The following is a 60,049-nucleotide window of genomic DNA, read 5'->3' on the forward strand; positions in this document are numbered from 1 at the left end:
TTGGGTCAATAGTTATTTTACCCCCAAGATTACCTCTTATTTCTTAAGTCCCACTGATCCTCTAATGAACAATTGGTTTGAGATCCAATCATCAAACTGTGTCCCTCTCAGGCCAATGAGAGGTTGGGGCCCCTTGTCCAAGACTCAGAGTCAGCACTTAAGGGAACAACCTCTCTACTATCCTAAAAGCAGGTAGAAGCGAATTCCATCTTGTATTCTATGTCCCCAGTTATCTACTCGGTCTTACCCCCGAAATGGGAGGCTTATTGAGCCAGCGCTGTTGAGCCAACCTTCACCCATGCAAATCTAAGGATAATCCCGAATAAACAAGAGTTCATAATTAGCTCAGGATTAAGGTCAAGTTACCCAGGCCATCGTTTTGATATAGTCAATATTAATCAGTAAACAACGTTATAAAGTAAGAGTGACTTATTTCTTGGTCCGATCTTATGAAAACTCTTTGCATATGACGCCCCCACTCCTCATGTCATCATATGAAAAAATTAAGATCACTTCGTTTGTAGCACTTTACAACAAATTATAGCAACTACAGAGTGGGCGGCATCCGATAGTGTGACCAGAATAAGGTACCCAATCTTATTTGTATACTATAGATCATTTTGGCTATTTATTTGAACATGATCCACTCTTATGTCTCTACATAAAGTTCAAGTACTCATGTAATAGCCATGGATCTTAAGTGTATTGGATTTATTTATAAAACGAAACGAGCAATTCATATATTCAATAACTACTTTATTAAATCAAACTTCAATAACATCTTTATTGATTAACAGAATAAGTTTATTGTTTACAAACCACGAGTTTTAGGACATAAAACCCTACAGTTTCTTAGGTTAATCTTCAACGATTGTCTTTCCTTATGGTGGCCTGTTGAAGCATACCTCTGGGATTCGAAAATGAGAGGGTCATACTTACTGGATGAATTAAGCTAGTTAATGAATCTTTAACTGAAAAACAATAATTAAAAACTATAGGAATAAGAGTTATTCTGGTATAAGTGAATAGCTAAGATTGTCCCAATTCAGGGAGGAGTAGCTCATCACCCTTCGATGGTTGTTGCTCTAAACCTCTAAAGTATCGTTACAAAAACTAAATCAATAGTTTAAATAGGGTTCTATGATTATATGTGTTTTTGCTACATTGATTGGATAATTAAGTAATGGGTTAAGACAAATATAACTAATACGGTCAATTATTTGTTATTCATTTCAGCATGTCTTCCTCAATCATGTCCTTGCTTAAAAACGAAAAATTAATCGATGAAAAACTATGCGATGTGAAAATCTAATCTGAATATAATTCTGGTTATTGATGATCGTCAGTTCGTCTTGATGGAGGAATATCCTCCAGTCCTCGCTTGCAATACATCCAAGCACTGAAGGATGCTTATGACCATTGGACGAAGGCCAATGACAAGGCCCGAGTCTACATCTTGGCAAGTCTGTCTAACGTTCTTACCAAGAAGCATGAGGTAATGATGTCTGCACGTTAGATCATGGAATTCTTTTAGGAGATGTTTGGACAATCGTCCATTCAGATCCGACACAATGTCCTCAAGTACATTTACAATGTGCCCATGGAGAAAGGCTAGTCAATGAGAGAACATGTTCTTGACCTAATGGTCCGGTTTAATGTCGACAAAAAAATGAATGGTGCAGTCATTGATGAACAGAGTCGGGTGTCCTTTATTTTGGAATCTCTTCCGAACAGTTTCCTTCGATTCTGTAACAATATGGTTATGAATAAAATACAGTACACTATAACTACCCTCACTAGAAGAATTTCGGGCTTTAATGTCGGTTTTAAACCGACATTAAAGATAGTGGTATTAAATCCATTTAATGTCATAATGTCAGTTTTAAACCGACATTAAAGAGCATTAATAAAACTGTTTTTAATGTCGATTGCGACTAAATTCCAAGAATCAAATGAAACTCTTTAAACCGACATTAAAGCCCAGAATCTGTTCATTTTATCAATTATTGTCCCTTTGTTTAAAATACCGTTGTCGAATCCATTTTTTCAATAAAAAAGTATAACATAACACATCATCATCAAACACTGTGGCTATGACATATTATTTATGTATGGATTGCAAATCTATTACATTTAATCCATAAATTCTACTATAAAATTATAATTTAAAAGGCCGTACAATAATTCAGCCCTTGAAAATAAAAATTATAAGTAATACAAACATTATGAGTTTATTGTCCCTCTCTCCACTTGGTAAGTATGGATCCCTTCATAATTCTTCTTGAACAGACCCCCCCCCAGCTTCAGTAGTGTCTGGTTATAGGCATCTTTTTTTGACCACTATTGTTCAAAGGATCACAAACAAAAAAAGGTTTTGAAAATGTGATCAGAATTCATATTCAACTAACTGTATTTATTGGTGTTGGATTTTATGTCCTAAAACTCATAGTTTGTAATATCATATTCTTGTTCAATAAAGCTGTTATTGAAAATCTTTAGTAAATTTAAATTCTATATTCATGAATCCAATAAATTTAAGTTTGAACTTTATGTAGTGACATAAATGTGGATCAAGTTCAAATATATAGCCAAAATGGTCTATAGTATATGAATAAGGTTGGGCGCCTTATTATGGGAACACTATGGATGCGGCCCATTTTTTAGTTAGTACACGATGTGATCCTAAACCGTTCATGTAGAGATATGAAAATGGAGGCATCTTATGTAAAGAGTTTACATAAGACTAAACCATGAAATAGTCACTTTTTACGTTCTAAAACATCGTTTAATGTATAAAACTAACTATTTCGTTAATTGATGACTTAGGTATCTTAATCTTAATTCTGAGCTAACTACGAACTCTTGTTCACTCGAAATTATCCTTAGATCTGCATAAGTGAGGGCAGCTCATTATCGCTGGCCCAATAAGTATCCCATTTTAGGGGTAAAATCAGGTGGATAGCTGGGAATATAGGGTGCAAGACAAAATTCACTCTTACCCATTATAGGGATAGTAGATAGGTTGTTCCCTTTAGTACTGAATTCAAGTCTTGAACAAAGTGCCTCACCCTCTCCTTGGACCGAGAGGGGTTCGGTTTATAGGTTGGACCTTAAACCAATTGTTCATTAGAGGATCAGTGGAACTTAAGGAATAAGATGTAGTCTCGGGGGTAAAATGGTTTTTATTATCCAGCCGAGATTACGAACAACCTGTGAAGGATTAGCTTACTAATCATGGTTATATCATATGGATACAAATATATCTATAGTGAGGGGAGTGCAACTACGGGACTATAGTGGAATGACCCGTGAGTTAACGAATGTTGATTAACTCCATCTAAAGAGTTTAGCCAACTAATCTCGGATCGTTAGAACCCATGATCTATAGGTCCATTAGGTTTCTCTAATAGCTCATGTAGAATAAACTTAAAATAGTATGATAGAATAATTTGAATTGTTCGAATTAGGTGAAGAGAGAGAAACTGACAAATATATGTGATATAATGGTCGGTTTTTCAGTTTAGAGATACAGCTTTAGTATTTAAATGTGATTTAAATATCAAGAATATGAATACGTTCATATTCGAAAGCTCGAAAATAATGGAAATGGTCAAAGATCTAAAAAGTCAAAGAGTTGACTTTTGACTTTGAAAAGTCAAACTTGGACCGACCTTATATTCAAATGTGATTTGAATTTCGAGAAAATGAATGTGGTTCATGCTCGGGAGATCAAAATTAGTCAACACGAAAAAAATTATAAAAAGACAAAATGGTGACTTTTCGGTCAAAGTTTGACTTTGACAAAATGACTATTTTCCCTTTGACTAAAGTTAGTGGAAAAATCCAAACTTTTGTTGGATAATTCCACTAATAAGATAGTGGGCTAGGTGTTGACTTATAGTAGAGACATCAAGCCCACTTAGATAGTGAATTTTGAGGTGTTGGATTTTTATGAATTTGTTTCATGCAAATTTTGCATGGCTTTTTTCTATAAATTTGGGTTTTCAATTTGGAGAAAAGACTTTTGATATTTTGCCAAAATTAGTTTCTAAATTTGGGTTGGAAAAAATCACTATTTTGAGAAAAATTCAAAACCCAAAAATCCATCTTCTATTTCCATCTCTTTCTCTCTCCCAGGTTCTTCATCCATCGGGTCCCACAACCCGATTCTGAGTCTAGAGGATAGTATGTCAGCTCTAGTGGTTGTCGGTTCGTGTTCAAGCGGAGATAGAAGAGTTTCGGGAGCTTCAAAGGTAATATTTAAAAAAAAAACCCTAATTAATTAATTTAGGGTTGTATGTTTAATTTGTACAATTAGAGTAAAATTGATCCTCATTTCTGCTGCGCATACTGATTTTTCCAACAATTGGGAATGTGTATAAATGGTACATTCAAGGAAAAATTCTTTACTAGAGTTCCCCAAGAAAAGCATAAAGAGGTTGCGATACCAAATCTTGACTCTTTTGTTGTACCTGCAAAACAAGAAAACTCAATAGTTGAATAAATAAGAGAATCTTCTTCTTCAAGATCTTGAAGAAGAGAAGCTTGGTTACCTAGATATGAGATACGAATACGATAGAAAGATTTTGGCAGCATAATGATGAAGTTGAACTCATCAACTAAAACTGCGAGTCAAACATTCTTTTAGAGTATTTAATTAGCATAATGCACATGTTCTCAAACCAATCAATCGTTTAGTTCATGTATCTATCGCTTAGCTCCAGTGGCCCATCGTGTAGCTCAATCATTTAGTAAATGATCTCGCTCTTAATGATCTCGCGCATAGGCTATTGTTTAGCTACCGCGCCCATCATTTAGCGCTGACGCCTTATCATTTAACTCATCTGCTTATCACTTAACGTCATTGCCTATCGCTTAGCATTCCACCTATCGTGTAGCGCGTCTGCTCATTGTCTAGCGCAGGATGGCTATCGTCTAGTGCTCACGCCCATCGCGTAGCGCCATCGTGTAGTCTATCGCTTAGCACCCACGCATCGCTTTAATGCTCAATGTTATCGTCTAGTGCTATCGTCCAGCTTCTGCGCTTATCATTTAGCACTTACACTGATCGTGCAGTACTTTGCCTATCGTATAGCTCGATCGTCTAGCGCGTCACTCCTCATCGTTTAACGCCGCGGGCATATCTACACGATCGTCTAGCGCATCGCTTAGCTCCGCGCATCTGCTACGATCGTCTACCCCATCGTTTAGCTCCCCGCATTGCTACACGATTGTCCAGCGCCCGCCTACACGATTACCTACCTCATCGTTTAGCTCCCTGCATTGCTACACAATCGTCCAACGTCCGCCTATATGATCGTCTACCTCATCATGTAACGCCGCTCACTTACTAGACGATCGTCTACCTCATCGTGTAGCACTGCTCATTTGCTACACGATCGTCTAACCAACACCTTGTGCTTAACATTTCGCTTTCACTGCTCTTGCTCACGCATACCCAATGCATGAGCAACTCTTGACAATACCTCTTGCCAATACTTCAACAAATGTATCATATAAAACAAAACCATTAATCAAATCGAATTTCAAAGGCCATAGACACATAAAAAGGCCCAAATCTAGGAGCAGAGAGACATATTGGAGTGAAACCGCAACTGGCTTTCATTGAGACATTTACACAAACAATTGATAGGCGTAAACATAAGAAAAAAAATTGTTGTGAGTTTAAGAGAGGAAAGAGAAGAAGAGCATACTGATTTAGACGGTAGTGCGATGGACAAAGACGAACAGCGGCAGATCTGGAGATATGCAGTGAGGGAAAATCGAATGACGAACAGCGACACACACCACGGGGGAATATGAACTTCAGATCTGGAGACATATGATTGGTATATCAAGTTTGGGTGCTTATTTATCAAACCGAGAGTATAAGACATAGAAAAATAACTGAAGAGGGAGCAGCAGACCGGGTTGTGGCGCTTCAATAGAATGAGCTTCACCCACGATCAGATCCGGGTTGGCTGTGGCACTTCGACAGAACGAGCAGCAGATCCAAGCGACTAGGTGCAACGACGCGGGTTGCACGATGAACAGACCAGCACGGAAGCCAGATCTACACCATGGTAGACTCTTCACCCACAATCGGCGGACGAATGACAAGGGTTTGAAAGAGAGAAGTGAGAAAGAAGAGGGTCTGAAGAGGGAAGTGTGAGAATGAGAGAAAAAAAAATAGGGGGAGAGTGAAGAGGGAAAAATGAAAAAAAAAAATGGGGGGGAAATAGAAAATAGGAGAAGAGTGAAGAGGAAAAAATTAAACGGGTCTTTAATGTCGGTTTAAAACCGACATTAAATGTACCCCTACAATGTCGATTTAAAACTAACATTAAAGATCCACTTTTTTTTAAAAAAAAATTAAATTAAAAACCGACATTATACATCTGATTTCACTTTTTTCAATCGACATTAAAGCCCAAAATTCTTGTAGTGCCTCCTGAATGAGTTACAGGCTTATCAGTCCCTTATGAAAGGTAAGGGACCGGTAGAAGGAAAGACAAATGTTATCAATTCTAAGAAGTTCCACAAGGGGTCATCCTCAGAAACTAAGTTTGTTCCTTCGTCCTATGGTTCTAAGAAGATCCAGAAAAAGAAAGGAATGAAGGGGAAGGCTCCCGTTGTTGGTAAAGGCAAGGGTAAGGCAAAGATGGCCACATGGGCAAGTGCTTCCACTACAATGTGGTGTTGGGGTTGATGCTCTAAATCTCGTAGAGTCCTATAGTTTGTAATTGTAATGTACAAACATTTTATTTATGTAATAAAATATTTGATGTTTTATTTCAAAATTAGTTGTATTAACCACAAATCAATAAACTAACATCGAAAGATTATCTTGTAGCTTAAACATGTATGTAGAGACATACAGGTGGATCATGTTTACGTGATAACCTAAATGGTTTGTAGTTGATAGATAAGGCTAGATATCTTATCCTAGTGACACTACGAGTATGACCCGCTTTGTAAGTGTTACAATTGTTGTAAAGTGCTATAAGTGATCTAATCCCGATCATTCATGTGGAGACATGTGAGCGGGGATATTATATACAAAGAAGTTTTGTATAAGACCGGACTACGAATATTTAGTCTCATTATATAACGCCATTCATAATAAAGACTTACATTTCACCAGGATAACCACAGGTAACATGACCTGAATTCTGAGTGAGTTGTGAATTCCTGCCTATGAAAGGGACCTTTAATTTGTATGGGTGAGAATGGTCAGATCGTCGACTCGACAAGTCTACCATTTTGGGGATTCGTCTAACTGGGGATCTAGGAACACAACTACACAATAAGGAATTCACTCTTTCCCTCGAGATCAGGGTAAGTGGATAAATTGCTCCCTTAAGGGTTGATTCTAGAGCTTGAACAATGTGACGCCACACCCTCTTTGACCCGAGAGGGGTTCGATCATAGTTGGACTATAATATATTGTTCATCAAAGGGATCAGGGGTACTTAAGGAGTTAGATGTAACTATAGGGGCAAAACGGTAATTTTGGCCTAGTAATACTTACGAGCAATTTGTTAATGGTCATTGTACTGTTAATTGCATATATCCAATGGACACAGAAATATATCTATAGTGTGAAGAGTGCTATTTACGGTCTTTAGTGGAGTGCTTGTCAGTTAATGGATGGTGAATAATTTAAATTAAAGAGTTTAATTAATTATTCACATATCGTTGGAGCTTCAAGCTACAGGTCCATGAGGTCCATTTGGTAGCTCAATATGATTAAATGAGAATCAGTATTTGGATTAATTTGAATTGTTCAAATTAATTGAGGGGATTGATTATATATGATATAATTAAGTTATATGTGATATAATTATTATAATGTATTTGATACATTATATTATTTAGAAGAGGTAGCAAATATTTGAATATGATTCAAATGTTGATTATATAAATTGGATTCATAATTATTAAATTTAATATAAATGTGATTTATATTAAATGTCATATGTGAAAGAAATTCTCTATTAATATTTTGGATTCATGAGAAATCATCTTTAAGATTGTGGATGAACTTTTCTACCTCATCTTAAAATATTCACATAATTATATTATTTCCTTTATTATTTGGTAGCCCTATTTTTTAAGACAAAATTATAATTTTTCTAATCTAACTGTATATTAATTTCTACCAATTGTATCCATATATACTCAAAAGTCAAAGTTCGAATCTCTCTGTTTCAAATTTTGTACTAAAAAAAATTAATTCTACTGTATAAATTATCTAAAATATCTTTTAAACATTTGTTTTTTTTAACCTTACATGAGTTATCAATTTAATCCCTAAACTATACATTTCTAGCCATTAGTTTTGAAATAACAAAAAAAGACACCGAATATATGTAAATTTCTTTTCTTTTTTTGGGACGTAACTTTGAGTACACTAAATTAATTAAATACTAATATAGTAGTTATTAACTTTGTTAGATAATTGAAATAATTAAACTCAACTAAAAATGTGTGCTTCTAAATTTTATAATATTAAGGCAACCAAGATTAAATATTTAAATCCTTAGAGCCGTTTGATAACCATTTTATTTTTTGTTTTTGTTTTTGAAAGTTAAGTCTATGGACACTACTTTTTCATCTAAATTTCTTTCTTTATTATCTACTAGTTTAAAAAAACCAAACCAAATGTTAAGAAATAAAAAGAGTAGCTTTCAAAAAGTTGTTTTTGTTTTTGAAATTTGACTAAGAATTCAAACATTATACTTAATAAAAATGTAAATCATTGTAAGAAATGTGGATGAAATATGCTTAATTTTAAAAAACAAAAACCAAAAAACCAAATACGTTCCGAACAAGAATTTTTTTAAAAGTACATTTTCACATCTTGAAGGTCAATTCAAGTTATAATTATAACAATCAATCAATGTGAAGTCTACATGGTTTGATATTTTTAGTTTGATACTTAGGAACTTGTAGCTTTTAATTTCACTTTCAATTGTTCTTAAAGCAATAAATTTAACCAATAGTCAATTAGTTAAAACATGTACTTTTTATTGAACTAAAATAAATAATAAAGATGTTACTACAAAAAAAAATCAAGCCTTTTAACAAAGAAATACTAGTGACTATTTTGGAATCGTTGCGCTGTTAGCGACGAAATCTAATTTTTGTCTCTAAGTATGCGACGACGTTGATAGAAAATTATTTCATTGTGACTACATTACATGATGCAACGAAAATCCCATTCGACAAAAGCAATTTGTGACGAATTGGGCTTTAGTCACATAACCAAGTGGACGGGAGTTTTGCCACTTTAGGGCTTGCGACGATTGTCACTTTCGTCGCAAGTTACAACGAATTTGTTATTCGTCATAGGTCTGTTTTTCTTTTCCACCCTATCTTGTATTCACCCGAGAGTGAGGGTTTCCATTTCTTTTCTTTTTTACCCAAGTCTACCATTCGTCTAAAAGAAAGGAAATCTACCGTTCGCCTGAAAGTGGGAGGTCGCGTTCATCTGAAACTAGGGAATTCGCATGTTGTTTGCCATTGCATTTGTCAAAAAGATTGGTATTTATCCGCCGTTCGCCTTTAATTTCTTCTCTATTTCTTAAATTTAGTCAATGGGGTGGAATTTCTATGAGTTTCTTGCCCAAATTTATCTCAAAGGCTTTGATATACAAAATTATTAATTTAGGGATTGATTATTTTAGGGGTGGAACTGATCAAATTTATGTAGGCATCGACCTTTAATAGAGGAGATGGAGAATGCAATCGAGGGAAAAAATTGATGTAGATGAATTAGAGATAAGCTTTTCCCATGTTCTTCCATGGCTCAGTTTGGTCCCAAATCTTGTTTCAACAATCAACAAATTTTGTATATTGGGAAAAAAAAAAAAAAAAAAAAACATTGGTTCTAAAACAGAGGAAATAGCAAGTTGTTAACATTGTGAACCAAAAACATTCTCAAAAAAGTTTAATGCCATATATATATATATATATGTTGATGTTATATTTTGCAAGTTGTTAACATTGGGTAAGCTCATTATATATTTATTATTTTTAAGGAATTGACTCAATCTTGTCATAAAAATATTGGCCCACTATGCATTTATATGTCATTTGTGCTTTCAAGGGTTTAGGGCCTAGGGTTCTTTTTGACGTACATATTGTAGGGAAAGGAATGTCAATAGCTATCATTTGTATGTGATTCTTGGTATTAATATTTCATCATATTGATTTTAAAGTATCCTTTAACAAAATACTTTACAATAGTGCACTCATATACAAGTTAGACTAAACAATCCATTACTTTATACTCTACTTAGTGCACTCATATATCAAGACTTTGTACCAACCAAATTTATTGTCAACTTTAAGCTTTAGGGTATGACTTGATTTGTATGATTCTATCACTTTATCTCTCTAAACAATCCTCTGATCCGATCCCATTTATAACTGTCCAAAATTGAAGTGAAGTTTGGAGGATGCTTTTGTTCAAAGTGTGGATTGGAAGTTGTGATAATTTGGAAGTCATTAGCTAGTAATCTAATATTTTGCTTTTTTAACTTTAGAGGATTATTTGACTTATATGATTCCTGCTCAGCTTGATTTTATTCTTATTTAGGTTCCTTTAAAAGTTTATACATCCTAACACGTATTTAATTATTCTTGTTATCATGGAATGTTGAAAGTTATACATATTTTCACATATTTTTGTTTATTTTAAATGAGTTTTTGATAAGTTTTCATATGATGTGTTTTTTCATAGAATAAATTATGGATAAAAGTTGGATAAAACTACAAAATAGATTATGCAAAGAATATACTAATGGAATAAGATCATTTATTAGTTTGGCAGAGAAACATGTCCATACAAGAGGGTTTACACGTTGTCCATATAAAAAGTATCAAAATGCCATAATGAAACTACCTGGTGATGTTGAATGTGATTTATACACATATGGAATGACTGTCACCTACAATAGATGGATATATCATGGTGAAAATCTATATTTGCCCTTTTAAAACCTACGGGAATGGATAAAACACATAATGAACATGTAGAGCCTTCTCACCAAAATTTAGATAATGCAAATGAAATGCATTTGACAAGTGGGGGAAACATTGAAGTTGAACATCGTGGTGATGAAAACTCCATCGAAGTTGAAACAAATGAGAATATGGGAGATAGAAGTAATAAGTTTCAATCAATGTTTGATGAGGTTAATGAATAATTATACCCTAGTTATATTATGATTTCTACCTTACTTTTTTTTTATGAAATTAATGCATATCAAAGTACTTAATCATTTGAGCAATAAGTCATTTGATATGTTATTAGAATTACTCAAAGAAGCGTTACCTGAGAGTATCAAAATGCCAAAATCTTATTATGAAACAAAAAAGACATTGCGTGACTTGGGTTTAGGCTATGCATGCATACATGCTTGTAAGAATGATTGTATGTTAAAAGTGGTTTTGGGAGGGAGGGGGTGGAGAGTGAAAAAGAATTACAATGTTATATGTTTATTATTATGTGATTTACTTAATGATACTTCATATTTGTCGTTGTTGCAAAAAAGACGGTTGGGAAGGAGGGGGAAGTGTTTAAGAATTTATGTTTGTTGTGACATGATGAGTTTTTTTGTGGTAATTAGGTTTTGAAATTATGTGGATTAAGTTTGTGATAATTATGTTCTAGACCAACTTATGATTCATAATATAAAATGGATTAATCCTTTTATGTAAACAGTGAATTTGTTTGAGTTTGATATTTAACTTTTGATATTGTTGAAAATATGTAAATTGTGTTTGAAAATACTTTGTGTATCTAATTATATGTGCAAGACTAAATTGGAGCTTGTTGGTGATGACTACATTTTGGACTTTTTTTTTTTTTTTTTTTTTAAGATCACTAATTAGGTGATGACTAATTATGAGCATGACTTTTTTTTTTAAGATCACTAATTTTTTACTTTTTTTTTTTGTAGTGAGTATGGTGGATTTTATAAACATATTTTAATATATAGTACGATTAAGTTGCATTCCAATATATATATTTTAAAATATTATTAAAATTTTCGATGTAACTAAAACATCGTAAGATTATTACATCGGGTACATACAACAGTGAGCAATGCAGCGAACATAGAAACTTTGTAAACATGTTTAGAAAACGTCGCATATTGTGACTTTTAGAAAACGTCGTATGTTGCAATAAACGTCATATAATGTGACTTTTCGAAAATGTCGCATATTACTACTTCTTAATAAATGTTGCATAATGTGACTTTTTCCTCGTATCATCGCATATTACGACTTCTTAATAAATGTTTTCTTCCAAAAAGTCGCAAAACACATTCAACGACTGACCTTTAGCGACCAAAACTTGCAATAATTTAAATTAGTCGCTAAAAATTTTTTGCAACAAAATTTTATCTTTAGGGACGAATTTTTTTAGTCACAAAAGGTCAAATTTCTTATAGTGTGTAATAAAATAATTTAAATATGATAAGATGTGTATATGTAAAAAAAATCTTAGTCAATTTAAAAAAATTTTGAGAAAAAACTTTTAAAAAAAGGAAGTTAAAAAAATTGTTTTTATTTTGAAATTGGACGTGTAAGAATTCAAATATTTCATTAACAAAGAAGAAAATCATTATAAAGAAAATATGAGAAAGTAAGCACAATTTTTCAAAGAAGAAAAAAAGGGTATCAAATAGAATCTACATTATGTATGGTACTACTAAAAATTATCTTAATGGTTGAGTCACATTTATATATATCGACAAAATTGAAACATTTTATACAATGTTTTTAGTTTAAACAACGTGGGAGATCATTATGAGAAACTAAAAACGAATAAAAAATTATACTAATCTTTGATCATGCCAAATCAACATGCATAACCGAAAGAATAACTCTTGTTGAGACAAACGAATAATCATTTTTTGTATCGTCTCTTTTCCTCTTTAAAGATAGAAATTAGTATATAGTGCAGTTGACAGTTTTGCCCTCTACGTATATGTATATGATGAATGAGAGAAAAATTATAAAAATATCTCAAAGAATTCGTTTCAAGTACGTTACTCTAAAGCGTGTATTCAGATTTGTAAATGTAGGTTGTGATCTAACAATTATTAAGAGAGATCACGTAATAAACGACATGAAATATGTAAATGTATATTGGTTAAAGATGTTCCATTAGAGATTATTTTTAGTGGTGGAACCCATCACAAAAATGGAAGTGAATTTCCACATCAGTAAACCACCTCTGTTTCTTTCAGTGCATCTATGAATTAAGCAAATAGGAAGGCATGAATGTTTGTTTGGGCATTAAAAAAGGATCGTGTTTGTGCACGTGTGTCTTGTGTGTGTGCGTGAGTTTCTCGTGTGCATGAAAACCATCCGTTCCACTCATTTTTATCCTTTCAATTGTATATCTGTTAAATTTGAGGGTTTTGGAAAATGGTCGTAAATAGTCTCTTCCAAGTTATATATCTGTTAAACCAGCCCAATTGTATATCTGTTAAAATGGTCGTAAATAGACTCATTATAATATTTGGTAAAGATAAGTTAATTACGAGAAAACTTGAAAATATATAAAATTTGGTAAGATTATATAATATTGAAAAAATTAACCCAATCTCGAAGGATAATTGTTGAGATGTACTACGAAGGCCCAAATACGATCAATAAGTTAGAAAAAGTTGATTTTTTAATTAAATCTTGATGGTCGATCCCACCCAAGATGGACCGAGAAAACCTAGTTTAATGACTCTATTTCTAACAATTTCTAAGGGTTTTCTTGCAAGACCCTATCGTTTTCTCTTGTGGAGACCATTTTTAGTTCAGGTATAGGGACGTTTTTCCTTTTTCTTTTTCTTTTAATTTAAATTTTAGTCTATGGACTTTCATGTTTGTATCTATTTGGGGTGTGTTTAGAATATTTAAAATGTCTATAAACTAGATAAAGAAATATTTAAAATGTTTTTGAATATTCAATGTGTCTAATAAGTCTTGAAACTTTATAAATTTTAATAGGTATTAAATTTTCAATTTCGTGTCTAATTAAGTCATTAAATATTCTATATTTTTTAAATTGACTAATCGAATGGATGTGAATATAAACTTTTATGTCTAATGAGATTCTAGACTTTCAATTTTTAGTATATTATATCAGTAATCTTTTCTTTAAAAAAATATTGAATAGACTAAAGACTTAATATACATAAAATTGAACTTATAAGGATTTATTAGACACGAAATTGAAAGTTTAAAAACTTATTAAATATTAATTACCCGAAACTATTAAAAAAAAGGCTCCTTCAAAGTTAGGATTCGAACCTCTAAGTTTTAGGACAACTTCATGGAAAAAAAAAATTAATAGGTGATGTGTACGCCATTGGTAAGGACAAAATAGTATCCTTTGAATGGGTGAAATTTTATGAAATATAACTAAATTTTGAAGTTTGTTTCAATTATGATTTGAAAAGTTTAAAAGTATATTTTTTTTTTAACAAATTTTAAAAATATATTTTTTGTTAAAATAAATTATAAAATTAGAATTAAGGTTATGTGATATTATTTACAGTTATATTGAGAATTAAAATCGTCGTTATGATTTATTTATAAAGGGTGAGAATATGCTATAAATTTTCCATTAAAGCAAGGAAGAACGGCCCAAATAGGAGGCATCCACGTGGCAGGTGATGTGGCACGTAGAGGTGAATCCTAGTAATCAAATTCAAACTGACGTACATATATATGCATGTAACAACAAACAAAGTGCTCTGAATTCTGTTCTAATCTCATTGATATCCATCATCAACTACAACTTTTTCTTTTTCTTCCAAAAATAAATACTTTAAAAAAGATAATTCTTTTTCTAAAAAAAAAAAAGGAAAATTGGGCTCTGTTTTGGTGGATATATACGTTGGATTGATCATAGTGTTTGTCTATATAGAGACAATTACAAAATATCTCTTTGTCTCTCTTTTCCACCGCCATTTTCATCTGCAACTTCCAGCCTCTCAAGCTCCGCTGCCATGGCTGCAGGAGGAGGAGAAAGAGAGTCGTCGAGATCCAGACCATATTTGAGCCGATCCTGTATTCTTCTTATAGGTAAATCAAACGTTGATATCCTTCTTCTTTTCTGTTTCTCGTAAAAATTAATTTTTTTTATAAAAGTCTATTTTTATTAATGGATTAAAAAAAATTCTTTTCTCCGTTCTATATTTGTATTTTCCTTAGAAACGCCAAACTGCATGTGAATTTTTTTTTTTTTTTTTTCATATTTTGTAGTTCGGTATTTCTTCCTCTTATTTTTTATTTAATAAATAAATAAAACTAAAATTAGTTTTTAAAGTTCTTTTTGCCCAAAAAAAGAAAAAATGCAATGACTAGTTTCCACCATGCTCCCTCCTCTTTACTACACAAATTAAAAAAAGTTTAAAAATAATCTTTGAATTTTTTTAAAAAAAAGTGATTAAATAATATTTATTATAAAACGAAAATAAGAAACTAGCATGTAGTTGTTTTTTTCCTTTAGGATTAAACCTCTGATCTCATATCGACCATACAGTTTCTGTGTTAGGTTTATGTCGGTGCATGCCGTTGTTTTCAAGTTAGGATTTTAAGATTTTTTAAACATTACTTATATTTTTAAATCGCTAATTTTAAATACACTTGAATCAAGTGTATCAATACTAACCAGAAACAAGAAACAAAAATGTGAAATGAAAAATGAGAAACAGAAAATCGTCTTAAGCCGTGACGTTTTATATGAGATTGATGATGATTTTGAACAGTGGTATCGGGGATGGAAAGGTTTGTATTCAAAGGGGTGGCGTCGAACTTGGTGACGTATTTAACAGACGTGATGAAGATGAGCAACTCATCGGCGGCGAAAACCGTGAGCAGTTGGTGCGGTTTCACTTCCATGCTGCCGTTGCTGGTGGCGCCGCTAGCTGATTCTTATTGGGATCGTTATTCCACCATTTTAGCTTCTGCTTTTCTTTACGTTCTGGTAATCAACTTTTCTCTCTTTATCCGTTAATTTTGTTTTGGTTTTGGATGATGAGTCATTACACATCATATGGCCCAAATGGACCATGACTCATTACTCCCACATCATATTGTGTTGACATTATTTTGCTTCTTTTGTTTCACTTCCCTTTTGGTTATAATGTCTTAATTAGTTGTTTTCTTTATACGGGTTTTAAGAGAGGTCGGTACTTGTATCTCAATTAGTTGAGATGGGAGTTTGACATTTTAAGTATCACAGAATTTGCGACAATCATACTAATGGTTGAACGCAGTTCGTGGATTTATTTTAGATATATAACTTGGTGCATGTTAGGCTGCACCCTTTTTTGGTGCAGTCCAGATAGCACCACAATTTTTGTTAACTTGAATCATTTTGGATCAGCTTCAATCTAAACTTTACCTAATCATTGTTCTTTCTTTTATTGAGATAATGTGAGATTATAGCTACATGTTCAACTTGGCTCTTTTTGAGTCTTTCTAGTTAAAAGATTGATCTAATTTGTAACAAAAGAGCTTAGTAAAATCGAGATGGTGCTATCTTTAGCACTAAGAAATATAGGACTGGTAGGTTGTATACCTCATTAGTGGATTGGGATCATGTCTTTGTTTATATACAACCTTACATTACCTCACTAGTATTAAGTAAGGAAATTAGGAGGGACATATGTCGGAGCTTATTTAGAATATATATTTCAATTGGCTACATCCTTTTCAAGTGGTCAATAACTCCTTTTCAATAAAATTAAAAAAAAAAAATTGTTAATAACTCTTAAATCACCAATTGACCCAAAGACTTAGTTTACTGGTGAAAGTTGGACATCCTGAACCAACCTACTCTATCATCTCAAATCACCCAAAGCATTAAGTTGATAGGTAAAGACGAATTTAATATTATATTATTCAATAATAACTTTTCAATTTAACTCAAAATAAAAAAGATTCAACCCAAATCACATTCGTAACACTCTCTAGCCAATAACTATTTATTCTTTACAAATTTGAAATACTTTATAATGTTCTGTGGTTATGATAATATTTTTTAAAAAAAATAGGAAATATAAATATTTTTTAAACCATTTAGGGAATTTTTTTTAAGAGACATATTTAGGTGGGATCCACAAAACATGTTTTAGAAATAATTGGAGCCCATTGAACACATTTGTAAACTTTTAGGGAAAAGGCATAATTTTTTTTCTTTTTTTTTTCTTTTTTGTATTATTATTATTATTATTATTATTATTATAAGTTGTACCGGACTACCATTGACTTCGAATTGGAGTGAAGTTGGAGTGAAGTATTTGAACACTTGGGAGATATTTAAAGAAAATTAATGTGTTTTTAGCTCTAGTCAAGTCAAGAAGAAAGAGATATTTAAAGAAAATTAATGCATTTTCGAATTACTAATGTTTTAATTACATCTTGTACTTTTAAATTAGAAGTTAACAATTTAATCTATATATTTTTAAATTTGTAATAATTTAATTTCTACAATAAAATAAATTTTTCAGCAAATTTAATTTTTAATTTTGATTATGTAATGATTTGGTTTTTGTAATTTATAGGCAAACTTGAATATTAATAGGTTTATTAATCTACATGGTACGAAAATTTACTAAATATTAATAGTATTTTTAACAATAGAGATTAAATTGTTACAAATTATAAAGAATAAGGATTATATTAATATTTATTGATATCTAAAGACTAAATTGTTCCAAATTTTGGAAGTATAAAGATTAAACCATACACAACAAAGTTTAAAGACTAAATTATTTTTTTACGATATTTATTGAGTTTTAATTTTTTTTTTTTTTTTTAAACAAAAGAAAGGCCCATTCCCTCGAATTTTCTAATGGAAAAAATTTAAAGAAAACAATATTAAAGCACACAATTTTGTCTCTTCTTGTGGAAATTTTTGTTGTATTTCCTTTCCTTAAAAAAAAAAGCCATTTTTGGAAAAAAAAATGAAATATTTGACAACTACTAAAAAAAACTATTTTTTTAAAGTTTGTTTTAAATATTTTTATAAAAAATTAAATAAAAAAGACTTTATTAAAAAACAAGTTTTTTTATAATATATATATATATATATATATAGTTAATCAAGAATTTTGAAAATGATATTTCTAGAAAGTGAAAATTTGAAAAATCGATTTTTTTAAGGGAAATTATTTTAAAGGGTAAAATTATTGAAAATATTTACAAGATATAGCAAAATTTTAAAACTATCAATGATAGACATTGATAGACAATGATAAACTTCTATCAGTGTTTATCACTAATGGAATAACATCTATCATTGATAGTTTTAAAATTTTGATGTATTTTATAAATATTTTAATTCATTTTCTATATTTAAAATCAATCCTCAATAAAATTTTAATTTAATGAGTCCTTTCAATTTTGTCAAGCTTTTTCGCTTTAAAAATGAAGTTGATTTATCATTCAGAATCTAGTCGTATATTATTTTAGATTTTTTAAAATACAGATTATTGATTAAAAACAATAACTAAACTTGTTTTCTAAAAACATACTTTTCACTTGAAAAAAGGGGGGAAAAGATAGAAAATTTTGAGGTTCTACTTTGGTTATTATATATTAATGTGATCAGTGTAAGGATAGGGGGCTGCAAATCTTTAGGCAAAAGTGAATCAATGATTTGGTTCAATTATATATCAGCTTTTTCATTTTTAAAAAATAAGAGCTATGTCTTTTTCTTCCCTTTTTTTTCCCTTACTATAATTTTAGCCAAAACTTAATAATTATGAAGTGGACATCTTTTTAGAAAAATACTTAGTTACATTTCGAGTAGCGCCTATCTTTATGCATTCTACTAAATTGTCTAATCACAATTTGACATGTGTTAACTTATTCTTTTTTTAATATATATATTTTATTCTTATTTCTTTTTTTATATATATTTTAATAAAAAAAAATTTATATGAATGACGAGAGTGAGATATAAAAAGATAGATTCTATCCGGATGTATTTAAGTATTACCCATTTTTAAAGTAAAATATGCTAGAGAATTTGGATTACTCAGTATATAAGGCGTCGAAAGAGTTACACTGCCAACGCTTTCGCTTGGGCGTTAGTAAATACTCTTCTGACGAGGTTTTTCTGAAGGCCATGCGAACGTGTGATCAACTGTTGGAGATCCTATTCTGACACGTTTTCAAGTCTTTGACGACGGTTTTGAGTGTTGGGAAGCCATGTTTTCCTTGTAGTATTTGCCTTTTGTGGAATTTAAATATTTCGAAAAGGGTACATCATTTCCGATTGTTTGCCATAAGAATATGATCTATTTTTTCTTGAATTGCAGGAAAGAAAAATATATGTAAAGAAAAAAAAAATCAACTACAGAAAACATATAAACCCAGCACAAATCACCCGACAATGAAGTTGGCCTTTGAAAAAAAATATCAAACTTCACACGAATATATCAAAATCTATTTTATAAGGAGTGTAAGTTCCCTTGATTTTTTCAATGCTGAAATTCTTAAACATGTTCCCTCAAGATGGTACCTCTTTTAGGTTCACCATCTTTGATCCAATCACAATTTCTTTTTATTGGACCGAATATCCATTTGGGCTTTATAAACCTTGATAACCTATTAGCTAGCATGAGGTTCCATCTCAAAATCAATTGGTAATGATAAGAGTAGCCCATCTATCATATCAAGAGTGTGAGGTCCCTTGATTTTTCCAACGTGAGATCCTCACATACCAAATCTCTCTAAGAAAAATATAAACCGGTGAGGATGTAGAAGAGGAAATTCGAAGATTGTCTCCTTGTCTAAGACAGTCCGGGTGAGGAGATTGTCTCTTTTGTTGGAGGAGATTCTCTCATTATTTGAGGCTGCTCGTATTGTATCCTTCGTTTGGTGTTCGAGATTAACTGATGGAGAGGTGCACTATCTTGCTAATATGGCAGCGTGTTTCAGTAATTTTAGGGTTAGTTTTGTAAATTATTCTTCTTCATTATCTAAAAAATTTGGTATAGATGATCGCTTGTTTGTTTCTCCTTTGCTAGTTGTAAGTAGATGTGTGTTTCATACTCGAGTTACCATTTACCTCAATTTTTGAACAAACAACGAAGATTACCCTTTGTTATTGTCAGGACACACTAATAATGTATTAATATTAACCATGGTACTCGTAGTGTATTACCAATGAAGATTTAGAGGAGAGAGCGCAAGTGTGAGCATGAGGAGGGAGTGTTAGTGAGAGAGTGAAGAGAAGCATTAGTGAGGGAGCGAGGAAGAGTTCGAGCGCAAGGGAGTGAGGAAGGAATACCCTAGCATGTGAGATCACTACTATACAAATGATCTTAATCTCACACTCACTAAAGTCACGAGGGACAATTTGGATAATTGACACACTCTTAATGTGTTTTAACAAGGTAAAACGTCATACATTATTATTTTCATTTTTTTTTTAGATAAAACAACGAGTTCATCATATGTATGACCCAATATTTGGAGGGAAATGAAAACTTCCCTACTTTTTGGGATTTTTTTTTAATCTTTGTCTCACATTATAGTCAAGTGAAATTACAAGAACGGAACTTCATGCATGCATATTTGGGTCTCGCTCTCTCTTTTCTCTTTCTCATGTAAACCGGTCCCTCTCACTCTTACGTCCTTACTCTCATTCCCATGTTCGCTCTACAACACAAAATCGTTGAAATCAAATCTCACAAAGAGAAGATACAAACCATGTAGAAGAGAACGCACGAAGGAAAAAATTGAAAAGAAGATGGAAAAAGAAGTTACAAGTAATTTGATGATGATGTAAGCAAGTGCACAAAATTCAAGTTTAAAAGTGACTAAAGAAATCTTTTTGGGTTTTAGGATTTAAGTTTTTTTATAAAATTCTCTAAAAGTTAAGATCATCTTACAAAAAATAATGATAATAAATACGAAAATAAGCCAATAAACTAAAAGGAACTGTTCAATTCAACTCGAGTAGTTTGGGTTGCACCGATGTATGGTGCATTGTCCAGCCAAAGCCCAATAAAAATCTAGGGAAAAAAATTGAAATTGAATTATTTTTACTTTTTCCTACTGTGTATAGAAAAGGCAATGCAAGCTGCATCATTGCTCATTCCATATACTGGGTAGTTACGACACTTGCATATATTTTCGAATTAGGTCGATAATTTTTTATAATTAAACCTGATTAAATTTTGAACAGGGTCTAGTTGCTTTAACATCAACAGCATTAGCAAGATCATGGTCGCCAACAAACATGGCCTCCTTGTTTCTGTTCTCGTCCCTCTACCTCATCTCCCTCGGTCAGGGTGGATACAACCCTTCTCTCCAAGCCTTCGGCGCCGATCAGCTCGACCACCACGACGCCGAACTCCTCACCAGCAATGCAAAAACACCGACATCGCCTCATCCGAAGAAAAAGAGCTTGTTCTTCCAATGGTGGTACTTTGGAGTATGCAGTGGCAGCCTTCTTGGTGTGACAGTGATGTCCTACATTCAAGACAACTTTGGTTGGGTGATTGGGTTTGCCATTCCCATGTGTGCCATGGTTTCTTCTGTTGCTCTGTTTGCTTGTGGCACTAGAATTTATCGCTATAAAACAGGTGTTGAAGAGGATCAAGTTGAGGAGAGAAGGTTTGTGAAGATTATGGAGATTTTCAAAGCCACTGCTTCCAGGCTCATGTGTTGCACAAGTGTTGCTGCCTTGTCCAATGGCGACTCTGATGATGATGTTGAGTTAGAGTAAGAACCAAACCACTTTAATTTAAACTTCAAAACTCTATTTTATAATTATTTAATTTTTTTTAAATTAAAACTATAAATATTATTTTCATGGATGGGTTTCTTTGTTTTTTAATACATAAAATCTAAGTTAAGTTTGAAAAACTGTACCGTTGGTAATGGTTTAGTTTTTTAGTTTTTATGTCTTTGAAAATGGTTGGATTTTTTGAAAAATACTTGAATTTTTAGTCAAATCCTAAAAAAAAAACAAATAATATTTAAAAAAAAAACTATTTTTTTAAAGCTTATTCGGTAACTATTTGGTTTTTCGTTTTCTGTTAATTAAGTGTTTTTTCCTCAATTTTCTTACAATTAGATGTATTTTTCATAAGTAAAATAGTTGCATTCGTAATCAAATTATAAAAACAAAAAAATAAGTTTTTAAAAGGTGGTCTTTTTTTAATTTTCAAAATTTGCCTTAGCAAAAAATAATAAGAAGATGTAGAGGTAGAAGGAGTGGTTATAGGTTTTGTTTTAAAAATGAAAAATAAAAAGTTACTTAAAAACAAATAGTATTTTTCTTAAACTTCTCAAACTTCTCTTTTTGTTTATAGAATTTGGCTAAGAATTTAAAACTTCTTTGAGAAATTTTGAAAAAACAAACATAATTTTTAAAAACCAAAATAATCTGGGGAAGGCTAAACTTTTAACCAGCTGATTAAATGTGATTTGCAGGCTTCAAGAGAGCAAGCCACTGTGTCATGAAAGCTCAGGAGCAATAAAGGCCATGGTTGACAAAAACAACATGATTCCAAGAGAGAGAGTGTGTGTACCAGATAAGGTAAAACTGGTTCTGCGGCTATTACCAATTTGGACAATGCTTCTAATGTTTGCTGTAATCTTCCAACAACCAGCTACCTTCTTCACCAAGCAAGGCATGACAATGGAGAGAAACATCGGCGCCGACTTCAAGATCCCACCCGCCACCCTCCAGAGCGCCATCACCATCTCCATAATCCTCCTCATGCCGTTATACGACAAAGTCTTGATCCCGATCACCCGTCTCTTTACCGGTGCTGAGAAGGGCATCACTGTGATGCAGAGGATGGGCGTTGGAATGTTCCTCTCCACCATTGCCATGATTCTCGCTGCCCTTGTTGAAGCCAAGAGGTTGATGATGACGAAAACTGCATCGTCGTCGCCGTTTGTGCCGCTTAGTATCTTCTGGCTTCTGCCTCAGTATATAATCTTAGGAATTTCAGATATTTTCACAGTGGTGGGGATGCAAGAGTTCTTCTACTCGGAGGTTCCGGTGAGCATGAGAACAACGGCGTTTGCGTTGTACAATAGTGTGTTCGGCGTTGGGAGCTTTTGCAGTGCGATAATGATATCGGTCGTGGAGTTGTTGACGAGTATGGAGGGGAAGCCGAACTGGTTTTCCGACGACATGAGGGAAGCTAGGTTGGACAAATATTATTGGCTGTTGGCATTTTGCAGTGGGTTGAGCTTTGTATTGTATGTGATTTGGTGTAAATGTTGCAGAACAAGTAGGATCAATGAAGAAGAAACACAATATTGAATTTGAATCAAGCTTTGTCAGTTTGATGGATTTTGTAAATATTTAGTGAAATCATTAAATTGTGGAATCAGATTGTAATGGATCTTTTTCTTCCCACTCTTTGTTAAATAGATAGAGAGAATAAAGATGAGAGCTGGATGCTTGACTTCAATGTAGTCCTGTTTTGAGAGGGATAAAATTAGTGAAATAAATTAGGTCTCATTTTATAATCATTTCATTTTTTATTTTTGTTTTTGAAAATTAAGTTTATTTCATCTAATTTTTTTATCATGATTTGCATCTTTATTGAGTATAATGGTTAAATTCTTAACTAAATTTTAAAAATAAAAATTAACTTTTTGAAAACTATTTTTTTTTATTCTCAAAATAAAGGTAGATAACAAATAAAAAAATTTAGATGTTAAGCATAAGGGAAAAATTTCAAAATCAGAGGTTTAATGGGATGAAATGAGAAGTTCATGCAAAAAATTAACGTACTTTGCCAAGTTCCCTAATGTACCAAACAATTATTTTTGTCTCCAACTTTGAATTATGGTTCTAATTATGTCTCGTCAACGTGTTAATCGACCGTTGCTTGTTAACAAAACTATTGATCCACATCCATCAAAATCAAGTCATGACATTGATCTTCTAAGGATACAAATAGCCTAAACTCATGATTTTGCTTCTACATTATCCACCAAGTTTCATGCCAATAAAAGATGTGCTTATATGTTCGTGATGTTCAACCTTTTCCTCTCTTCTGACAAATCAGGACAATGTTTATACTTTAAATCTCCAACTCCAACAATACATACACCGAATCCCATCGTATCCAATTAATCATTCTCTTATTTTCTTCCTTTCATGCAAACTCACGGTAGCCATACCATAGTCTTGATATTCACAGCAAACCAACAACTCTCGAATAGGTTTTTGAACCACTAAGATGAGTCACTGAACTCGAACCAAACAGGACCTAGAACTCAGCAGCCAGTAGTCGATTGCACCAATTAACAGGTGTAACAGATATTAGATCTCACCGAAAAGGCAAAAACATCAACTCTGCTGTTCCTCCCCTATACTTTAATGCAGGGAGTACTCTTCAAGATTAAGCCCCTATTATCTTTTCCCCAAAAATCTCTACTACCAACTTTAAAATCCAACGCAAACGACTTTATTCAAATATATCGCCTATCTAGATCCAGAAAACTGAAAATTTGAGTGTGTAATTCGAACATTTCAAAAGATAGAAAAACTTTATTTGCATGGCCATTCATGCTATTGATTTTATCGTTCCCATCGAAGGTTATTGGAGGAGTCCAATATCTATATCAAATCATTTTCAAGTCCCACATTTGATAGTCTTGGATCCTATAATCTACTTTTCTAGGAAGTAAAAGGAAACAGACAGATCATCAGAACCACCTAGTTCTTTAGAAGAAACAAATGTTTTTGTAACACACTAAAGGGGCACTTGAAGATCTTTTTTCCCCTTTCCTGAAGAGACCAGTGGTGTAAGACAAACGCGTAAATGAATTAAAAGAAAAAAAGGCATGAAATGACAAGTATATCAACTGAAATGTTTTCTAGTCCTCATTGGTATAAGTTTTACAGGACTGCAATTCATGATGTATTAGCATTTCATGAAAGAACTTTTGTATTCTTAGATCTTTTAACCATACATTAGGAATGAATACTCCAAGCACCAGTCTCATAGAGGCACAAATTTCATCTAGAAGGAATGTAAGCATCTTATTATGATCCAAAATGAGGTATGCTAAATTCGAGTGGCAAGCCTCAAAGCCATTTTAAAACATTCAAAGGAACAAGAAATAACACAAGGCTTTACTTCCAGTATGCACTTAAACTAAATAAATGAACACCCTTACGCCAAACAAAACTCAATAAGAGCAGCAAAACTTCTTTCTATTTCTAAACAAAAATCTAGGGCATATTAACCATTCGATACAAGTCAATCACAACATCTGCAGTTTAAACTAACCACACACAAACAATTATAAACGCAAATTTACATTCCCCACTTCAGATTTCCAATGGAATTTACCTCATTGATGTGAATCGTGACCATTCACACCCACATCGACCACCGCTTGCTTTGGCTTCCCCAAATTGCCCTCTTCACCAAGATCATCATCAGAATCCAAAGTGAACTGACCCTGAAACCCAAACGGCTGCATCTCCGCCCCGATTGGGCGGTAATGCGAAAAATCACTGGTGCCTCCATTTCTATGAATGATGATTGAATATACACCAATCACCAAACCCACGAGAAGGGCAAGATGGCAATTGAACTGAAGCGTAGCAATTGCTCTGGCTCTGTGATATTCAGGGTGCCCCTTGCATTTTATAGTGTAATTTCCTCTGCTCTTTTCGTGTAAAGAGCACCCATCAGTTATCAAGTTGGTGAAAAAAGACAACCCCATCTGTAAAAACCATGTCCCCTGCAGAATCAGCCCAGCCCCACGAACAATTTTGGAAGAATTCAATTTGGGGGATTTCAATTCAAACATTGTAGAGATAACACAAATCGTAATCGGAACAAGTAAGAGATCAAAATACCGATTCTCGATTCCACTGGTATCTTTCCTCTGCAGGTAGAACAACAAAAACTCTTCCACAAAAGCAAATAGCGCAATTAAACTGAGGATTGTTGATGGAAGATGAAATGAATCGTTGAGATTGACCAGAAGACCGAGAATCGAATAGAGCAAAAACAGAAAAGCAATGGCCAGAACTGGTAACTGGAGGGTGGAACCGACTCGATCGCTGGAATTGACCGCATCGAAAAATGAAACGAGGGAATTTAAAATGACGAGAAATGAGAGAAGCAAGGCGAAGATGAACGAGAGGGATGATGAAGATGAGGCGATTTTGGCGGTTGACGGTGGAAATTGAGATGGGGTTTGCGCGGTGTTGGGAGAGGAGGAAGATGCGTGTGGATTTGGATTTGAATTGGCAATGGAATTCAAGGAAGAGAGTGCCTCCCACGCGCCGATGAGGAAGAAACCCCCGCCGGCGACGGACAGGGTGAAGAACCCCATAGTTGGATTTCGCCGGCCTTTTGTTTTGCAGTGAATATGTTTTTGCTGATATGAGACGATGAGAGTTCTCCTCAGACTGCTTCGAATTCTTCGGTCTTTCTTTCTAATCCGTTTGAGCTTTGACTCTTTTTTTTCCTTTCTTTCTTTCTTGTTTTCTTTTCATTTTTCCTTTTTTTTTTCTTTAATATATAACAATATTTTTTTAGGCAAAATATAACTCAAAATATTTTTTTTTCTTTCTTCTTGTTTTTCATTCATAAATGTTTATTTAATCCATAAAGTTTTAAAATGGATATCCAATGATTTAAATATAAAGGGGTGTTTAGAGCAAAAATTATCATAAGATTATAATAACTTCCTCTTGCTACCGTAAATACTATTTCAAAACCTCTAATTTATTACCGTAAATATTATTTTAAAACTTTCATTTGTTATAATATTTACTATGTCCTATCGTTTTTACTATTTGCTTATTATTTGCTACAGTACTATTTCTTTCTCAAACTAAAATAGTTTACACCTCAAACATATACTATTATAATCCAAATTAAAATAATCTATACCCCAAACACAAATTATTAAAACTCAATTATAATAACCTAGAAGTATAATAACCAACTCTTTGTCCCAAATACGTCCAAAAATTCTAAATATTTTTAACTTAATTGATTAATGGAAACATAAAAGTTGTAAGTATCTTTTAACTTAGTTGATTAATGGAAAAATAGGATTACTTATTGATTATGTTGCAAAATATATTAAATTTATATTATTTTTTTGGGCCATATGGACTAGCAAAATGACACGACATTTTCTCCTCATTCTCATTCAATTTCGTGTTTAATAATACCTGAAAATCCATAATTTTCAATTTTTAGTTCGTCTATCATATATAAATTTGAATTTTAAATTTAATAGAACTCAATCTTTAATTTTGAATTTAGTCAATCCATGAATTTAGAAAACTCAAGAGTCTGTTTCATTTGATAATTTTTTTTTTTTTTAATTGTGCTTGTTTCTACACCATTTTAATCATAGTTTTTATATTTCTATGTAAATATTTGAATTTTTAGCTCAATTAAAAAAAATCCATTTTTTATATAATTTTTAAAAATTGACTTGAATTTTAAAATCACTCCTAGAGGGTACAAGTACAAGCACAATAATTATTAGAAGTGAATTTATAATTTTCAAAGGGAAAATTTTACAAAATGACTCAAAATCCAAAAACTTTTCTACCAATGGTCTCTTCCTAAAAACTTTTCTACCAATGACTTTTTGCTTATGTGAAAATCCAAAATTACCCCCAATTTTTAAAACTCCTCAAACTGCACCACATTTCTTTGTCCTTCAACGATTTCTTAAACCCTTCATTCAATATGCATTCAATACAACACCAACATTTACCAAAACATTTATTCCCAACTAATATTCTGCTAATAGCATTGAATAACATTGGTATGAAGAGAATGGAAGGTCACTCTCAGTATTCATTTTCTGTCGAACTCCCCACGAAATTCTCTCATTGTTCTCTCATAGCTTTCTCTCAGAATTTCAATCCAACATCTTCGTCGATCACTTTCATCGTCAGATTCAGAAACGGATAGAATGTAAGTGATATTCTAAGATTTCTTGTCCTATATTGTTTTCATAATAAGTGTTGTTTAGCATTAAATGAACGATCATATAGTAATATATACACAATCGTTCATTACTATATAAACGATCGTTCATAAATTACTAGACGATCGCTCATTACAATATAGACGATCGTTCATAAATTACAATACGATTGTATAGTAAATTATAAACGATCGTATAGTAATTTATACACGATTGTTTAGTAAATTATAAACGATCGTGTAGTAATTTACCAACAATCGTATAGTAAAATATAAACGATCATGTAAACATTTATAAACGATAGTAATGTATAAACGATCGTTCACTTATTAATGATTTGCTTATCCCATTGTAGATCAATAATGTTACTTCGCATCTTTCAAAGTGAAGAAATATCCCAGCGAGCATACATGTTATCTTGAAATGAGAATTAGTAATCATCGATAAGCAAAAAGTTGGATTATTGGACACTTAATCAAGTCCAAATATGAACAAGTTGGTCGAACATACCTCCCAAGGGATATAATTGAGGAGGTCCAACGAGATTATGGAGTGAACATAAGTTACGGGCGGACTTATCGTGCTAGAGAGTACGGATTGGTGTTTGCATGAGGGTCACCAGAAGGATCATATACTATTGTTAAGGCATATGACGAGACACTTAAGCTTGCAAATCCAGTTACGATATTTGAGGTTGAAGTAGAGGACGGACAATACTTCAAGTACGTCTTCATGGCACTTGGTCTGTGTGTCATGGATTTTCTAAACTGCATCCTCCCAGTAATCGTTGTTGATGGGACCCATTTGCATGAGAAATACAAAGGTGTGTTATTAATAGCAACATGTATCGATGGCAATAACAACATATATCCTATCATCTTCATTATTGTAGATGTTGAGAACGATGCATCAGGGACTTAGTTCATGACTCATTTGAAGGCTTCGATAGGAGACATTCCCAATTTAGTGATTATATAAAATCATCATATCTCAATTGTAAAGGCTATTGCAAGTATATTCCCTGATGCATTTCATGCCCTGTGTATATACCATATTCGGAACAATTTAATAGACAAATTCAAGAATAAGGACATAATCCCATACTTCTACCTAGCGGCAAAAGTTTATATAATGTTTGTGTTGGGCTTTATGTCCTAAAACTTGTGGTTTGTAAACAATGGAACTTATTTTGGAAAATTCAATAAAAGTGTTATTGAATTGATGTATTGCTTATTAGAAATCCAATAAACCTAAAAGTCCCTTGACTATTGGGTGAGTACTTGAACTTTATATGGAGACATAAAGATGGATCAGGTTCGAGTAAATAGTCAAAATGATATATAGTATATGAATAAGGTCGGGTACCTTATTCTAGTAACACTATTGGATGCGGCCTGCTCTGTAGTTGTTACAAGGAATTGTAAAGTGCTATAGACGAAGTGATCCTAATTCGTTCATGTTGGGACATGAGAAGTAAGGGTGTCCTTGTGCAAAATGATTTGTACAAGATCGGACCACGAAATTAGTCACTCTTACTTTACAATGCAGTTTATAGTTTAAGACTAACTATTTCAAAGCGATGACCTAGGTAACTTGACCTTAATCCTGAGCTAACTATGGACTCATGTTTATTTGGAATTATCCTTAGATTTGCATAGGTGAGGGTTGGCTCAATAAACCTCCCATTTCAGGGGTAAGACTGGATAGATAGCTGGGACATAGGGTGCAAGACGGAATTCACTCCTACCCGCTTTAAAGATAGTAGAGAGGTTGTTCCCTTAAGTGCTGATTCTGGGTCTTGAACAAGGGGCCCCGCCCTCTCATTGCCCGAGAAGGACTCAGTTTTGTTGTTTGGATCACAAAAAAATTGTTCATTAGGGGATCAGTGGGGGGTTTAAGGAACAAGAGGTAATTTCAGGGGTAAAACAAATATTCGACCCAGCCGTTATTACGAACAACTTGTGAATGGTTGACTTACTAATCATGGTTATATCGAGTGGACATAATATATCTACAGTGAGGGGAGTTCAACTATGGGCTTTAGTGGAGTGATCCATTAGTTAACGAATGGTGGTTAGATCGGTCTAATGAGTTTAGCCGATTAATCTCGGATCGTTGGAGCTCATGATCTGTAGGTCCACGAAATCCCCATGCTAGCTCGAAAATGGATTAACTCTAGAGTAGTGTGATAAGTTAATTTGAAACGTTCAAATTAGAATCAAATGAAATTGGAGAATAAATATTTAAATATGATTTAAATATATGAAAATGGATTTGTGTAAAATTAATTTAATATTGGATATTAAATTAATTAGAATTATTTAAATTGTTTAAATAATTATTTATTAATTTTATTAGAAAATTAATTTATGAAATAAATTTTGATTTTAGAAATCAATTATGATTTTAAAATCTAAATTGGATTTTGGAAATAGAAATTACACAAAAAGAAAAAAAATGAGATTTTTCAACTTCATCTTCAAACTAGTTCACAAACAACTCATTATCTTCAAGCTTCATTTACTTCAAGCATGAGTTGCATCCCATGTAGTAAATCTCTTTACATGATAGTCTATAATATATTGAAGAGATTGGAGTGAAGTTGAAGGAAGGCAACCGATAGAATTTTAGCTGAAAATTCGTGAGAATAAGGTGTTCTTCATTGGGTTGTTGCTGTGAGCATTCTCCAAATTCCCTTTGATTCCAACTTATTTTGAGTCCCACAACTCAAGTTAGAGCACCAAGAGAATAGTAGGAAAGATCTTGTGGTGGTCTGCACAAAGATTTGGAGGAATTAGCAGCTGGAAATTGAGATTTCAACGATTCTTCAAAGGTATGTCTTGAAACCCATTAAATTCTACTTAAGCATGTTTTCGTTTTTGCCAAAATCAATTAGAGTGCTTATCGATCCTCGTCACTTCCGCCACATGCTGGTATCATCCCAATAATTGGTATCAGAGCATCAAATAAGCATTCAATTCAGTTTAATATTGGTTTGGTGGGTGTTTTATATGAGAATATGAAACTGTTGTCCTGATATGGTTTTCTAGGTTTTGGCTTTTCATTTCTCTTTAATTTATTATTTAAATTTTTAATTGGCTCTTGTTTGATGAGCTTATATGTCTTCCCAAGAGTCTGTAATTTATTTGGAGTCATTAGAGTTGAAATTAAGCCATAATTCGAAGAAACAAGCGAAAAAGTCAAGTTGTAGATTCCAGACGTTCAGCCTCTATTCATATCGTCGGTGAGCTTCAGTAGCTAAACGATCGTCTAGCTTCATGCATTAGATGATGTGAAGAAAAGCTAAACGATTGTATAGCTTCGGGCATTGATCGTTTAGGTGTTGTGCGCTAGACGATCGTGTACCTGTGGGAGTTAAGTGATGCGTTGTATTGCTATGCGATGGCACTACACGATTGTGTAGCTTTGGGTGGGAGCTAAGCGATAATGCTACATGATTTACCTCTATGTGGAAACTAAGCGATGCATTGAAATGCTAAGCGATAGCATTAACCGATCTTTTACCTATGTACAGTAACTAGGCGATGCATCGAGAGCTATGCAATAGCATTAAGTGATCGCTTACCTTGTGTACCCACTAAACAATCAAGACGAAGCGCTAAACGATGGCACTAAGCGATCGTGCAGTAAATTGTATGTGCTAAATGATGAAGTTGCGCGATAGTGTTGGACACTAAGTAATCATGTAGCATCCTCCGGCACTAGACGATGACACTATGCGATAGAAGGCAGACATTAACGATCGTGTACCTTGGTTAGGCGATATGCATTGGCTGCTAAACGATCATGCAAACACTAAAGGATTAGGCAAACGTATGACGATAGCTGTCATTGCTAAATGATGAGACTTAGCGAGACTTTGAGCGAGAGCGAGAGTAGCCAGTTCGACCGATTCTCTTGAGGTCTAGTCCGGTTCAGCCTCAAATGGTTTTTGGCTGGTCCGGTTCAAACTCTGCTAGTCTAGTTAAAACTCTGCTAGTCCGGTTCAGATGGTTCGGGTCCGATTCAAGTGGTTTGGAGTGATTTGAGCGGTGTTAAAGCTGTTTTGTAATAGTTAGGCTTTTGTTTGCTTGTTTTTGCAAAAACTAAAATCATATCAGTCCGTATTTAATTATTTATGCATCGGATGTATGTTATGATTAAATAAATCTTGTATGTGCATACAGTATGCCATTTAGATTTAAAATCCCACCATAGGAAGAATGCTACATGCATTAAAAGTATGTTATAAGCTATTATAATATATAGTATGCATGTTAGGGTTTCTTGTATTTAATATAAATGTTGTATTAGATATCGAATGCCTTTATGTATGTTGTGGATGTTTAGCATGTCTAAAGTTTTATAAGTTGTTATAAAATTGGGTTAGACATTTAAAATCCATAACAAAGAACAGTTGCATGCTCACATAGGTTAACCCTTGTTTTAATAGTTAAAATAGATCATTAAACTTATAAAACTAGGGTTACAAATTCAACCAGTAAATAAACCTGTCGAAAGTTGGGGGTATTTAAGTTGACGGTCTATAGAACACCTCCTACCTGGGGATTATGGCCGAATAATTGAGCGTTGATAACTGATTTTATGAGTATTCGTGAGTGATGTGAGGTAATAAAAGGCTTTATCACCTAGACATCATAGGTTTAAGTCCATTTATAAGAGTTATATTTGGATAAACCACATAGACTTAGAGTTATTTTTATTAGCCGGAAAAGAACCTAAGTATAAATTTACCTAAAAATTAGAATACTTCAGTGGTAGTCGATAACTTCTATATGATAGAGTTATTAGAAAACTTCAGCGGGAGATTAATAACCTATACGATATGTTATTCTTAGCTCTCGCGTCCCTGAGAGTTCACAGTCTAGATTTAAGCGATACTTCGTGTCACCCTAGAAGTGACCTCCATTCGGAAAGTATTTTTTAGCTTAAATTTAGACTTTGGTGAATAAGGGGAAGTTGTTTGAACAGAAATCAAATGTACGATTTCAACTGCCACGTTTCCACATAGTTCACACCATGAGATTCATATGACATTTTGTGTCACCCTGAAAGTGACCTCCATTCGGAGAGTGGATGTATGAGTCAATACCAAGGTGAATGGATGAAGTAATTCATAGTAAGTGGGTGGAAATGTGTCAACATTTCCTACGGTCTCTTCCATTAGTCTGAACTGTGAGATTCCTATGTTACGCTTGCTGTCGTCTTTAGGCGGCACTAGCTAGTCATTAACTGTGGCGATCCCCACGGAAGGTTGTAACATAAGATTTGGAACAACCCAGGCTTTAGTAAAATGAATAGGGTCTTATAGTTCTGTCTTGGGTATTTGTCTTCTATTTCGAAGGCATACTCATATCGTCCTGTAAGATCTGAAAATGGATGGTCTACACTTACAGAATTATTAAGTGTTAATAAATTCTGACCAAGAAGCAGTACCTAAATGACTATCGAAATATGAGTTATTTTGGAGATAGTATTTAGACAAGAATGTCTTGTTGTAGTATCGTTACAAAAGAATAATTTTGTGTACATTATTAAAATTGTTAAAACTTGATTGGTTTTAAAAGCAATTCACTTATAGATTTTGTTTATAATTTTATAATGACAAGTTCAATAATACAATTGTTGGCATCAGATAAACTTATCGGGGATAATTATTTGACCTGGAAATCAAATTTAAACACAATACTTGTGATAGACGATTTGCGGTTTGTCTTAACGGAGGATTGTCCTCCCATTCCTAGCTCTAATACAACCCAAACTGTTCGGGATGCATATGACAGATGGGTTAGAAAAAATGATAAAGCTCGTGCTTATATCCTCGCCAGCTTATCTGATGTGTTGACAAAGAAACATGAGGACATGAGTACTGCCAAAGAGATTAACCGTTCTTCACCCTGAGGCGTGATACCATTAAGTACGTTTACAACAGTCACATGAAAGAGGGGACCAATGTTCGTGAACATGTCCTGGACATGATGGTCCACTTTAATGTAACAAAAGTAAACGGTGTTGTCATGGACGAGATAAGTCAAGTTTGTTTTATTCTAGAATCTCTTTCGAAGAGTTTTTTGCAATTCTGTACGAATTCATTGATGAATAAAATTGAATACAACTTGACTACTCTGCTGAATGCGCTACAGGCTTACCAGACAATGTTGAGAACAAAGGGTGTGGTGTCAGAAGTAAATGTTACTACTGTCGAAAAGAGAGGAATGTCCTCCAAGCTTGATGTTGCCTCCTTTTCGAAGAGTAAGAGTATTCTTATGAATAAAGGCAAGGGGAAAGGGAAGAAGAAACCTGTTGGAAAGAAAGGCAAGGATAACGCTGCAGATAAAGGAAAATGTTTCCACTGCAACGAAGAAGGGTACTGGAGGAGAAACTGTCCTCAGTACCTTGACAAGAAGAGAGCAGAGAAAGGTAATCAGGCTAACTAGTCCCTGGAACCGTTTGCTCAGCTCGTCCAGTGAGAGAAGTTGTAAAGAAAAAATTGTATATATTTCTTGTGATAAATGAAGTGTTCATTTTTAGAAATTATGTTTGTTCTAGCAACTTGTGTTAAGAATCAAACTGTTAAAAGCCATTTATAAAGATTCAGATATTTAAATGACTAGATCAAAGGATAAAAAGTTTAAAGATTTCTAGATCTGACTGTTAACAAAGAGTTGTTGAGACAGGTCAGATGCGTCTAACTCAAAGAGTAAGAGTACCTCAATGTAGTGGGAGGAAAGTGTGCTTCCTAGCTATTATTGAGAATAAGATGCATCCCCATATAGTTTATTCAAAAGCCTATTGTATACTAACATGTTTATAATGATTATCTCGGCTAAAATATTTTGAGAATCACCTAGTAGGACTAGGTATATCGGATTTAACCTAGGGCAAGTGGGAGAAATATCGGGTAGGATACCGAATAGTAAAAGATGGGTATGGGATGCCCTAGTTTATTGTATTTCTCTATAAAACTCAGAAACTCAGTCTTGTATATTAGATATACAAGTTACTACTGGAGTTTTAGTCCAAGTGGAAGTCTGTTGGGTTTTATGTCCTAAAACTCATGGTTTGTAAACAATGGAACTTATTATGAAAAATTCAATAAAAGTGTTATTGAATTGATGTATTGTTTATTAGAAATCCAATAAACCTAAAAGTCCCTTGACTATTGGATGAGTACTTGAACTTTACGTGGAGACATAAAGATGGATTAGGTTCGAGTAAATAGTCAAAATGATTTATAGTATATGAATAAGGTTGGATACCTTATTCTGGTAACACTATTGGATGCGGCCTGCTCTGTAGTTATTACAAGGAGTTGTAAAGTGCTACATACGAAATTATCCTAATTTGTTCATGTTGGGACATGAGGAGGGTGTCCTTGTGCAAAATAGTTTGTACAAGACCGGACAACGAAATCAGTCACTCTTACTTTATAACGTTGTTTACTATTTAAGACTAACTATTTCAAAGCGATGACCTAGGTAACTTGACCTTAATCCTGAGTTAACTATGAAATCTTGTTTATTTGGAATTATCCTTGGATTTGAATAGGTGAGGGTTGGCTCAACAGCGCCGACTCAATAAACCTCCCATTTCAGGGGTAAGACTGGATAGATAGCTGGGGACATAGGGTGCAAGACGGAATTCACTCCTACCCACTTTAGAGATAGTAGAGAGGTTGTTCCCTTAAGTGTTGATTCTGAGTCTTGAACAAGGGGCCTCACCCTCTCATTGGCCCAAGAAGGACTCAGTTTTGTTGATTGGATCACAAAACAATTGTTCATTAAAGGATCAATGGGAACATAAGGAACAAGAGGTAATTTCGGGGGTAAAACAGAGATTCGACCCAACCGTTATTACGAACAACTTGTGAAGGGTAGACTTACTAATCATTGTTATATCAAGTGGACATAATATATCTACAGTGAGGGGAGTTCAACTATGGGCTTTAGTGGAGTGACCATTAGTTAACGAATGGGGTTTTGATCGGTCTAATGAGTTTAGCCGATTAATCTCGGATTGTTGGAGCCCATGATCTATAGGTCCACGAGATCCCCCTACTAGCTCGAAAATAGATTAACTCTAGAGTAGCGTGATAAGTTAATTTTGAAACGTTCAAATTAGAATCAAACAAAATTGGAGAATATATATTTAAATATGATTTAAATATATGAAGATGGATTTGTGTAAAATTAATTTAATATTGGATATTAAATTAATTAGAATTATTTAATTTCTTTAAATAATTATTTATTAATTTAATTAGAAAATTAATTTATGAAATTAATTTGTAAAATTAATAAATTTTTATTTTAGAAATCAATTATGATTTTAAAATCTAAATTGGATTTTGGAAATAGAAATTACACAAAAAGGAAAAATGAGATTTTTCAACTTCATCTTAAAACTAGCTCACAAACAACCCATTATCTTCAAGCTTCATTTATTCCAAGCATGAGTTGTATCTCATGCAGCAAATCTCTTTGCATGATAGTCTGCAATATATTGAAGAGATTGGAGTGAAGTTGAAAAAGGCAACCAATAGAATTTTAGCTGAAAATTCGTGAGAAGAAGATGTTCTTCATTAGGTCACTACTATGAGCATTCTCCAAGTTCCCTTTGATTCCAGCTTATTTTGAGTCCCACAACTCAATCTAGAGCACCAAGAGAATAGTAGGGAAGATCTTGTGGTGGTCTGCACAAATATTTAGAGGAATTAGCAGCTGGAAATCGAGATTTCAACGGTTCTTCAAGGTATGTCTTGAAACCCATTAAATTCTGCTTAATCATGTTTTCGTTTTTGCAAAAATTAATCAATTAGATTGTTTATCGATCCTCGTCACTTCCGCTGTGTGCTGGTACCATCCCAACAGTTTGAGTTTCAGATGTATTGGTCTAAGCTCCATCAATGGGATTACAACAGTGGGAAAGAGTTTATCAAGTCCATTGTAGGTATGAAAAGATGAAGACAAATATAGTAGAATGCCTCAATGGAGTGTTGAAAGATGTACAAGAACTACCAATCACGAAGCTATTAGAGCATATCCACGAATGGCTACAAAGTTGGTTCTATATCTGATGTACACATGCAATGACATGCACAAACATTGTAACCGATTATGCAATGAGTATTCTTAAGGAATCAAAATTCATGTCTAGAACATATCGTGTTTCCCCAGTGGATATGCATATAATTGATGTGGACGATGGATATTTAGGGGGGTTGGTTTATCTTCGTTCATGGACATGTACGTGTATGGAGTTTAATTGTCTCAAGATCCCGTGCTCCCATGCAATATCTGCAGCGACCCTGAGAAACATTAATGTTCAAACATAATGTGAAAAATGGTTTACAATTGAGTATGTGCTTGCTGCTTATGCCGAACTAATCTTCCTAGTTGGACACAGACAAGAATGGCGTCAAAGACCAGATTTTGGAGATTTTGAACCAATTCTACCACTCGCGAAAGGTAGCAAGTGTAGGTCAACATCAAACCGTCAGGATACCTTCAATTGGAAAGGAGTCACGAAAAATACATAGGTGTACACGATGTGGTCAGAGAGGGCATAACAAGAAAACGTGTAGAACATTGATAACGCCTTGCACTGGCCTATCTAGACTGAACGATATGTAATTTTTTTGAGCGATCGCTTAGCTATTTCTATAGGATCGCTTAGTTATTTGTATGTGATCGCTTAGTTATTTGTGCACGATCGCTCAGTTAATTATGTACGATCGTATAGCTAATTATGTACGATCGTTTAGATAGTATTAAACGATCGTGTAGATTTTCTAAATTCTAAACGATCTTTTAGATTTTCTAGACGATCGTTTACATATTCTTAAACAATCTTGCACATAATCTTAAATGATCTTTTACTTAGTTTTGGGTGATTGCTTAGTTATTTATTTGCTTATTTTATTAGTTAAATGTACAACACCAATTATATTCTACAAATTTAACACAAATTTATCACAAAAAATATTACTATAAATATTTATTTGCCCACAACTGGGCAACATACTGTTTCCTATACAATCTCATATTCACCTGTGTTAAGTCAACCCTATCAGTACCAGTTACACAATATAAATATTCCACAATCCAGAGACTTGCCCTCTTGAAGGGTGACATTCGATCTTCTAACTTCTCATTGTTCGTACTTGAACTTCTTATGTTGTTTGTTGAATCTGACAGAAATCAACATGGACGGTATTGATCTGGCCACGAGCATTAGATGACCCTCTGAAGGAACTCTTAAATCAGAGTATCCACGAGCAGATGCAGATCTTTCTGATTTTATTGTGACAGAATTAACACACATACATTCTAACAAACAGATATGCATTGTAACACTAATTATAGGCATGCTTTAAAAAATAAAAACAAAAGCCTGAGTAAACGTACACGTTGAAGACAATCTTCACTCGAACTCAGTCTAGCGGAAGCTAAAACCTTTACGCTCCTTATCGCTTAGCAAACAGTCACCTAACAACACCACAATCATCTACACAAACAGCAACGCACGAACCAACAGCAACCGGAGACGACACCACCACTCGAAGCCCTCGGTAATCTCAGAGTGAGAATCCAAAGGGTGGACTTTGATGGAATTGGTAGAGGGAGGAGGAAAAGACGATTGTGTAGTACAAACAAGCAAATGGGAGATAGTAGATGATTATAATATAGTCGGGGCTTGTCATTTAGAGAAAAGTACACGATCGTGTAGGTTTTACTAAGCAATCGTCTAGCAAATAGTAAGAGATCGTTTAGGTCGTCTCGGCGCACTAAGCGATCGTTTAGAAATCATGTTCGATCGTTTAGTGCGTGGGTGTGCGATTGTTTAGTGTGTGGGTGTGTGATCGTTTAGGACGATGGGAGCTATTGCATAAGCTCTCAATGCTAAGCGATCGTAAAGTTTTCACACCGTGAACGAATTTTCGAATCTCTTTACAAAATGAAAACAATTTTCATTTTATTCTTCAGTTACAAGAATCAAATTCAATCTTCCCACTTTTGCACGATTATGGAGAAATTATCAGCCAATCATCTCATAACCGCCTAATTAATTAAATAATGAATATAACCATATTATATTATTAACATATAGGTTGATATCATATATCTATTATAGTAATTTCTCCTCTACTTGATATAAATCATATTTATATCCAATTTTCTTCAAATTAATGTATCTCATACATTTAGTCAATTATATCATATATAATTAACCAGTTCAATTATATCATATATAATCGAACTCCTTCTTATCAATTTGAACATTTCAAATTGACCCAAAAACTGATTCTCAACTTCATCCAAGCTACCAAAGGGACCTTATAGACCTATGGCTCAAAGCTCCAACGATACGTGAATAGCTTACTAAAATCTTTAGCCATGAGATCCACCATCCGTTAACTGCCAAGCATTCCACTAAAGACCAACAACTAAACTCTTCTTACCACTGATATATTTCTGTGTCCATCAGATATAACCAATCATGAGTACGATGACCCTTCACAAATGCTCGTAAATACAGTTGGGCCAATTTACCGTTTTGCCCTTGTAGTTACATTTCACTCCTTAAGTACCACTGATTCCTCTAATGAACAATACAACATAGTCCAACTATGTGTGAACACCTCTCGAGCCAAAAGAAGGTGTGCGGCGCCACATCATTCAAGCTTTGGAATCAGCCCTTAAGGGAGCTATCTATCTACTTTCCCCTGCTTTAGGGAAGGAGTGAATCCATCTTGTGTATTTGAGTTCCCAACTCCAAAATCAGACGAATCCCCAAAGTAGTAGGTTTGAGTCGGTGACCTAGCCACTCGCACTCATGCAAATCAAAGGACCGCCCTCAATGGCAGGAGTTTCCAACTCACTCAGGATTGAGGTCATGTTACCTACAATCATCCAAGTGAAGTGAAGTCTCTGTCATGAGCGGTGTTATATAACGAGACGTTAACAATTCGTGGTCAAGTTTTATACAAACTCTTTGTGTAGGATGCCCCCACTCACATGTCCCTTACATGAATGATCAAGATCAGACCATCTGTGACAAGTCACAACATTTGTGACCATTCCACAAAGCAGGCCGCATCCATAGCGTTATCAGGATAAGGATTCTCTCCTATATCCATATACTACAGACCATTTTGGTTATCACTTAAGACATGATCCACTTGTATGTCACCACATACATGCTTAAGTTACATCCAGATAACCAGGGATTTTAGGTTTATTGATTTATGGTAAAGCAAATAAAATATTCAACTAAACAAAAACAAGATGTGAAGTAAAATATCATTCGTACAAACTGTTTACAAACTACATGACACGAGACTTTAGGGCACCAACCCCAACAATCTCTCACTTGTCCTAAAGTGAAGTGGGGTGCACAAAAACTAGTAAAAAATAATAAACTAGGGCATAAAAGCCCTTGCCCTAGTCTAGTTGCGGGCGATCCTATGGACCCATGCTCTAAAGGTGACCCTCAAACACTGTAGCCATGAGAACCTTCGTAAACGGGTTAGCAACATTGTGCGTCAAAGAGATCATCGTGACGATCATGGAGCGTGGTTAATGCAATGAAATAATGGTGTAGAATGCGATGGTGGAATATGTGTTGTACATGCAAGCTTTCCTAGCAAAATCCAAGTATAAATTCTACTAGGTTGCCTGGTAAGCCCAGGGTCGAACACAAGGACTATGGAAACAGTATGTGATGGTAATTTTAGATCTCTTTGCGGTGACAAATGACACAATGCGTTGGTTGGTACATTGTTTAAGGTATAAGTCCATGCGACAGAATTGAGAAAATAGTTAATAACACGAAAGTACAATGAGTATGCAAGGGAACAGGTTGAGAAGGTTTTTAGCTAACACTTTCTAAGATTGCGTTCACATTATGTGATCATGCTACATACATACAACAGTAAGTCATCTCTCAATGCAAATGTTATAGCTTCTAGTTTTAGAACGCATGCGATGTATGCGATGATGTCTATAGGACTTGTGTCTAAACCTCTATTCTTGTCTATGCAATGATGAATGACACACACATACACAAGGCGACCGCATACTATCATAACCTATTTCTTGGGTGCATGCGATGCATGTTAGCAAGTCTCTATCTCTTACTTATGCGGTTCTAATCTTGCTTTCTCAAGTATAGATTCTAACCTAACTCTCTTAAGTCTAGGTTCTTTTTTTAGACTCTCTCTCGAGTAGCTTTAAAGGGGTGATGGATGCATACATAAGACAAAATGATCGCATACAATGAAGATCTTAGGTCATGTTAGCTAAGTGCTTCTCAACCCATTCGGATGTTTAGTTACTTATGCGTAATGTAAAGAGAGTGAGCAGATATAGAGATGCAAGTTCCATTTTATAAATGAAATCAAAATACAGGATGACAATGGAAGGTAAAGATAGGGAGTCTGGTAGCAATTTCTTGCTTCCCAAGGCTTTTGCACTATTCTACTCTACTCTGCCCTAAAGAATATTCTTGCTCTCGCAAGAGTCGACCCTCTCTCTATTCTCAACGCTCTTCCACACTCTCTTCTCTCACCTTCACCTGCTAAATGTAAGAAAACTATGAACAAAGGCTAACTATATTTTGTATGGTGAACTCTCTCTATGGCTCAGCTGTAATAAAAACCGAACTTCTTTAATGAAGGTGGCCTTTGGTATTTATAGAGCTTCAGGGTGAAGAGCTTTTTCTCTCAAATGACTGCATTGATTGGATGTCATTAATTATCTGTCTGATGCGCCGAATAATTGTCACCGAAAAGTTGAGTGTACTTGCTACAGTGTGTCGTTAACAGCTTGTCAACTAAATCCAACTACGAGCAAGGTGCTCTTTCTCAGTCTAAACTCATGCCCATTTAGCAACGGAGTTGCAATCATTTTATTTATGTGTTGATTACGATTCCTACCTTCGTATTGACTTGCCCCCACGGGTGTCATGCGGACATCCAACTACAAGTAGGATTTGATCGCAACGTTATGATTTTATTTTATTTTGTTTTGTTTTTAAATGCCTAAAATATCAAGGTTGAAAATGAATATCGCACCCCAAAATTTAAAGGCAGCAATGTCCTCATTGCTGAAAGATTGAGAGAATTCATGTGATACTCTTAGGAGATTTCATAAAAGTGAGTTTGAAAAAAAAGCTAGTGGACCACTAACTTCTAGAAATATTTCATGAATTGACTGTCCTAAAATTAAGTTGACTCTAGTGCATGTGATGAAAAATAAAAGTTTGCGTGTCATCATTGAAATCATAATTGGCAAAAAGAAACAATGCGGTGACTTACTAAATTAATCAATGTGTAATGATTTCGCCGACTAAAGAGGATGCGATGATAAAATTATCAAAGTTAAAATGAGATGAAATAGAGAAAAATTTGGAATAAGCCAAGTCAAGGAAAGATACAACCCCCAAATTTGCTCTGTCGCCTGCATTATTTGTAATCGCATCATTCTTTGCGGCAAACTACTTTCTTCAATTGCGGTGGTGGAATAAACTAGTTGCGTCTTTCGTGTAGCTTCTCCGCAGTCGTTCACCACGATCATTGCAAAAAAAAACATTGAGAGGGTCAAATAAAAGACAGAGTAAATTTTTTTTTTATAGAAATAATATGCAAAGGATAAATAAATGATAATGACTACAAAGAGGTAGAATTAAGTTCATGAATTGAAGGTTTCAACGGATACTTCACAAAAATTGCTCCCTGATGAAATTGAATCGCATGATTGTGCAGGGACTGCCCACTTCGTCTTTAGTCAGAATTCATCAGGTACACGGAGGTGTTCTCACGATGCAAGTATTCTCTGTGATATATTTTGACTCTTTGCTCGTTGACTTTGAATGTGTTGGTCCCATCTTCATTGGATAACTCAACCGCACCATGCGGGAATACCTCTCTGATTATGAAGGGTCTGGACCAACGTGACTTTAATTTCCCAGGAAAGAGTTGTAGGCCCGAATTGAATAATAAGACCTTTTGTCGACTTGGAGATTCTTCTCGCATAATTGTTTGTCATGTCAGCACTTTGCGCACTCCTTGTAGATTTTTGCATTCTCGTATGTGTGAGTTCTCCATTCTTCAAGCTCGACCAACTGAAGTTTTCTTGCTTCCCCTACGGCCTTTAATTCAAAATTTAGCTTTTTCACTGTCCACAGTGCTTTATGCTCCAGCTCAAGCGGTAAATGACATGCCTTTCCGAACACCAACGCATACAGGGACATCCCTATAAATGTCTTATAGGCAATCCTAGATGCCCACAAGGCATCGTCAAGCTTCATTGCCCAATTTTTTCGTGAAGGTTTTACCACCTTCTCTAATATCAGCTTGATTTCTCTGTTGGACACTTCAGCTTGATCATTTGTTTGTGGATGGTATGCGATGGCCACTTTATGGAGGATATTATATTTAAGTAGCAAATTGTTGACGATGTGATTAACAAAGTGAGAGCCTTCATCACTTATTATGGCACGTGAAGTGCCAAAACGAGTGAAAATATTTTTCTTTAAGAACTTGGAGACTACCGTCGCATCGCTTGCGATGCACGATACCGCTTCTACCCACTTGGAAACGTAGTCGACAGCCAATAGAATGTATTTGTGACAATTTGATGGTGGAAATGGTCCCATGAAGTCTATGCCCCAGATGTCGAACAGTTCCAATTCTAAGATGATGTTCATGGGCATCGCATGTTTCCATGAAATGTTTCCTGTGCGTTGGCACCGGTCGCATTTCATTGCATAGTCTCTTGCATCCTTGAATAATGTTGGCCAAAAATAACCACTTTGTAACACCTTTGTTACTGTGTGTTGGCCTCCAAAGTGTCCTCCATATGGCGAGTCATGGCATTGTGATAGTATGCGTTGGTGAGCAGCGTCTAGTACGCATAGGTGCAAAATCTAGTCTGACCCCCTCTTATAAAGATTTGGCTCGTCTCAATAATATGATCTACATTCATGTTTGAGCCGCCTCTTCTGGTGGGTTGTATAACCCTCAGGGAATTTTTCGCAAACCAAAAAATTGACCACGTCCACAGACCATGGTAATTCTTCAATTTTAAATAGCTGCTCGTCTGGGAAAGTTGCGTTCACCTTTGATTAGTTGCGGTCAACTTCTGGTTTTTCTAGTCTGATAAATGGTCTGCAACCTGGTTCTCTGTCCCCTTGCGATCAATGATTTCCATTTGAATTCTTGAAGGAGGAGAACTCATTGAATCAATCTCGGCTTCGCATCTTTCTTTGTCATCAAATATTTTATCGCCGAGTGGTCAGTGTGAATGATTACTTTAATTCCCAGCAAATATCACCGTAAGCAATTCTTTTTCTGTGGTAGTGTAATTTGTTTGAGCAAAGTTCAAGGTTTTACTCGCATATGCGATGGGGTGTAGCATTGTTTTTTTCTTTTGCGCTAACACCGCCCCCATCGCATAACCACTTGCGTCGCACATTAGTTCAAAGGGTTGTGTCCAGTCTGGTGCGATCAACACAGGTGCGGTTGTTAATGTGTTCTTCAGTATCTTGAATGCGTTGAGGCATTGGTCATCAAAGTCAAATGCTTTTTCTCCCTCCAGCAACGCACTCAACGGTCGTGCAATCTTTGAAAAGTCTTTAACAAAACGTCGATAAAAGCCAGCATATCCTAAGAAGCTCCTGACAGCCTTCACATTCGATGGAGGTGGAAGCTTTTCAATTGCCTCAATCTTTGCCTTGTCCACCTCCAGCTCATCCTTGGAGACTTTGTGCCCAAGCACGATACCTTCCTTCACCATGAAGTGGCATTTCTCCCAATTTAGCACAAGGTTCGTCTCTTCACATCTCTTCAGTATCTTCTCTAGATTGTTGAGACAGACTTTGTATGTTTGCCCATACACCGACAAGTCGTTGATAGCGAGTAGAAATGCGCGTTATTACAGTGCTAAGTTATTAAACAATGAAGGTTTGCATTGATGAAATATGTTAGATAGCGTCCAAAAAGCATTAAGTTCATGACATTGCGGTTGCATGCGTCCATCGCATAGAATCAGTTAACTTTTGTATTTTTATGCAGAATATGCGTTAACGCAAGGCGGAAAGCACGATCATAAGAAATCAAGGGTTGAGCGCAGCATTACCGCAAGCCTTTGCGGTGATTTATGCTCGCAAACATCTGCTCAAGAAGGATTGCCGCATAGAGCTGGCGCAACTTGGTGGGCGCATCTGAGTGAAAAGCATAATTAATCACGATGGGACAGAAAGCTGATGACAGTCGAATCCGAATTAAGTTGACAAGCCACTAAAGATAACAAGTACACTCAGCTTTTTGGTGACAAATATTCGGCGCATCAGTCAGAGAATTAAAGCCATCCCATCTGTGCAATCATAAGAGAGAAGTCATCTTTCACCCTGAAGCTCTATAAATACTGAAGGCAACCTTCAAAAAAGGGGTTCAGCTAGTTCAGCAAGTTCGGAGAGTTAGAGAATTTTGCCTTAGATAGATTAGCTTTGTTCTTAGATTTTCTTTTATTTTAAGGCGGAAGTGAGAGAAGCGAGATTGTACCGATAGATCATTCCGGTGAACTTGGGAGAGTGTCGGAAGCTTCAAGATCAGAGAGAGGGCCAGCTCTTGCTGAAGCAGAAATATCTTTTGAACAAAATAAAGTTGACAGTGTAAAGGCCTTGGGAATTAAGAGATTACTACCAGGCTCTCTATCATTATCTTCCATTGTTATTTTGTACTTAAACTCATCTATAGAAATGGAATTTACTTCTTTATATCTATTCATTCTCTATTTATTATGCATGAGTAGCTAAATCTGTTGAATGGGTTGAGAAACACTTAGCTAGCATAACTGGGGATCTTCATTCTATGTGATTATCTTGTATTATATATGCTTCATTCGTCCATTAGAGATACTTAGGAGGGTAGTCTATGGACAGGATCTTGGCTCGAAAAAGTCAGGTTAGAATCTAGGCTCGGGAGAGTCAGATTAGAACGCATAATCAAAAGATGGGAGCTAAGGAATAAGCACTGTTTGCTATTCATAGGATGTGATTGTATGCAGTCACCTTATCTTTGTATGCATCTTATCATCACATGGGAAAATAGAAGAGACTTAAGAATAAGCTCTATGGACATTGTTGCATTCAACACATGTGCCCTAGAATTAGGAGCACCACATTTGCATTGGAAAATGATTTGTTGTTGCATGAGTGTAGCATGATCACATAATCTGACGGATTCCCAGGAAACGCTAGCTAAAGACTTTCTCAACCCGTTCCTCTGCATACTCATGTATCTACCACATACTCGAACTTTTCTCAAATCCACCGCATTTATTTATTTTATTACCGCAAACAACAACCCAAACACTTATTGATTTATTTGGTTACCGCAAAGTCTGCTGAGAAAATACCACCGCATATTATTTTCCCTAGTCCCTGAGTTCGACCCTGGACTTACTAGGAAACTCAGTGGGGTTTATACTTGAATTTTGCTGAGAAAACTTGTTGCTCAACACATTTCCTTCACCGCATCTCATTCCATAAAGTCATCACATAAAATAACGCATCACTCATCTATGAAAATTTCTACAGAATCTTCAAGATACTCAGAAAAGATGGCCATCATACACCTCTGGAAATTGCTCGGCGCATTGCATAGGCCGAACGGCATGCGTCGAAACACAAATGTTCCATAAGGGCAGGTGAATGTGGTTTTCTAGTGATCTTCGGGAGCAATCATGATTTGGTTATAGCTGACATATCCATCCAAGATGCAGTAGAAATCATTTCCAACTAGGCAGTCTAGCATTTAGTCGATAAAAGGCAAAGGGAAATGATCCTTCTTTGTCGCCACATTCAGTTTTCAATAGTCCATGCAAGTTCACCAGCCAATGACGATCTTCATTGGTATCAGTTCATTATTTGCATTTGGGACTACCGTCATCCTTCCTTTCTTCGGCACACATTGCACGGGGCTGACCCAGTGCTGTCAGTGATTGGATAGATAATCCCTGCGTCTAACCACTTGATTATCTCCTTTTTAACGACCTCCTTCATCGCAGGATCGAGTCTGCGTTGATGTTCGATCGATCCTTTTTTATTGTCCTCGAGACGAATCCTGTGCATGCAATATGTGGGGCTAATTCCTCTGATGTCTGCTAAGTCCATCCAATTGCTTTTATATACTTTCTCAGGATGCTCAGCAGCGCATTTTCTTGATCTTCATGAAGTGTAGAGGAAATTATAACTAGAAGCGTTTCATTCTTACCCCAGAAAAGCATACTTCAGGTGGTTTAGAAGGGTTTTCAGCTCTACTATCGGTGGACGTTCCAAGGATGGTTTTGGTGTTTTTCTTTCTTCATTCATTATCAGCTTGTCTTCTTTGGTTGTTATTTCTATGATAGAATTGCAGACTACTATGGATGCGGTCGCATCCTCATCTTCATTTTCATCTTTAGACTTTTCTTCTTCATTCAAACTTAGTTCATCGTCAGATTCAGCAAGGTCTTCTTCTTTTGGGTATTTCAGGGCTCTGATAATATCAAACCTGAGCTTCTGTCCATTCATGCTCAGTGTGATCTATCCTTTGTACACATCAATCTGAGCGCGACTAGTGGATAAAAATGGTCGTCTCAGGATGATGGGTACATCATTGTCCGCTTCATAGTCCAGGATGATGAAGTATGCTAGTAATATAAATTTGTCAATCGTGACCAAGACATCTTTCACCTTCCCTTCTAGATGCACAAAGGACCTGTCAGCTAACTGGAGAGTCATCGTCGTGGTGCCATCTGCCCCACATTCAACTGTTTGAAAATTGAAATGGGCATTAAGTTGATGCTGGCCCCGAAATCGTAAAGCGCTTGACCAATGTATAACCCGCCGATCGAGCAGGGTATTGTGAAACTTCCAGGGTCGCGCATTTTCGATGGAATTATAGATTTTGAACTTTGCGTCAATGCCGCCGTTGCAAACTTACCAGTGTTTCTTTTCTTTGTCACCATGTCCTTTAGAAACTTTGCATACTTGGCCATCTGTTCAATCGCTTCAGTGAACGGGATGTTGATATGCAATTGTTTTAGCATGTCCATAAAGCGTTGATACTGCACTTCATCATTTTTATTCTTTTTAAGTATTTGAGGGAATGGTGGCAGGTGTATTTTCACAGTTCCCTATTTTTTCGGCTTTGAAGTGGATGCAATCTCTGGTTCCATCACCTCATTTTCTTCTATTTCTTTTTTAATCAACGGGGTCTGTGGTTCCATCGCAATGGAAGCTGTCTGACTAGGCTCCATCTTCTCCTCCGCCACTGTCTTTCCACTTCACAATGTCACAACTTGACATTGCTCTTTTCCCGTACCACCTGGGTTGCGCGGGAGCTCTATTGAACTCAGCAGTGCCCCTTACGGTCTATTCTTGAGTTCGCTCACAATCTATCCTATCTGAATTTCAAGATTATGGATCGACGTCGCTTGGTTCTGAAGCATTGTTTCATTCTTTTCAATATATTGCTTCAGTAAGTTCTCCAAAGATGAAGATTGCGGCGCCTACAAACTGCTGGCTTGATTTTGCGTTTGACCGTTTGTTCGCGGGAAAAATCCTGGTGGCCCTTCTTTTAGCGCCATTGGTTGAAAAGTTTGTTGTTGATTTTTTCAAGCGAAGTTAGGGCGGTTTCTCCACCCAGGGTTGTACGTATTGGAAAATGGATTATTCTTCACAAAATAGACAGACTGAGGGTTCCTCGGACACTCTTCCATTGAATGGTCTTCACCGCAAGTAGCACAAACTTACGCTCATTTGGTTGATTGCGTTAACTTGCCCACTATGCGTTCCTGGGCTACTGATTGCAATTCCTTGTATTAAATAAATCATCATAGTCATTTGGTTCTACAGGGATGCGATAACCCCATTCTTTGTGTCACTGTCCTTAATTCTCAATCTTTGATCGTTTTTCCTCCAATCTTCACGATTCCTGGAAATGCGATCAAGGATATTCTTAGCCTCGTCGTAAGTTTTATCAAGCAGACCTCCAGCTACTGCCACATTGGCAACCGTCTGCGATGCAGGGTTCAAACTGTGTAGAAAATTTCCATCTGTAAACAATCTGGTAAGTCATTATGCGGGCAATCTCTTACCAGCCTCTTAAACCTCGCCCAGGCGTCATTGAGCGATTCATCAATATCCTGTTCAAAATTAGTGATCAACTTCCTCCTTCTGGCGTTTTCCGCAAGAGGGAAGTACTTCTTCATGAAATTCTCCACTACTTGTTCCCATGATGTAATCTCCCTTGGTTTGAGAGAATAAGCCATTTACGTGCCTGGTCACAAAAAAAAAATGGGAACAGTGTTAATCAAACCTCCTTAGCGGAGAAGTTTGGGAACACGAACGTATTACAGATCTCGATAAAACTCAGGAGGTGGGTGTGCGGATCCTTGCCATGTCTACCGCCAAACTGTCCGATAGTTTTAATCATTTGCAGCATCACTAGTTTCATTCGAATCTCGATCCGTCTAAGGCTGGCCTCATGATCCCTGGTGAGAAATCATAAAGGTTGGGCGACGTAGAGTCCCGGATGGGCCTATTGCGGTCATTCGCCAAGAGGATGGGATTCTCCATGATATTATTTGCATTTGGTGCTCTGTTTTCTGGTTGCTCCGCCATGTTGGGATCTTTCTCTTGTTGTCCTTGGCGGCTGTTTCTTCTTCTTCTTTGGAAAGTTTTCTCAATCTTTGGGTCGTAATCGGCCTCAGGATTTTGTCCTTCGGTCATACAACGCCCGCTTCTTCCTTTACCTAAGGAGAAGTAGTGCACAAAGACGGAGAGTCTGCAAAAAAAATCAAAAAGTTACTGTTAGCACAATCTGTATTGTCGTAGTCCCCGGCAACAGCGACAAAAACTTGAAGAGTGGTTAATGCGATGAAATAATGATGTAGAATACGATGGTGGAATATGCATTGTACATGCAAGTTTTCCTAGCAAAATCCAAGTATAAATTCTACTAGGTTGCCTGGTAAGCCCAGGGTCAAACATAGGGACTATGGAAACAGTATGCGATGGTAATTTTAGATCTCTTTGAGGTGACAAATGAAACGATGCGTTGGTTGGTACGTTGTTTAAGGTATAAAGTCTATGCAGCGGAATTGAGAAAAGAGTTAATAACACGAAAGTACAATGAGTATGCAAGGGAACGAGTTGAGAAGTTTTTTAGCTAACACTTCCTAAGATTGCGTTCATATTATGTGATCATGCTACATACATACAACAGCAAGTCATCTGTCAATGCAAATGCTATAGCTCCTAGTTTTAGAACGCATGCGATGTATGCAATGATGTCTATAGGATTTATGTCTAAGCCTTTATTCTTGTCTGTGTGATGATGAATGACACACACATACACAAGGCGACCACATACTATCATAAGTTATTTCTCAGGTGCATGCAATGCATGTTAGCAAATAGAGCTTATCTCTAAGTCTCTATCTCTTGCTTATACAGTTCTAATCTTGCATTCTCAAGTATAGATTCTAACCTAGCTCTCTCAAGTCTAGGTTCTTTCTTTAGACACTCTCTCGAGTAGCTCTAAAGGGGTGATGGATGCATACATAAAACAAGATAATCACATATAATGAAGATCTTAGGTCATGTTAGCTAAGTGCTTCTCAACCCATTCGGATGTTTAGTTACTCATGCATAATGTAAAGAGAGTGAGCAGACATAGTGATGCAAGTTCCATTTTATAAATGAAATCAAGATACAGGATGACAATGGAAAGTAAAGATAAGGAGCCTGGTAGCAATTTTTTGCTTCCCAAGGCTTTTACACTGTTCTACTCTACTCTGCCCCAAAGAATATTCTTGCTCTCGCAAGAGTTGGCCCTCTCTCTGTTCTCAACACTCCCCGACACTCTCTCGAGCTGACCAGGATGATCTTTCGGCATCTTCTCTCTTTTCTCGCCTCTGCCTTCTAAATGTAAGAAAACTATGAACAAAGGCTAACTATATTATGTATGGTGAACTCTCTATATGACTTAGCTGGAATAAAAACCGAACTCCTTTAACGAAGGTGGCCTTCAGTATTTATAGAGCTTCAGGGCGAAGAGATTTTTCTCTCAAATGATTGCACTGATGGGATGTCATTAATTCTCTGTCTGATGCGCTGAATAATTGTCACCAAAAAGTTGAGTGTACTTGCTACAGTGTGTCGTTAACTACTTGTCAACTAAATTTGGATTCGACCGTCATCAGCTTTTTGTCCCATCGTGATTTATTAAGCTTTCACCTTGATGCGCCAATTCTATGCAGCCACTTTCTTGAGCAGATCTTCGCGAACGCATATGATCGCATAGCCTTGAGATCGTAATCTCTTAATGTGCTTGGACACTAAATTCCTTGGATCGCAATTCCGCCTTACGCCAATGCATTTTCTGCACAAAATACATAAGTTAGCTGCTTTAATGCGATGGATGCATGTGATCGCAATGTTATAAACTTAATGCTTTTGGATGCAAGTTTATATATTTTTACCGTCACAATCCTTCATTGTTTTATATCTTTGCACATTAATAACGTACATTTATGCCTGTTATCAGATCACGTCCCCTCGATGCACTATCTCGCGGATCAAGTGATACTTCTGCTCTATGTGTTTGTCGTGCCTGTGACTCCTAGGCTCCTTGGAGTTCGCCACAACCCCACTATTATCACAATAGAGGGTAATACCCTTAGACATATCTGTAATAACTTCCAGTTTTGTCAAGAACTTCCTGAGTCAGATGGCCTTCTTAGCAACTTCACAAGCCGCTACGTACTCTGCCTCCATAGTGGAGTCGGCAATGCACCCTTGCTTAGTGCTTCGCCACACTACAACTTCTTTGTTAAGAGTAAAGACTGACCCTGACATGGACTTGTGAAAGTCCTTATCAGTGTGAAAGTCAGAATCCATGTTTCTAGTAACGATCGAATCCCTAGATCTATACACGAGCATGTAGTCCCTCGTTCTTCAAAGATACTTGAGAATGTTCTTCACTGTTGTCTAGTGACCCTGGCCTAGGTTAGACTGATACCTATTGACTATGCCTACAATGTAGCAGATGTCTGGTCGAGTATAGAGCATCACGTACATCAAACTGCCAACAACAGACGCATATGAGACCCGTCTCATCTCCTTGACCTCTTGAGGCATCTTAGGACACATGTCCTTAGACAAAGTGACTCCATGCCTAGATGACAGTAGGCCCCTCTTAGAGTCCTTCATCGAGTACTTGAGCAACATCTTATCAATGTACGATGCCTGAGACATTGTTAGGACTTTGTTCTTACGATCCCGAAAGATTTATATATCCAGAACAAACTGAGCCTCTCCCAAATATTTCATTTGGAATTGGGTCACTAGCCAGTTTTTAACTACAGTCAGTAGACCTACATCATTCCCAATGAGTAGTATATCGTTTACATACAATACTAAGAATACTACTGAAGCATTAATGATCTTCTTGTAGACCAAGGTTCATCAACGTTCTAGTCAAAGCCATACGACTTCATCGCAGTATCAAACCGTATGTTCCAAGATCTAGACGTCTGTTTCAGCCCATAAATGACCTATTCAGCTTGCAAACCTTTTGCTCTTGTCTTTAGGCTATGAATCCCTCAGGTTGTACCATGTAACTGGTCTCCTCAAGATTGCCATTCAGAAAGGCCGTCTTGACGTCCATTTTTTAAACCTCATAATTATAATAAATTGCAATGGACAAGAGGATGTAGATCGACTTTAACATGGCAACAAGCGAGAAAGTCTCCTCATGGTCAACTCCCTCTACCTAGGTATAACCCTTTGCCACAAGTCAAGCCTTGAAGGTTTGCACCTTCCCATCAACACCTCGTTTGTGTTTGTAGATCCATTTACAACCTATAGATCTTACCCCATCAGGCTGATCTACAAGATCTCATACTAAGTTGAAGTACATCAACTCCATCTCAAGATCCATTGAAGGATCTCTTACCGAAGAGTTCCATGAGCGCGTTCGGATCTCTTCGATCTCACAGTGACCGAAATACAACAATATACATTCAAACATACAATTATGCAAACAAATCTTAATTAACGACATGCTATGAACAAGATCTAACAAGGGAGAGAGTGCCATACCAGTTAAAGACAATCTTAAAACTTCGGAACTCAACACAACGGAACCCTCCACCCAATCAACCAACGCCCAGCAGCAACAACAACTACAGCAGCATGAACAACCGCTCGAACACGAACGCCATGGGAATGACACCACCAGAAAAGAGCCCCGGGTATTCTCGAAGTGAGAACACAAAGCGTGGTATTTGGTGAATTTGGTAGAGGAAGAAGGAAGCACGGATCGTGTAGGTGATAAGCAAGTGGGAGGGAAAAAAGCGCTATCGCATAGCAAAATGCTTGTCGTTTAGGAAAAGCTACACGATCATGTAGGTTTTATTGAACGATCGTTTAGGAAATGGTATACGATTGTTTAGCAAACCCGGCACACACTACGATCGTTTAGAGAAGCTATGCAATCGTGTAGGAACTAGTGTGCGATCGTTTAGACGCGAGGTGGACGATTGTTTAGGCGAAGAGCTAATATCGTATAGGCTCTCAAATCTTTTAAGCGATCGTTTAGCTTTCTACCAACACACTCTCTCTATTTCTTTTGGATCAATGATTCAAAATGAAACAATTTCATTTTTATTTCATCGGTTACAATAACCGACTCTGCCCCACTAACCCACGTCCAAACGTGATTTTTGAGTTAATTATCATATAATTAACCAACTAAAATATTAATAAGTATAATCATATTATATTTTTAACCTATAGTTTGATATCACATATTTATTATAGTATTTTCTCATCTACTTGATATAAATCATATTTATATCTAATTCCTCCAAAATAATGTATCTCATACATTTAGCCAATTATATCATATATAATTAACCAGTCCAATTATATCATATATAATCGAATTTTCTCTTGTCAATTTGAACATTTCAAATTAACCCAAACACTAGTTCTCAACTTTATCCAAGCTACCCAGAGGACCTAATGAACCTGTGGCTCGAAGCTCCAACGGTCTGTGAATAGCTGACTAAACTCTTTAGCCACGAGATCCACCATCCATTAACTGTCAGGCATTCCCATAAAGACCAACAGTTGAATCTTCTTACCACATATATATTTGTGTCCATCGGATATAATCATTCATGAGTACGATGACCCTTCACAGATGCTCGTAAGAACAGTTGGGCCAAATTAACGTTTTGCCCCTGTAGTTACATCTCACTCCTTAAGTACCACTGATTTCTCTAATGAACAATACAACATAGTCCAACTATATGTGAACACCTCTCGAGCCAAGAGAAGGTGTGTGTGCCACATTGTTCAAGCCCCGGAATCAACCCTTAAGGGAGCTATCTATCTACTTACCCTTACTTCGGGGAAAGAGTGAATTCCATCTTGTGTAGCTGAGTTCCCAGCTCTCAAATTAGATGAATCCCAAAAATGGTAGGTTTGAATCGGCGACCTAGCCACTCGCATCCATACAAATCAAAGAACCACCCTCAATGGCAAGAGTTCCTAACTCACTCAGGATTAAGGTCATGTTACCTATGGTCATCCTAGTGAAGTGAAGTCTATGTCATGACGGTGTTATATAACGAGACATTAACACTTTGTGGTCAGGTCTTATATAAACTCTTTGTATAGGATGCTCCCGCTCGCATGTCCCCGACACGAATGATCAGGATCAGACCATCTATGACAAGTCACAACACTTGTGACCATTCCACAAAGTAGGCCACATCCGTATTGTTACCAGGATAAGGTTTCCCTTCTATATCCATATACTACAGACCATTTTGGTTATCACTCAAGACACGATCCACTTGTATGTCACCACAAACATGCTTGAGTCACATACCGATAACCAAGGATTTTATGTTTATTGGTTTGTGGTAAAACAAATAAAACAAGTAACTGAGCAAAATACCAGATGTGAAGTAAATATCATATATTATACAACACAAGCGTTCGTACAAACTGTTTACAAACTACAGGACACGAGACTTTAGGGCACCAACCCCAACAGGCTTGACTCATTCATCCTAGTCTATATCCTTTATTGCCTTCTGATAAGACAACGAATCATCAACGTCGCCATCTGCTACCATAGCAAAAATTTTCGTGAAACCCAAATAGCAAACGGGTGGGTTCACAACCCTCCCACTGCGTCGAGGTCCCCTCAACTCTTGAGGTGGAACCTGCCTACAAGATGAACTACCATCAATAACTCTTGCTGATGAAGCGGCTCTTCAACAACTTTTGTTGAAGTTTTAGTAGTTTCATTGGAAAGTTCACACAACACGGCTTTACTACGTCGACTGTGTTCCCTAATATGATCCTCCTCCAGGAAAGTAACGTTCATGGAAACAAACACCTTATTTTTCGACAGATCATAAAAATAATACCCTCGTGCACCTTTGGGGTAGCATACAAAGAGAAATAACCTCGACCATGGTTTTAACTTCTTGGGATTAACCTCAAGCACTTGTGCAGGGCAACCTCAAATGCGGAAGTGACGTAAACTTGCTTTACGCCCACTCCACAACTCCAAAGGTGTTCTCGCAACACTCTTGGAAGGAACACAGTGAAGTATGTATACCCCAGTCTCCACTGCTAAACCCCAATGTGAGTCTGGTAAGGAAGCGTAACTCATCATCGAACGAACCATATCCAACAAGGTTCTATTTCTCCTCTCCGCTACACCATTTTGCTGAGGCATACCCAGTGCTGAGAGTTGAGAAACGATTCCATGTTCTATCAATTAGTCCTGGAATGTCGAGTCCAAAAACTCTCCACCTCGATACGATCGAAGTGTTTTAATCCGCCTATCCAATACTTTTTCAACTTCAGCCTTGAACTCTTTGAACTTTTCAAAGGATTCAGATACCTATACCTAGAGTAATCATCAGAAAAACTGATAAAATACTCATAGCCACCTTGGGCTCCCACATTTATAGGACCACAAAGGTCAGAATGTACTAACTCAAGAGGCTCTTTGGCTCGATAACCTTTTCCAATAAAAGGTCGTTTAGCCATCTTACCCTCAAGGCAAGATTCGCACACTAGTAAAGAATTTTCTTCTAACTCACTTAGAAGTCCATTCTTCACCAATCTCTCAATCCTATTGAGATTGATGTGCTCTAAATGAATGTGCCAAAGTTGGGCATTTTCTTTTGGAGAAATTCATTGACGTTTAAATTAAGTTATGACAATTTTAAATAACTCTGTGTTATGAAGGGAACTCATAGCTAACGGTCTTAGCACATACAAGTTACTTTCCAGATATGCTGTACAAATATTAACACCATTTTTATGAATAAACGCTTTATCCACATAAAAGAAAATAGTGTATTTACATTACAGCAAGCAATTTACAGAAATAAGGTTCCTCTTAAGTTCAGGAACAATATATACATCATGTAAAACAAGAAACCTATTCTGTAAAGATAATTGGATCCCTCCCACTGCCACAATGATAACATGAAGATATACATGTCGTCTTAGGACTTTTACTTAGAATTATGAAGGTTGTTAGGCAGAATATGCATCGATCATGCTAGGAATTCATGAGAAAAAGAGTTTGCATCGATCAACATGTCGAATCTCAGCTAACCATCACTTTGCGTTAATTATGCATTCAATATTCTATTTTTGTAGCCAATGCAGGAAATGAATGCAAACGCAGAAATCGAACCTTTATTAGACGACCGCATACAGAGAAACACTCCATCGCAAGGCATACGCATCGATCAACACATGGATGTTGCGGTAATCAGTCATATGTGTTCATCGCATGGGAGTTGTGCTCGTCAAGCGATTGCAGTCATCATGTAGAGTTGTGGTGTTAAGTGAATGCGGCCATTGAATGACTGCAGCTACGCGACAATGCATTCTAATGGGATCAATGCAAAGTAGGTGGAATGAATGCATCAACGCATCTACCTCGAGAAAATCCAAAGCCGATGCTGACATGTCACCTACCGCGCCGTTGGTGGCAGAGGTTCAGAAAGAACTAAGCACCGAACTTCAGACTCAGAGCAGTCCAATTAATGCTGTCGGTGATCCAAACTCTATAAATAGAAGCCGATGAGTAGAAATTCGGATCATCTGGGGGAGGATCCTTGTGATCAGGGGACTTTCCCTGCAATCCAGGAAACTGTGTGAGAAGATGGCTGAGAGTTCTTCACCTCCTTCATCCATTCCGAGTGACGACCGGAGCCTTCGACCAGAGTTAGATCTCGAGAGAGTCAGCTCTTCCACCCATCCATGGCACCACTGGCAGCCTTGACGCACATCTGCTGGAAGAAAATCTTTGCTTCCAGCCGGTCATTTTTTTTCCTTTCTTTTCTCATATTGTATTGTATAACATTTTGGAATTAAGAAATTAATACAATGTGTTTCCAATGCATTTCTCTTTTCCTTCGACTTCATCTCCATCTTCTTGCTTAGCATCTTTACTTCCATTGCAACGCTTAGTGAGATTGCTTGGGTATTGCATACTTAATCATGTGGATTAGGGATATGAAGCATGTAGCAACCCACCGAGAGGTGTGCGTTGTGCGAGTATGTGAGTAATCTTGTTTGCTTAGTGTGAAGCTGTTGCAACATCTGTCTATGGGCTAACACATTGCTTGTCTATGAGTGAAGTCAGCAATCATCAACTGCCCGAGAGGGTAAGTAGTTGGACGCATTAAGCAAGGTATGCGTTGTTCACTAGGGATAGTAACAACCATAGGTCAACGAAGTATATGTGATTGTCTCGTATTATGTATGCTTCATTCATCCATTAAGGATACTCGGGAGGATAGTCTAAGGACAGGATCTAGGCTTGGAAAGGTCAGGTCAGAATCTAGGGGGAAAGCCAGATTAGAACACATAATACTAGAGATAGGCGCTTAGGAATGAGCACTATTTGTTATTAACATATCGCATGCATCCTAGAGATAGGATAGGATTGAATGTGGTCACCTTGCTTTCAAGCATTTGCATCATCGCATAGGACAAGAGTAGAGACTTAGGAATAAGCTCTATGGACACTTTGCGTTCAACACATGCGTCCTAGAATTAAGAGCACCGCATTTCCATTGGAAAATGACTTACCGTGTATGGTTGTAACATGATCGCATAGACTGATGCTGACTAAGGTTCCCTTGCGGTCACTCTTAAGGTTTGTAATGAAAACATCTCCGCATTTTATCTATTTTCCCACACATTTATTTTCATGTCAAGGTTTGTCGCATCTCTACCTTTTATGCATATTCTCATTGCGTTGTCTGATATAAGAGTAGGATTAACGTAGTAACATCCCCTTCATTCCTTTATTTACACCACCGCATGCACAATCACTGCAAACATATAGTTACAAGTCTCTGTGTTCGACCTCGGATTACCCGAGAAACTTGCGTTCATGTTATACTTGGCATGAACGCAAGAAAACTTGTGGCAGGACACATGGTCATCGAATACATCGTTAACGCAATTTTCATTCCAACGCATGACCATCGACATATGACTATCAACGCATATCTTAGGAACATGTATCACATAATACGTCCACGGGATTTTGTTGTCGAGTAAAATTGACTTCCAATTTCCGCGCACCACAAAGCTGAGATGATGTGCCCGATGCCTACTCGCATCGTCATCTCACTAGCCTTCAACTGTCGCCAAGATCTAATCCCCTGAAAAGAAGAACAAACGTGATTAGTGGCACCCGAATCAATTATTCAGGCAGAATCATCATTCTCCACTAAACAAGTTTCAAGTACAAGTAAATCATATTTACCTTTATCTGCCTTGGCCTTAGCCTTGGCGACCTTCCTTTCCTTTAGGCAGCAAGGACAGTTCCTCTTCCAATGTCTATCTTGGTTGTAATGGAAACATTTTCCCTTTTCAACCGGCGGCAGGCACCTTCTTGGGGCGATAGATGGTGGGTTAGCAGGCGTCTTCCCTTTCCCCTTACCACACTTCTTCTTCTTCCCCTTTACAGAGTTAGAAGTAGAAGATGCAGACTTCGTTCCTGAGGTCAAACCTCTATGGAACGTCCTGGAAGATTAAGCAACATTTGCCTCAGCCTTCTTCCTCTTCTTACTTTTCAATAAAAATTGGTAGGTCTGCAACTTGTTGAGGAGAGTTGTATGGGTGTATTTCACTTTGTTAAGAATCACATTACTAACAAAGTACAGGAAGCTCTTCGGCAAAGAATGCATGATTATGCTAACCTGTCTGCCCTCATCGATAGTAGACCCATTTAACTTCGCTACATTGAAGTGGACCATCATGTTAAGCACATGTTCACGAACAGAGGTGCCTTCTTCCATTTTGGAGTTGAATATATACTTAAGAGCTTCGTGCTTGAGCTATTCAGACGGTTGTCCAAACATCCCCCGCAAGGACTCCATGATCTCACGCGCTGAGACCATGGGCTCATGCTTCTTGGCCAAGATGTCATTCAAACTTGCCAAGATATAAGCTCGGGCCTTCTCATTTCCCATGTCCATCGCTTGTATGCCTCCTGAACATTTCCAGCGGCATTTAGAGTTGGAATAGGAGGACAGAACTCCATAAGGGCAAACATAAGATCCTCGATGATTAAGATTGTCATGATCATATTTTTCCATGTTGAAAAATTATCGCCAGTTAATTTCTCGGCGCTAAGCAAAGCCATTGTAATTGTGGCCATTTTAAAAAAAAGTTGCTGAAAAACGAATAAAACTTTTATTAGATTTTGCTAAACCACATTTTAACCAATTAATTTTGCAAAACAATTTCGAGTATTCTAAGTGAAAAACTTCTATTTTTGCAATGATACCCCAGCGAGGTAGGACAAACGTCACCAGTGGGGTGATCAGATGCCCCTTCACTGGGATGGGACCTTCTCAACCATTAGACAGAACCAACTCTTGGAACTGAACATAACAACCACCATTTATTTGGTCCAGAACTGTTA

General features: G+C 36.0%; 2 protein-coding genes and 1 non-coding gene across 3 annotated transcripts; 2 read left to right on the forward strand and 1 right to left on the reverse strand.

The window, feature by feature from the left end:
• Positions 1-14,768: 14,768 nt before the first annotated feature.
• Positions 14,769-23,532, forward strand: LOC120091794 (protein NRT1/ PTR FAMILY 5.8-like). Its single transcript, XM_039049914.2, has 4 exons — positions 14,769-15,102; positions 15,789-16,006; positions 21,224-21,762; positions 22,477-23,532. Exons 1-4 carry the CDS (start codon positions 15,027-15,029, stop codon positions 23,318-23,320), a joined length of 1,677 nt encoding a protein of 558 aa, XP_038905842.1. The 5' UTR covers positions 14,769-15,026; the 3' UTR covers positions 23,321-23,532.
• Positions 23,533-25,028: 1,496 nt separating this feature from the next.
• LOC120089723 (plant viral-response family protein (DUF716)) lies at positions 25,029-26,519 on the reverse strand. The gene has a single exon (XM_039047093.2). The coding sequence runs from the start codon at positions 26,362-26,364 to the stop codon at positions 25,369-25,371; it is 996 nt and encodes a 331-aa protein (XP_038903021.2). The 5' UTR covers positions 26,365-26,519; the 3' UTR covers positions 25,029-25,368.
• Positions 26,520-49,125: 22,606 nt separating this feature from the next.
• Positions 49,126-49,232, forward strand: LOC120092329 (small nucleolar RNA R71). Its single transcript, XR_005486034.2, has one exon. It is a non-coding gene; the product is annotated as a small nucleolar RNA R71 (small nucleolar RNA).
• Positions 49,233-60,049: the final 10,817 nt, after the last annotated feature.

This window comes from Benincasa hispida, chromosome 11 (assembly GCF_027475165.1).
Source record: "Benincasa hispida cultivar pf3 chromosome 11, pf3_genome.v1.1, whole genome shotgun sequence".
Classification (NCBI taxonomy): Eukaryota; Viridiplantae; Streptophyta; class Magnoliopsida; order Cucurbitales; family Cucurbitaceae; genus Benincasa; species Benincasa hispida.

Excerpts from the sequence above, each read along its gene's own strand:
- LOC120091794 (XM_039049914.2), top strand. The coding sequence starts at position 15,027 with ATGGCTGCAGGAGGAGGAGAAAGAGAGTCGTCGAGATCCAGACCATAT. Across the intron at positions 15,103-15,788 it reads ATCCTGTATTCTTCTTATAG|TGGTATCGGGGATGGAAAGG; the intron begins GTAAATCAAACG and ends GATTTTGAACAG. Across the intron at positions 21,763-22,476 it reads GATGATGATGTTGAGTTAGA|GCTTCAAGAGAGCAAGCCAC; the intron begins GTAAGAACCAAA and ends TGTGATTTGCAG.
- LOC120089723 (XM_039047093.2), bottom strand. The coding sequence starts at position 26,364 with ATGGGGTTCTTCACCCTGTCCGTCGCCGGCGGGGGTTTCTTCCTCATC.